Raw genomic sequence first — 72,089 nt, 5'->3', positions numbered from 1 at the left:
TGCCAGTGATACTGGTCTTATCTTCATTACACTCACTCACCAATGTTTTCTCCTAAAATAAAATAAAATCAATCATAGAGACATATTTTATTGCTTAATTTTGCTTTCTCCAGTTTAAAATTAAAATGTAAATACAGAGCTGAGGAAATCAAAACTTTTAAAAGCAAATCTACTCTGAGGTTATGAAAGCTTGATAGATTTTCTTCAATCAATGTTTCTAGTCTCAATGACTGGAAAATTTAAGATAAAGAGAAATAACAACCTTAAATTATGCTTTTCAGAATTTTGTCAGGCCTGTGTGTCTTATATTCCTTCAAGGTGTGAATGAAGACAACACCTTGGCAACACTGGGTGACTATCCTAGTCACTTTCCAATGTTCTCCAAACTTCTCAGTTTAGTATAGCATATACTCTTTGCCATTACTCTTTGCAGTTATTTCTATCATACATGCTGCATAAATTATTTATTTTCTAGCCTTTTGGTATTGAAAAGTTTGTTTCTGTGTAAAAATAGAATTTTCATTTTGAATGTTGCAATTTTAAGACATGTTTTGAGCAAATACTAATAGACTACTGCCATCTAAAGACACTAACTGTAAGGGACACATAAAAAATTAATGACACTTTTGGTAGTAAAATAATAGTAGTTAAATTTCAACTAAATAATAGTGTATCTCTTATAAGTTGCCAAGGTGTCTTTCACACTGAGGCAATGAAATTCTTTATTGTCTTTCTAAATTTGATAGAGAGCCCCTAATAATCCTGAACTTGTCAACTTGGTACTTTGGTTACACTTCATAATTATAAGTGAAGGGTCTTGAGATGGTTGTGTGTGAGATTCTAATATTCCCTTTTTAGTAACCAAATTTGACTTTGATTAAATCTAAATACTCATGAGAGAGAATTCAATATTTGGCCAAGGGAAGCTGTAGGAATGCATCCTGACATAACCCAACCGTCATCATCATAACTGCAATGGCCTGCCTGGTAACTCAGTCATGCAGCCCAACTCCTATCAGACAAATAAGTCACAGCCAGGCATTTTGTATTGATCAATGATATCTACACTATTTATTAAGTGATGTTGGACATGTTGATTGTCTTTGAGTGAGACAAGATAAATCCAGGCTGGCCATGGTGTACCTTTGTCCAGCCTGGCATATAACATCTTTCTACTTCTTGGTGTGTGGGGATCACCCTTCCAAGAGACATTTCTGAAAGTCTTCAGTAAATTGCACTCTTTGCAATCCTGGTTCTATCTGTCTCTCTCTCGCTCTCTTTTTTTCTTGGTCTCAGAGCACCTTCCATCTTGGGAGACAGATAGTTCTTACTCACCTGGATCAGGTTTTTTTGAACCAGAAGTAAAGAGATAAAGACACTAATTGAAGGGAAGAGATTAAAATGATAGATGGATGGTCTCAAGTGGCTCAGGATTGTAATCCTAGCTACTCAGCAGGCAGAGATTGGGAGGATCACTGTTTGAATCCAGCCCCAACAAATAGTTCAGGAGATCCTATCTTGACAAAAAAATTCACAAATAAAAGTATTGGTGGTATGGCTCATGTACTGAAAAAAAAATGATGGTTGGGGTCGGAGATGTTGCTCAGTGGTAGAACACTTGTCTAATTATTCAAGAGGTCCTGGGTTCAATTCCTAGCATTGGGGAAAAGAAAAGATAGATAGACACAAGGATTTAGTAAATTCTGCAGGTATTTTTCTTACGTAACTTTGAGTTTCTTTTTTGGAGAGCCATCTAGTGAAGCAGAAATCTGTTACACATGACAGACAGAGATAATCTAATCCAGAACTGATAAACAGTTGCCTGCAAACTTCAGAATACTTAAGAATACTACTTAGATATTGCTACTCAGACAAAAATGGAAAGTCAAATCTTATGGTCTCAGGAATGCTGAACATCTGGGTATGTATTCCCAGCTATTCTGAAGGTGAGTATTAAGAGGATAGCAATTTGAGGCCAGCCTGGGCAAAACATTAGTGACATCCCGTATTAGCTAACAAGCTTTGCATGATGATGAACACCTGCAATCTAAGCTATGTGGGAGGCATAGTAGGACGATCGCAGCCTGAGCATGAACCTGGGCAAAAACTTGAGACCTTTTCGGAAAAATAACTGAAACAAGACTGCCTGAAGGCTGAAGGCATGGCTCAATTGGTACAGTGCTTACTTAGCAATCACAAGACCCTGAGTTAAAAACCACAGGACTGTAAAAAAAAAGAATTTTGATATGGTGTACGTCATGGCTCACTCCTGTAATTTCAGCACTTGAGAGGCAAGGCAGGAGAATCAGGAGATCCAGGCAAGCCTGAGCTTCAGAGAGAGCTCAACCTGCCTCAAAAAACAAAGAATTCAAACATGGATATAACCTAGAATTTAATGGAACATGATACAACATTAATACTTTTCATTAAGAATTTTCTTATCTGTTTCCTTTTCCCCTACAAAACATGCTCATTTATGCTATCAAAAATAATTTTGATGCCACATATCATCAGCTCCTGGTGGGGATACAGCAGAAGTTCTATAATCTATGAAACCCAGAATTTTCAAATCTGGGAGAGGCAATACAATATGTGGAGTGAGCCTTCAGGAGGACAAAGCAGGGATTCAGGGGGAAGACTAGATCAAAAAACAAAAAGTCTAAGACCACCACCACATGAGGAATGCAAAATATACACTGATTACTTAAATGACACACCACAGTGCACACACCAAGACTCATTCTCACACAGACCTGTATGAGGATTTATCCTCTGATTTTAAAAAGTGGATCATTTGAAAGAGATTTAACTCTAACGAAATGTAACTCTTTACTCATTTGACTGCAAAAATCTTCTCTTGATAACGTAAGATTTCAAAAGAAATTTCTTTTTTTTTTTTGTCTTCACTAGGGTTTAAATCAGGATCTCCCACTTGCTTCTGGGCAGGTGTTTTACCACCTGAGCCATTTCTCCAGTCCTAGGCCATTTATTTTTAATCAAGTTTCTTGACAGAAATAAAATAACAAATTTTTCTTTTTTATTGTTTTATAGTAACTGCTTTGATCACCATCCCTGTTTGTCTACATAAGTTTACAGAGAAAATATGCACATCTGTCAGTTGATGTTAGTATGTGTGTTTACATTAAAATATAAGCATTACAGTTTCTATCTTCTCTCTCTCTCTCTCTCTCTCTCTCCCTGTGTGTGTGTGTGTGTGTGTGTGTGTGTGTGTGTCTCTGTCTGTCTTTGTTCTACTGGGAATTGAACCCAGGGCCTCCTGAATGCTACGCAAGCACTCTACCACTTGAGATATACACTGTAATTTTTTGGAATATATTCCCAAAGTGCATTATTATGCCTTAAAATAGCATATCAAAATTTCTTTTTTAAAATAAATTTCTATTATGATATAGTCATTATACAGGGGGGATTACATTGATGATTCTTATATTTTACATTGCCCCCATCATCTCTTCCCTTCAACCCCCTCCTTATCTTACCTAAAGGAATTGCAAGTGGTTTCTTAGTTCTGTTTCATATAGGTAAATAAAATCCATATACCTTATACAGTCACCTAATCTCCTTCATTAATTCTTCCCACCCCCCTAGTACCCCAACACAAACACTGTACCTAGTTTAAAGTCCTAGTTTTTGTTACTTTAATTTGTTGTTCAAAGGGGTATCTGAAGGTATGCCTTCTGAGGGTGTACTTTACTTTGATCTGTTCAACCCTTCCATTTCCCTTCCTTATGCCTTTACCTCCTATCTACCATTTTTCAACACCTTTCAATGCACATCCTTATATCCTCTACTTTCACATCTTATTTTATGCAATATTACTGATGCTCTGTCATTCTCTTTTTCTTTCCCTCCTTCCCCAAGTTCCATAGAGTAGTTCTACTGTTACAAACATGTTCTATATCTAAGTTTGTATAAGATCGGGCTTGTTTTTGTGTATATGTTTATCTTTGGATGTATTTTCCATTTATGAGAGAACACATGTGGCTTTTGTGTTACTCATCCTGGCTTAACTTCACTTAACATGATGTCCTCCATTTCCATCCATTTAACTTCAATCTACATGTCATTATTCCTTATAGCTGAGTAATACTCCATTGTGTGTGTGTGTGTATATATATATATATATATATATATATATATATACAAAATGTATGTGGATCAATTTCATGATCCATTCATCAGTTGAAGGGCACCTTGGTTGTTTCCAAAGCTTGGCTATTGTGAATAGTGCTGCCATGAGCATCAGTGTACAGGTGTCTCTGTTGTATCCTGTCTTACATTCCTTTGGGTAGATGCCCAAGAGTGGTGTCAGTGGATCATATAGCAGGTCTATCTTTAGGTTTTGAGGACTCTCCACACTGCTTCGCATAAGTGGTTGTACTAATTTGCATTCCCACCTATAGTGTATAAGAGTCCCTGTTTCACCACATCCTTGCCAGCACTTGTTGTTGTTATTACCCTTGATTATGGCCATACTAACCCGGGTGAGATGAGATATTAGTTTAGATTTGATTTGCATCTCTCTTATAACCAAGGAAGTTGAACACTTCTATACATATTTACTGGCCATTTATACCTCTTCCTTTGAGAATTCTGTGTTTAATTTATGTGCCCATTTCTTCATTGTGGTGTTGATTCTTTGGGGGTGAGTTTTTTGAGTTCCTTATAGATTCTGGATATTTGTCCCTTATCAGAGGAGTAGTTGGCAAGATTTTCTCTCATTCTGTGGGCTGTATCTTGAGTCTGATAACTTTCCTTTGCTGTGTAGAAGACCTTTAGTTTGATGCAGTCCCATTTGTTCATTAAACACACTGTTTTTATTGTTATGGATCTGTCATAGAGTTTGAAGTCTGGTATTGTGATGCCTCCAGCATTGGATTTTTTCACATTCCATAATTTTTTTGGGCAGTATTGTGGCTTGAACTCAAGGCTTTCACCACCACTCCACCAGCCCTATTTATGTGAAGGGTTTTTTGAGATAGGGTCTCATGCACTACTTCCCTGGGCTGGCTTCAAACTGTGATCCTCCTGAGCTCCACCTCTTGGGTAGCTAGGATTACAAGCATGACCTTACGTTCCATAATTTTTTTTAATTTTGTTTTTGCCACAGAGTCTCATTAACTTTGCTAGACTAATCTTGAACCTGTGTTTCTACCTCATGAGTAGCTGGGATTGCAAGCATGAGACATGAACCACTGTGCCCAGATTATAGTTTCTGATGCTTCAATTTTTCTTGATGACCATTTTACTAATTTGGAAAATACAATGGGATCATATGGCAATCTAAAATTATCAAAATCACAGCAATGAGATCAAACAACCATCAGGGTATGACTGTGCTAGGACATGCTTCCTAGCAGATAGAGGGTAGGTGTATATGTGAGCAGCTCATGACCTCACATGCAATGTATATAAAACAGTATGATGTGAAATGAAACCTTCATCATCATACTCCTCATGGACTTGTAAGGTCACAGGACTTTGTGCAAGCGTTATGTATCCTATATACTTGACTATCACCACCAAGGAACAAGTTTTACAGACTGCAGTGCACTCATGTACTTTCAATGGCTTCCACTTCAGGAATCCAGAACTGAGGATTCAAAGTCCAGCCTGGGAAATAATGGAGTATGTGGTTGCAAGCCATCTCAAATAGTTTGGGGAGTAAGTTAAAACTTACATAGAAGCATGAAAACAAAATATTGGTGTGGGCAGTACAAGGTCATGGGACACATCCTTGAGACTGTGAAGCAACCCATTTCTCCCTGAAGGCTCTTGACTGGGATACATCTGCTACAGCAGATTTCTTACCCAGTCCCTACCATGTGGGTGCAAATGGCTGGTAACTCACCCTCTCCAGTGAGGATACCTTTGATGGCAGGATCCACACTTCCCAGAGGGCAGATGATTCCCTCACTCCAGTCCAAGGTGTCCCATAGCATGTGAAGAGAGGAGCCAACCTGGCCTCAAAGAGAAACAAGTAAAGAGTTACCATCTATCTCCAGCACTTCCATGGATCGGGCTAGGGGCAGACTTTGCTTGAACCCAGAGCTTGGTTTATCTCTTATCCTACTTTCCCCTCTTGTTCTCATGTTTTTCCCATGAGAGCACTCAAATACACATTTCACTGTCTGCTTCTCATGTAACTAGCATAGACACCATTAATGGAAAATGTTATTCTTAGCTGGAATCTGGCCATAAGATAAGAACATCATTCTTCTACTGAGAAACAACTGTGTCACAAACACATTACTTTACCCTGCACCTCAAGAATGCAGATATTCCTGGGTTCTTATCTTGCCCTATCAGATAGGAGAAGTCCCTTTCTTGTTCTTTACACCCAGTGCAGAGCTGTTGTCATTGAGCATCTTAGCTCTTTCTTAACTTTCTTTAGTATCATGCTTTCACTGGACTTCTGGGGTTGTCCTCTGTTGCTATATGAAAAATGATCAATATACAGTGGCTTGAAACTATAAAACTTATTTTCTTACAGTTTCTATGTATCAGGTATCTGGACACAACTTAGCTGGTCACTTTCTCAGTGTTTCACAAGACTGCAATCAAAGTTTCCACAGGAAAAGGAGTCTTCCCTGAAAGTTGAGAAAACAATCCTTTCCCAACACCATTCAGATTGTCAGCAGAATTAATTTCTTCATTACAGGAGATTTTCTGTTAGAAGCTGCAAGCTGCCCTCCTCTCCTAGGGACTGACCTTGAATTTCAGTGGGGACTGCTACTACTAAGACCATACTCAACTCTTAGGACCATATTTTACTCCTAGGAGCACCATCTTTTCCTAGCACCACCCTCTACTCCTAGAGACTCTTCTGTACTCCCAGATGCTATCTACTCTTACAAGCAGAACACCATTCCTTGAGGCCCATCCTACTTTTCTAGAGACTGCCATCCATTTCTATAGACTGCACTATACTCAGTGTTTTCTTCCAATCCTAGAGGCCATGCTCTGTTATACTTAAAAGATTCTCTCAATTTCTAAACACCATCTTCTACTGCTAAAAGGCATCCTCCATTCCTAGAGATGAACCTGTGCTCCTAGAGACTGTCCTCCACAACCAGACACCACCAGCCATTCCTGCTGGCCCTCATCTTACTGCCTAGAGACTGTTCTCCCTTTCTTGCCACATGGCATACCACAGCAGAGACCATTTGTCCAGCCAGCCATTAAAATCTCTAATGAGATTGTTTTAGGAAGATGCAACTTTATATGATATACCATAATCAAAAGTGGCATCTCATCACTTTTGACATGCTCCATTGGTAAAAAACAGGTACTCAAAGAGTAGATCATGCATGCATGTGAATATGGGAGTTGTGGCAATTGGGTTTTACTTAATGTTCTGTCTGCAATAGATACAAACTGAGACTACAGGCCCTATCTATGACACAATCATTGAATAGGAAGAGAGGGAAAATGCTCAAAGTAGGTAGTCCCAAAAAGTATAACAATAGAATAAAAATAATGCCATGATTCCAACAAATGTCCCTCAGAACCAATTTAACTGAATAGTCTTCAAGATGCTAGGAGAAGTAATCTAAAATAAAATATATGACTTATAGCTACCTTAACCAGAAAAGAGGGGCCAACTGACAAAATCCATCATCATTTCTCTTGATATACATATTCCTAATTATATTATCAGTTATTTTTGCAAATTTGATGGAAATTGATTTACTATTTTGTTTTTTACGTGATGCTTTCTTGAAAAAAGATAATTAACTATCCCATGAATCTCAACTTTGTATTTTATTTTTAAAAATTTTAAAGATTTTATTTTAGAATAATCATAGGTGAAAGAAAAATTGACAGAAATACACAGAATGTTCCTACTCTCTTATATCTCTTAACCCCACACATGCATAGCCTTCCCCATCATCTTCATCCCTCTCCAGAGTGGTACACTTGCATAGTCAACTAGCCTTCATTGACACATCTCAACAAGGAAAGTTCACTGCTTCCACTAAGGTTCACACTTCACGCTGCATTTTCAATGGGTCTAGACAAAAATACAACACATAATGACATTATTTAGGGACTGAGGTTAAAGCACTAGCCTACAGGCTTTAGGTTTGATCCTCAGCACCATAAATAAATACATAAAAATATAAATAAATGAATAAATAACAATAATGGATAAATTCATGTACTGAGTTTTATATTATTATAAAACTGAAATAGCTTCAATGATAAAAAATATGTTCACTCTTTTTGGCTTGCTTTTGGATTTGAAAGAATAAAATATTGTCAGGAACTTACAAAAAAGTTCTGCAACAAAGAAGGTTGCATCTTTGGAATGGAAAGTAAAGTACAGGGAAGGAAGCAGAAGGTGGAGTGGGGAAAATTGCACTTTATCCTTGGCAATTAATTAACTTGGGTTTCATTTTTGATTACATATATGTGTTTTCTTTACTTTGCAAATGGTTAGAATTTTTTGTTGGTTGGTTGTTATTTCTACTGTTAAAGAATTTTAAATGCACAAGTATTCAATTTTTTTTATATATGTATATTCAAATCATGGAAGAAATTGACTGAAAAAAAGGGGAAATATTTTTACCCAGCTAATGAAATCAAAATGAGACAAATTACTCTCCTATATTTTCTCTTGGGAAGAGAAATTTTAAGCCATTTTCTTGGTAATATCAATCTGTATTAAAAATATCAGCAGAATTGTACCTGTCCAAACATTTGCATGATCTTCTGTATTTGTAAAGATTTGTGACACCACAACATCCAGAAAAATGTAGAAAACATTTTTCAAAGTGAAAAAGAGTAAAGAAAATATAATGTTTTACAGAAAGGGTATAAATACTAACAATAGTGGACAACAAACAGATTGGCCAGAATGGCAATATCAGACAGTCCTTATTGTAAAATTCAACTCCTCTAGCCCCAACTAACCATAACAGCTACTCTCATTGTGGACAAATCCGTATATATATTGTGAGTTGAATTGCCAATGTGGTTAAAATTTGAGTGTGTGTGTGTGTGTGTGTGTGTGTGCGTGTTTGTACACAATGACTGTGATATTTGAGATGAACTTTTATGTCAGCACTAGAGTCCTTGTGTTTGCTGTACCCCCAGGACTTTTTGCTTCTTTATTTTTTTTAGTGGTATTGTGGTTTGGGGTTTTGCTTATTTTATCCTTTTATACACAGGATGGCCTGGACCACAGTTCTCCTGTTTGTGTTTTCCTGCATAACTAGAATGACAAGTGTGTGCCACTGTACCCAGCCACTAGTTGTAATGCCCAGGGTGTCCTTGAACCCTGATCCTCCTGATCTCTTCCTCATAAGTATCTAGAATTACAGGCTTGAGCCACTGCATCTGGCCTGGGTGAACTTTCAAATAGCCCTTAATTTCACATTATATGCAAGAAAAAGTCATAATAATAGTGAGTTTGGATTGTATCCTCCATACAAAAGTTTTGTGAAAAAAGCCTTTTTGTGTATGGGCATAGCCTTTCCTGTCCACTGGTCAATTAATATGATTTTATTACCTTTCTAAATCCAGTGTTTATGGTTGTGTTTCTTGTTTTTCTTTTAAGGTAAATCCAAACACATACATTTGGATTTTTTTTTCTTTTTTTAAGAAACACTTCATAAATTTGAGTGTTATCCTTGCACAGGGGCCATGCTAATCTTCTTTGTATTGTTCCAATTTTAGTATATGTGCTGCCGAAGTGAGCACCATACATTTGGTTTGGATTTATTGCATTTTAATTTTATGCTGGTTTGCAAGCATTTTTATGTGACAAGTTAATTTATACTCTTTAATAGTGATCCCAGGGATTTGGAAACATCATTGTCTTAAACACTGAGGTTTATATCCTGTAACAAAGGCATAATGCAAATTAAATGTTAAGCACTATATTGAAATTTATCACATTCACACCATCATTTAAAGAACTTTAATGGAATTGCATAGGAATATTGCAAGAAATTGCTCTGGGTATGGTTCTACTACAAGAATTGCATTCCTAGTTTATTGTACGAATGAGTTTTAATTGAAGTGTCTGTTACAAGCTCTAAGTAAACTTAGCATACTCTATCATCTCTTAAAATTTAGGGGTATTTAAGGAGTATCTTAGTAAATCATTACAGCCTTTTCCCACAATGATGATAACATTTGTAATTTTGAATATACCTCTTCTACTGCCAGTTAGAGAAAGGATAAGAAAAAGGAGTTATTAGAAACAAGATTGTAGGATCTTGTGTGAAAATTTGAATGAGAAATTTCAGAATTAATACATAGCCAGCTATCTAAAATAGTTTTGTCTGTAAACTGCCTTAAAATAAGAAGCTTTTGCAGTAGAAATAATTTTTAAAAATAAGATGATAAATCATGACAAATTCAATTTGTCATTAAACTTCAGGAAACCTATGTGATTAAAAGAGAAGTGAAGGTAAAAATCAAATAGAACACTGCTATAACTATATCCCTGAGGAATAGAAATAAATCTTTCAAAAGACTAGCATCAAATTAAATAAAATAGTTTTTTCTTTTGTGTTATGTTCAAATTATTTAAACTTTAATAATGATGTCACATTATGTGGCAGAGACTGTTTAAATATTCACATGAATAATTATTTTTCAAAGCACACATTGAACTCTATGATCCAGAAACATGACTGTCTTCTCCCTGACACAATGTGAGTTTATCATGTACATCACAGTCACATAATGTAGCCTTGATAAAAACAGCTACATCTTCTGGGAAAGCAATTGTTGAAGATGGGAAGGGAATAGGTACCCACATCAGGTCTTAAAAGGAACCTTTTTGTCAGTTAGGAAAATTCACTTTGCAAGGAGTGAGATATTAACTTTTCTTATAAATGAGTATAAACAGGTATTACAATAGCTATTAAAAATAAAGTTGGTGATATTCAACCATGGTGGCTCATACATGTAACACCAGCTCTTAAGAGGCTGAGGCAAAAGGCTGAAAAATTTGAGACCAACCCAGGGCACATAGCAAAATTCTGTCTCAAAAAACCCAAAACAACAAAAAAAATGGAGTTATGTGTTTTAAATTGATTTGAATTAAAAAATATCTTATTGTTAAAATTTAAAAGATAAATAAAATGCTGATGATTTCAGAATTAAATACAGAATAATAAGGAAAATATTTTTAAACTCTGTAAGAACATCTGTAACAATTTATTATTGAAATCCACTGTTAATTTATTAATGATGTTAGATAACATGGAAATGTAGTACAAAGGAAAAGGACAAAAGAATTGGTATATTATATTGAAATTCTTGACTCTCTGGACTTGTATTAAATCTTTTGTAAATTACTTGAAATTTCCAATACACAGTTTCCTTTTCTATGAGATGGAATAATAAGGCTTTTTAATATAATCCTCAGGAGAATGGAATGAAATAGCCATATATATTATATTGCATTGTACCATAAACAGTTACCACATGAATTGTAGTTCCATATAACTTAAACAATCAAAGAAAAATGAGCTGAAATAAGATGAATTGTATTTTAAATAGCCTTGATTTACTCACTACAGAACTCGTTCTTAATAAAAAAAGTTAGTATCCATCTACTAAATTCCAGCCCGGAAAACACTGTCATTGTCAGCAGCTACTGACATCCCATTCATAGCCCTGGGCTCTTTGACCTTATCATTTGTGGTTGTCCCTGCATTTCACATCAACAGGCCACTCTCACAGTCATATCCAGACCCAGTCCAGACAGAAAGGGTACAATGTGCTAATTCCAAACCTTCCTCTAGCCAGTCCTCACCTCCTGTCTTTGACATTTCTGGTTCCTCTTGTGTCTTCCATTCTCTCAGCATTACTTAGATTTAATGGGTTAATATTACACTAAATTTCATGAAATTTCCCTCAGAACTCTTCCTCTATATCTTACTATTATACTAAACAATATGCTTATTGTGATAGAGAACAATTCAATTATTCTAGTCTTCATTTTTGAGTAATGGAAAATAAAGAGTTTATTTTGGACAATTTCTATTATAATATCATGTATTTATGACATTGTGTGGACATAGATGGCTGTGAACATCTAGGCTATAGACAGCAGAAAATATAACATTTTCCTTATTGGCAACAGCATGAGAAACACTCATGTATCACTTTCTATATTTTCATTCATATTAGGTACAGGCAAAAAAACAAAAAAAAAAGATGCACCAGAATCAATTTCAAATACCTGACACAGAAGTGTTCAGGCTTCTCTCTGTTATGATAATTGTAAAGGAATGAAACATTACTAACAGTTTCACTATTTATATTGTCATAATAAGTTTGCTTGGTCTATTATCTGAAAAACTTGAATTGTTTTGAAATGAGTTTATAATGCTTGAAGTTATTTATTTGATATGTACTGAAATAAATTCATTATTTTTCTTTCCTAGCAATTTATATTTCAGTCTTTCTAGGTAAAGTATTTGGTGAACACTTACAAAACTTATTTTCCTGACTTCTAAGAACCCCTCTGAGATAACAGAATGACAGAGCCAGGGATAAGTTGTGATTTCCATGGATTTAGAAATTATATTATTATTTGTCTAATAAACAAAATATTCCCTGTTGGTAGAAAAGAAATATTTGCAGAAATAGATGTGAGCAGGTCCTAAATGTACAGTTTTAACATTGTAATCTTGAAATTAGAAAAGCTCTAATACCTATTGAAAAAACCTGCTTTACATAATATGAATATGGTCTCCCATTTGCCTTTTCACTCTATGTACATATTTACTTACCCCATCTCCTGCAGTTTTTCCCTTGGATCACCATCTTTGCATCTCTGCAGTGCTCAGTGTTATGCACTAGAAACAACTGAATAATATGAATGCATGGAAAGGGCCTGAGACACTCAGCTTCATAGCAACCTATAACTGCAGGGTCAAAAATCTCCAGTTTGCAAACTGAACATCAGCTGGGGCAATGACACTGCAGTTTGGGAGCTTTTGTGTCCTCAGAGTCTCTGACAAGCAGTCTTTGGCAGGAGGTCTGCATTGTCCATCTGGCAGTCACCACTCTTTGAATGACTTGCTAGCTTTTCTCCACATCAGCAGTTAGAAGGAATTGTGTCAAATGAATATCAAATCTCATGGTTTAGGTTTTTACTTCACCTTTGTTTTTCTTTACTCCAAGAAATAAAATGAAAAACAGAAGTCATGAGATGGTTCTGGAATAATTAATGGACATCTCAGCAATGGAAACAAGGTGAGAAATTGTTTTTTGAATTATTGTGTAAATATATATACATACACTTATAGAATCATTTGTAAATTTACAAAAGTGCCCACATACAAACAAATTGTACAAACATATATATATACAATATTGTTTACATAATTTCTGTTTCTCAGGTGGTTCTCAAGAGTAAAGATCATATTCAAACTGTTATTTTATTCCAGTCTTTCCCAAAATTTTTGGAATGCCTAATCTGGTGGTCTTCCAACATTTTGACTTTCATGTTTGACCTGTAATCACCAATAATCACTCTGCCTCTTAGCCTTCAGTGAAACAAACTTCAGACTATGCAAGAAGAATTAAAGTCCTTAGCCCAGGCATCTTCTGGGTCCTGAAGAAAATCCTATAAGTTTTGTTCCACAGCACTAGAAAAACACTGGTTCTTTTTGCTCAAAGTAGAAGATAGTTTAAGGAAGATGTATTTTTAGCCAATTGTGAATGCCCTGTGCTCTTGGTTTAACACTGTTATTTCTCATTGTGAGAAGGGATACACACCTTCCCATTCTGGCTCTCTCCTTGAAGAACAAAGTCTGGGAAGCTAAAGTATAATAATCTGGAGCTAGCTGGCCACTGTTCTCCTGTACTCATTGTCTGACTCTGGGTAAGGACAATTGTGTTTGCATATGACAACAACATTCAGCTGGAAGAAATAGAAATCAGGAAAGTATTGGGCTGAGGTGTGGTTCAAGTGGTAGAGTTGCCTAGCAAGTGCAAGGCCCTGAGTTCAAACCCAGTACCAGGAAAATATTTTTATCACAAGGTGTGGGCATTAATGAGTTTAAACTTGAAGGGGCTCAGCACAATGGCCATTTTCCCTGGAAACGCTGAATCCAAGGACTGCCAGGAGTCCAGAGAATTGGAAACAGAAAACTTCTGTTTTCTGTTTCAGGCTATTAATGTTAAAATCAATAGCCCCCAGCCCAATCATGTGCTTGTGGTATGGGAAACTCGAACAGAGACACCAGACTCTGAGGCAAGGAAGCAATGCTTTATTGTTCTGGCACGCACTGAGAGGATTCGTGTCCAAAGGCCGAGCCCCAAGAACAAAGCGTTCTCACCTTATTTACCCTTGCAAGCAGGTTTCAGAGGCAATAAAATTAAAAAAACAAGATTTGACCCATATATGGTTATATGCAATTTTAAAGGCTACTTCACCCTAGTGCTAAGTGCCCCTCTACCCCTAGTGCTATGTGACCTCCTTCATGTTTGTATTCTTTAGGTTTTAGCTCTCTGCTATGCCATCCCTTCCCTCCTACTACTTTATCAGAACACAGAACTATGTGTTTCTCTTCTTGTCCTCCTCCCTGCAACATTATTCCCCCCTGTGATGCTCAGAACCCCTCTAATGTCAAAAAGCATTATCTTGATTTTGGAGTTTATATTTCTATAGCATCATTATATGGGAGGCTGTTTTTCTTTCAACTGTGGCTCAATAAGGCTGGTGATAGACCTTATAATCAGAAGGGCCAAGCAGAGCAAAACAGACAAGCCCCTAAAATCAAAAACATAACATTTATGAGGGTTTTGAATCCCCCAAAAGTTGAAAACCATCCTCCACATAATTCTCCATGGATCCAACATTTGCAAGTCTGTACTGGGACATGGGCAATTTTTCTCATTTGGTCTGAGATTTCTTCTATGACCTATCTTTCATCATCTTTCTGTAAGCAGCAGTTGTTTAAGTTAACTTTTCCAAACTCCTCCCTCAGAAGCCAGCAAATAGTCTAAGGCCAAAAGGTTCTGATAGATGGAATTACACATTTTAGTATTTTGCTTAGCCAATAACTGAGGACTCTTGCAGTCTCATTAGTAATAATTTCAGCAATAGCCTGTAAATTGATGACATGGTTCAACATACAGATGGGAGTATGGTATCCCAAGATCCATCCTGTGCCAAAGCAGCTAGGCAATAATAATGGATTATATGCTCAGGGGGCCATTCATCATCCTTTCAGTTGCCAATTTCTAAGGCACACCATATTCTTTGGGCTTCCTAACTTTCATATACTGGAGCTCCTAAGAGATCCCCCCTGGCAAGTGGGAGCAGGAAGAAGGATGAACAGATTGACCCCAACACACAGGATCCTGACCAGTTTAGTGGAAATACAGCAAAAGCTATTTTCCCACATATCCAGGATGGTCCACATGGGGCTTGCCATTCGATGTCTGTGTTGACATCTTTCCAGGTCTGTTGGAGATAAGAGAAATTGGACAAGGAATGGGGGTTTGGTTCAACATGATTGAGGAATTCCCACCATTTGTTTTTCTCAGTGGTTATATTAAGAATATTTGGTCCAGGCATGCCAGGCTTCCAAAGGAAGTGTAAAGTTGTCCTCCCCATCAGGCAAGACAGTTCTTTTTAACTGAGGTTTTGAGAAGCCAAACTGCAGTGACCAGCTGGGGTATCTTATCTCATTATAGGGCTTGTGGGGATCCAATGCTCTAGCCTCCCAGGGCTATTGATCCCCCATGTTAGTTCCCCCACATACATAGCAGGAATTGATTTTTAAAAATTGAGCTATAGCTTCTGCTCATTATAGAAGCAGATTTCTGGTAGTAGTGGATATAGGGGACATCATTCTTTCCATTTCTTCATAGAAGGAGTGAAAAATCTGGTGGGACAAGGCTTTATTGGAGACTGTAATTCTTTTAAAGAATAATATAGTCCCAGTGTCATTGCCCCACTCATTGATGTATATAGCAATCTGCTGATCATTTTTCCATTTAGGGTTTCCTGGATTAAGGATGGTAAAATTAACAGGATTAGAGGTCCCTAAGTGACACCCTGATATAGTGACACGCTTTTGAAGGAGCACTGTCTGATATTTAGTTTGCCAGGTGGCCCACAAACACATTTCCAGCTGGGGCAAGGTATGGCACATTCATAAATCTTGTTTTTCTCATGCATAGACTTATCATTGAATCCGTACTCCTGTTCCTAAGATAGGCCTCCACACAGACTGCGATAGTTGGTCCCTATTAGTGCTCTCTTACTGCATACAGGTGAGGTGACTCATCTTGTTCTAGGGCCCCACACACATCAAATTGTATTGACACTGGCTGTTTTGGATTGGTGATCTGGACCCTTTGAATTATGCAACCTTTCTTGTCATGGCTGCTGACTTCTAACCATCCATCATTTGGGGAGTACTGTGGGTTGAAATAAGTATATTGGCCCTCTTGCAGGCAAATAGAATAGGTGCTTTTGTTATGCCTGCAGGTCCCTGAGACTGTTCCTTGGAAGGAGAAATGAGTGTGATAAAGCAGGGTCCAAGGAGCCCTTTGATCTGATCAAATTATGAGAATACATGGGTCACAGGATGAGGGTTCTGGGACCACAAAGGGAAGCCACATCAGTAACAATAAACAGTAATTATGCATCCTGCCCAAAAGAGGTAGAAGAGAGCTAATAAAAACTTTTCACCATGAGTCCAGTCAGTGGGGGCAGTTTCCACCAAATCCATGGTGAAGATTATGGTGAGAATTACAGCAATGGATACAGACAAGGGGTGACAATGCATTACAGTAAAATAACTGACATAGAAAACAGTTTGTCTATTCTGTTAGACAATTGATAACTCACACTTCTGCCAGGTGTAGATTAGTCAGCTTCCGGAGTGACTAGCAGTACCACCTCTGCCACAGATGCTGACTCATTATCCAACCCAATAAACACAGGTATTCCAAACCAAGGAATAATTTCCTTTAACAGACTTCTGGCCACCTCCCAGGCCTTTTCAGTCCATGTGGGGAAGGTTTCCACCCATCCTGAGAAGATACAAACAAATACCAACAGATATTTGCATCCTTGAGCTTGTGACATTTCAGTGAAGTCCACAATCAAGTTTTCAAGAGAAGTTCCACCATCACTCTGCATCTGGGGAGGGGTCCTTAGTCCTTAGGTTTATTTTTGGCACATACGATAGGCTACAACTCTCACATACTGCCTTACTTATGCTGGAGAGTTGGGGACATAAAAATGCTGGGACAGGGTGGTCTCTCAGACTGTTTGCCCTGAATGAGTTCCTTCATGGAACTGATTGACAAATGTAGGGACTAGTGACTCAGGTATGGCAATGTGACTATCAGCAAACTTCCACCATCTATTTGGTAGAAAATTTCCCTCCTCAGGTTTAAACCAAGCCTGTTCTTATGGTGGGTACCATGGGACCCATTCAGCTGAGGGACATGGGAACAAGGCAGCCATCAGAAGAGTTGGGGGTGGTCCCCTCATGAGGACCACTTGTTTGGTCTTCTTATCAGCTTTCCGATTTTACTGGGTAATTGTTGCATCACCCCTCTGGTGCCTCAGCAGTATATAACTGCAACCCATTTATGGCCCTGTACAGTATCCAGCAACTTGAGGATTTCTTGCCCATATTTCATACTTTTTCCTCCCAAGTAAATGAGTCTCCACTCTTTATATAAGGCCCTATGGACATGAATGGTTGTGAAGGTGTATTTAGAGTCAGTGTAGATGTTTGCTCATATATCTCACTTCCTGCAGTGAGTTGGAGGGCTGCAGGAAAGTAACAAGTTCAGCCTTTTGCACAGAAGACCCTACTGGCTTTGGATGAGCCTCAGTGACTGAGTCCAAAGTCACCATCACATATCCAGCAAAGCATGTGCTATCCCAGACAAAGCTGCTGCCATCTGTGAAATATTCAACATTTGGATTACTGATAGGCTGATTGGTTAGATTTGGCCAGCTTGAGAAAACCTCATCCATAACCTCTAAACAGTCATGCTTCAGGGACCCCCCAGTCAATTGGCAATAAAGTAGCTGGGTTTAGAGTCTTAACAACCTCCAGCCAGATGCATGGTCTTCTGAGAGTTAGTCAGCCAATAATATCCTTTATACTCAATGAGTTTCAGGATAGAGTGAGGAACCAGACAATGAGTTCTTGCCCTAGAGTGAGCTTCTCTGCTTCTGTCACTGGGACAGTTGTGGCTGCTATGGCACATAGGCAAGGTAGCCAGCCTTGGGAAATGGCACCAAGTTGTTTGGACAAGTAAGCCTCCGGACAGTCCCAGAAGCTTAGTAACTGAGTCAGGACCCCAAAAGCTGCTCCTTTTCACTCATGGACATATGGAAAAAGGGATCCATCACATTTGGGAGGCTTAGAGCCAGGACATTTGTGAGAGCCTTATTTCTTTAAAGGCTTTCTCTTGCTCCCTTCCCCATACTAAAGTCTCCCATTCTCCCCTCTTTTGGCTTCGTAAGAGGGGTTTGGCCAAGAGGGAGTAGTTAGGGATCCAGATTCAACAGAAGCCTGCAACTACCCAAAACTCTCTAATTTGCTGGCAGGTCCTATGGGCTAGGATGGAACATACAGCCTGTTTCCTCTCAAAAGCAAGACTGCATTGCCCCTGGGACAGGGGAAAGCCAAGTTATTTGACAGTATTTTGGCAAGGCTGGGCTTTTTTCCAAGAGCCTTTGTATCCTGCCTCCCATAAAAGAGACAGGAGAAGACAAATCCCTTCCATATGTCCTCCTAAGTTGGTCCAGCCAGCAGGAGATCATCTACATACTGGAGGACTGTGCAGCCATTATCATCAGCTTAAACGGTTTTAGGTCAGATGCCAAGGCAGTTCCAAATATAGTGGGCAAATTTTTGAAAACTTGTGGCAACTGAGTCCAGGTGACTTTCCCCTTTTCCCTGGTGTTGGGATTTTTCCATTGAAAGGCAAAAATATGTTGGCTCTGTGCAGCCAGGAGTATGCAAAGGAATGCATCTTTAAGATCTAGGCAGGTAAAAAACTTTGCCACAGCTGGTACATGACTTAAAAGTGTGTACAGTTTTGGGACTACTCAGTGCAAAGTACCAGTTGATAAACTTACTGCCCAGAGGTCATGAACTGGCCTGAAATCCTCAGTCCCCAGTTTCTGGTTTGGTAATAAGGGGTATTCCAGGATGACTGACAAGGTCAGAGGATCCCATATTTTAAGAGTCTGTCAAAGTGTTTTCTGAATTCTGACCTGGGCCTTGCAAGGAATGAAGTACTGTTTCTAGCTGATGGGGGTCACACTAGCTTTCATTCCACCACTACTGGGGGCATATTTTGGGCCAGAACCAGAGAGTTCTCTTCAGCCTTTACAACTGGTATCTTGGGGAAGCTTAGAAATCTCAAGAGGTCTCCCTCCAAGGCCATAGAGCTGTCATTCATCTTCTTGTGCAGCCATGACAATTAGAGTATTTGCCTCAGGTCCTCTCAACATTAAGGCTGCTTTGCCATCCAAATCAAAAGATATCTGTGCCCTCACTTTGCAAAACAAAGTCCCTTCCCATCAGGCACACAGGGCAATCAGGGAGATAAAAGAATTCATGACTTACTTCATGACTTCTAAGATTGCATCATCTACAAAGAAGGGGTTGTGGTCCTGGTCTCCTGTAGCCCAATAATAGTTGTATGGTTGTTGGAAAGAGGATCCATTGGTTGGGTCACAAGAGAATGTTCCACACCTGTGTCCACCATGAGATCAACAGGATGCCCCTGAATTTTCATTCAGACCATAAGCTCCTGGGGACCTCATAGAATGGAACACAGTCTGTCCTAGTCCTCCTCATAGCCTTCCAGTCCTGCCAGACTGACAATATTTTCCTCTCAGGGGCTGGCTCCCCTTCAGGTGGGCTGCTATTTTTCTTCAACAACCTGGCCTCTGCCTCTGGTCTGGGGGGCATTTTGTGAGTCTCTGACCCATTGCGGACATTCATTCTTCCAATTTCCTTCCTGATAACAGTAGGCACATTGGCTTTGCCTTAGTTTCTCCCTAGCGAGCATTTGTTGCCATCCTCAGGGATTGCCTCTGGCTCTGCCTCTGCCTGTATTAGCCCACTGGGCATCATCTAACTGTCCAGCAAGAGTTGTTGCAAGGAGGTCCACTTTCCATTTCATCTTCCTGTCAGCCTCCCATCTAGCCTTCTGATCTGGACTGACAAAAACCTTTTTGGCCACCTCCAGAACCTGAGTAGAATTCATTCCTGTGAATCCCTCCAGTTTCTGCAATTATCACCTTATGTCTCCCTGGTCCTAGCCAGCAAAAGAGGTATTAATCATCTTCTGGTTTCCCATGGCTTCCAGGTCAAAGGAGGTGTACAAACAGAAAGCCTCACACAGATACTCATAAAACTTTCTGGGACTCTCATATGGCCCTTGGAGGATTTGTGATGTTTTGTTCATACTCATGGCATTTTCTACCCTTCCTTAATGCCTGCTAATATTGCTCATGTTGATAGCAATCTTGGCTATTATTGGGGTCCCAGTGGGGGTCTTCCATGTGAAATGGGCCTGAGCATATGCTTGGAAATTTAGGGTGCCCTCAGGGCCATGATCTTCTAACCACTTTAGAGATGCCAACGTTATACAGAGCCTCTCTCCAGTATTAAATAGAGTCAGAAGAAGCTGTTGACAGTCTTTCCAGGTGGGTTTGTGAGTCTGGATAATAGACTGCATCAAATAAATCAGGCCCTGAGACTTTTCTGTGAAGAAGGGGGTATGCTGTTTCCAGGTGAGGAGGTCTGTGGTGGTAAAGGGCTGGTAGAAAAAAGTCCATCCTTCTCCTTTTATTTGGCCTTCCTGGTCATAATACATGAAGCTCTTGGCTTCCCTCAGGGTCATCTGCAGGGCAGTGGGGGTCTGAGCAGGAGTCATCTGGGAGACCAGTTAGATGTTCCCAATCAAGTGGGGAATGTGGGGTGAGCACTGGCACACTCAGGGTGGGTATGGGGTCCAAGGAACTCAGGGAGTTCAGAGGAGTTGCGGCCCCTGAAGCTTCCACACCAGATTTTACAGGTCTGACTGTTCCTCAAGCTTCCCCATCCAATGTAGGAGGTGGGGGTATGGAACTTGGTAATGGTGGCAGAGGTTGATAAAGTGACAATAGGACAAGGATTTTTCCTCAGCTTCCTCAACCAGTATAGGCTCCTTAATTTTCCCTGTACACTTGGAAGTTGTGGCCACCCTTGCTACTATAATTCTACAGGCTTCTTTCAGACAGGGCCTTAGCCATATGGGCCAGCTGAGGACAGCATTCTGCCAGCAGTCAATATAGGGAAATTGATTTAGGTACCCAGGCCTTCCTACAATTACCTTATAAACTTCATTAACCACAGTTTTATCTAATGACACTTCTGGAGGCCACCCTAAACCAAGAGCTGGCCAACTTGCTTCACAAAGGGCATTAAGTTTATTAACAGTTAATTTAACTCCATAGTCTCCCTAAAATCACCTTTTAAAAATTTTAACCATACTCTCCAAGGGAATGTTTTTACTCTGATTTCCACCCATCTCCTCCCATTACTAGAAGGCAAGACAGACTCAGAGGGGTAGGGGGTTTGGAGGAGAGGTAAAGGAAGCCTCTTCTCCTACACACAAATGAGAACAATATGAGCCCCTTATCAGTGACATGGACACAGTCGCCCAGACAGTGTCCTCACTTGCTTTGTCTGTTTCCGACCACTCCCCTCATGGGGATTTAGGTATCTCTTTGTCCATAGTGAGCCCATATAAACCCCAGACCAGAGGCCCTTATAGGGCTCACCCTTGACCATAGGAGCTCATCACAGATCCACAGATTGAGACTTCATAATCGATTCGGTCTCTCATTTTCACACACTCTTACCGAGCACAGTACTTCCACCCCATTCCAGAAAGCAGATAGACATGGTTTTACCCCAAAAGGCAATTACTACGATGTCTCATTGGTAGTTAATCAAACTCCTCGTCTGCCTCCTGAGGCAGGCCTGAATTTCGAACCCGAGTTCTTACCACTCCCTTAACTGTTTCCTGTGCCTCACAGTATTCCACTGTGATTCTGAGTCCCTCATCCTAACTCACCAAAAGGATGAATTCCTCCATCTGATCAAACCATCCATTGGCACTGGGAGTGATCACTTATCCCTGCAGTCTGTGGGATGGTACCTGGCAACAAGGGAGGTGAAAAAAATCACAGTATGCACAATCCTGGCACTGAGCCCCCAAGAAATGTTATGGAAAACTCAAATAGAGACATGGGACTCTGAGGCAAGGAAGAAACACTTTAGTGTGCTGGCACAGACTCAGAGGATTCGTTTCCAAAGGCTGAACCTTGAGAGCAAAGGGTTCTCATTGTATATACACTTGCAAGCAGGTTGTAGAGGCAGTAAATTTAAAAAAAAAAAACAGTTCTAACCCATATATGGTTATGTGCAATTCTATAGGCTAAGTGCTCTTCTACCCCAAGTGCTATGTTAGTTTTTTTTGCATTTGGATTCCTTAGGTTTTATCTCTCTGCTATGCTATCCTCCTCCATTCTACATTATCAGAACACAGTCTAGTCTGTTTCTCTTCTGGTCCTCCTCCTTATTTCACTTGAACACAATTTTAATCTGCTCCTGAGATCTTTGTTGTATTTTAAGGTACATGTTATGGAAATTTTGAACTGCTGAGGCACCTGAGGGCTGGGTCAGCTCTCCCATAGGCTGTCCTAGTGAAGGATGCCAGGCTTATCATAAAAGCCAGAGACCAAGCTCTGGGAACAAGGCACCCTTCAGGCTGCCTCTTTCTTATGGTAATTGAACTCAAATTCTGCCGGGTGTCAGTTCCTGATCGAAGTGAGTTGCTCAACACCTTTGCCTATTTTCCAAAGAACAGGGGTGAGATAAGTCATCTGGAAATTTGTAATCACAAGAGTTCTGTACATTATGTTTGACATGAAATCAAAGGTGCAAGATGTGGGGGGCATGTATATGTGTGTTTTTTTATTTTTGAGACAGAGTCTTGCTATGCAGCCCAGGCTGACCTTGAGCTCTAGATTCTCCATCCCCTACTTCTTACTACTGAGATTATAGACATGTAGCACCATGGCTGTCTTTAATACAAATATTGACTGGTCAGACAATTGTGGGGAATAACACCAAGAGTTGGGTAGCCACTGACACCACCTATAAAAATAGAACTCTTGTACACACATTTGTGGTAGTCCGTCCAGGGTGATGAATCACAAACTCAACAACTGCCAGTCTGGGGAGGCCAATCACTTCTATAGCATTTGGTTCAAATTAGGCAGAAACTGGTCAGTGTCTGCCATCTTTCCAAGTTTTTATACCTGCTTCCATCCTAGGATCAGCTAGAGAAAGCCAAATACAATACTCTAAATAATCACACAAGATGCTCAGTGTAGCCAGTCACCTCCAGCTACCCATGACACAACCCACTGAGGGCTGTCCTAAATCTGACCCTTTCCTCATGAGAAAGCTCTCCTGCTCCTCTGGTCACCTATGAGGCTCTGATAGTGCCAAGTGCACTGCCTTTCTTACTGAAGCAAGCTTTGCTTTCTCATTAGGGTTCCCTTCACTTATTTATACACCAACAAAATATTACCAAAATAATAGTTAAGTAGATATGGTAAGAAAGGCCAGGAGTGGTGGCACACACTATTGTAATAGGTAATTAGAAACTGAATTTGCTAAACAGCACTGACTCCTTCCTTGGGCCAACACATTAACAGGATGCAGCATAAAGAGCTTGGCCTCCTGCCTCCATTTACATCTCTCTTTGCTCTAAACAGTCACTATACAACTACCTTGGGGTTCAGGAAGGACAGTACTGATTGGTAACATCTATGGAAAGAGTTGAAGCTTCCCCACAGGCACCAGTGACTTCCTTATCCTCACCAATCCTGAGATGATGAGCAACTGGACCATACCTCAGGTAAATCTAGGGTCTATACTCTGAAAATAGGGTGAAATGCTTTCTGCACATTTCTCACACCCTCTTAGTGTGGTATAATAAATCTGCTTTCTCTGCCTTCTACAAATATCAGGCTCTTTATGTGGTGCATTGGAGCAAGTAACCAAAGTTGATGTCATACAACTCCAGTTACACTACAATCCCAGCATACAAGATGTTGAAATGGAATCCCTGAGAGTTTAAGGTCAGCCTGGGCTTTGCAGGGAGAACCTTTCTTACAATGTATACACATATGAATGAACAATAAAAAATGAAACAAAGAAGCAAGCAAAAAGTAGCAATAAATACCATTATAAATCATTGCTAAAAGGACAAAAAGGGAAGAATGAGGAAGCAAATAATGTGTACCTGAAATATTACAGCACAAAACATTGTATTTAAAAGTCAAAACCTTGTCAAAGAGGGTTAAAAAGGGAGGACCAACAAAATGCTAATTAAAAAAGGATACACTATAATATAATGGGATAAATTTGTTGAATATAAAAAGGTAGAAAAATGTAAGAATATGGTATGACTAAATTAAGAGCAGGTGAAATAGAATGCATGTTTAATAGAACTAAAATGCTGCTGGAAATAAAGAATTACAATCCATAATTATGAAAGAATCAGTTCAACATAAAGACATAGTAGTCCAAATTTTGTATGAATCTTATAATGTGTCCTCAATTACATGAAGCCAAAGTTGTCAGAAAAGAAGGAAGAAAGATAGAAATATTTGCAGTTTTTAACAAACCTGTCTTCTGTAACTGATTTAATAGGCAGTGACCAATATCTATAAGACCATAGGAGGATTGAGAAATGTGATGACCTGACTTAGTCTAAGTGATATGATATAATTGTAGTCTATGCACTACAGAATGCACATTTATTTCAAATACAAGTGGATAATTTACCTGACCTCCAAACAAATAACATATTCAGATGATTTAATTATAGCCAGAATGTTCCTTGATCACAATGTCATCAAACTAGAAAATAACAGAAAGAAAACTAAGGCATGTCTAAATTTGAAAAATAAGCATAATAATTTTAAACACAATATAAATAGCAAAATGATCCTAACAAAAATTAGAGAACTTTTGAATTGAAGTAGAAAAGGATACGTATCAAAACAATTAAAGCAAAGATTAGAGGGAGTTTGTTGTTTTAAAGGCACTTATTGAACAAAAAATATTGTAAACTTCATGCCAAAAAGCCAGGAAAAGAAGAACAAAACTCATTCTCAGAATATAGATCAAAGCGAAAATACGGTCATGAGATCATAAATCAAAGAAACATAAAATGAACATGTAAATATGATAAAATAGCCAAAGGTTTATTTTCTTGAATTTACTTATAACATTATTAAGCACTATCCCCCCCAAGAAAGGTAGGAGAGAGAGGATAAGGAAGAAAGGAAAGAGAGCAAGACAAAACTGTCTCAGGAAAGTAATTCAGTACATGAGATCATAACATCATCTTAATAATTGCAGAAAATCTCTTGCTACATATAATACCCATTCATGACAAAATCTTAATATTTGAGGAAGTTAAAGGAATTTTCTTAATCTAAGTGTAAATATCCTTCAGCATGTTGGCAACAACTTTTCAGCAAACATGCGTTATGGTTGCAGTAGAACCTGTGGACTTTCTTATTTCCAGCAGAGGGAAGATCTTCGATGTTGAGAGTGGTTTGTCATTTCTCTGATATTCATGAGTTGACACTTTTTTTTCCATTCAGACTGTATAAAAGCATTTTGACTTTAGTATTTCTCAAATGTCATTAGCTTGTCATTAAAGCAAGTTAGCTCTATTTGAATCCATGCAATTTCTGACTGAAAGCAAACCTCCTTTTAGCAGGGAGAGCAGACATTGGCACATGCTGTATTAAGAGTCCTGTGATAATGACTAGGTGTGAGAGTTTGATCATTTTTTTTTCCTTTAGAAGAAGGAATGTGAGCTTTTAAATGAAGGGCAGTGCAAGCAATGTTTTCATTTAGTTAATCTGATGATATCCATAATGCAAATCTAGTATTATTATCAATTTCCAATTTCTACTTCTAGCATAGTATAAAGTGTCATTATTGTTTTCAGTCAGTCAATTTCCTCTGATGGTTTATGAAGATTCTGACAGCAGTTTACCTTTGCAGCAAGTATTCAGTGCTTGACAAAGATTAGACACTCAGTGAAGTTTGCTAATTAATTGCAAACCTGCTGTTATTTTGAGTCACACTAAAGAGATCTCTTTTCAACTGTAGGAATCATTTCTATCAAACAACTCAAACATGGTAAATGTATGTTATTCAGCACATGTGACATTTTTCCCAAATATAGAATTTTTAGAAAATTTATTGCACACTTTAAAAATAAAAGAGGGTGATATAATGCCACATTTTGCCCTTAGGCTTGCCTAATGTGCCAATGATAATCCCCTCATTCCAAAGAGATGCGTTTCACCATGCAGAATTTCAAAGTGTAGGGAAACAAATCCAGATATGCACATTTAGTCCAGTGCAAGAAGGGAAAGTCTGAGGTAAGAAGAGAGTGCTAGATTTTCTTTGCTTCCATATACAGCAGGCAGAGGGATGGGGCACCCATGAGAATATCTGAGGGTTAGAAGGGGCTCCAGTTGGTCCCCATTTGGGAGTTTGCATACAGTGGACACCGTGAAGAGATTCCCAACCCACCAAATGACCAATAAGCTCTCTTTGTAGTACAGCTGGGAGAGGACATTATGACAGGAACACTTATTCTGTTCCCAAGATTGTGGGGCAAAGAATCCATGAGAAGTTTCTGCAGTTGTTCTGCTTACATAACAGGGCTGAATGGCATCATCTCACATCCTGTCCACAGTTCTTCCCAGCTGTGGAGAACTACAGGGTCACAGGGAGTGAAGCAGGAGCCTAATAACATGTTTGCCTTGCGTTTTTATTTTCTTCCTCAAAACAGAAAATTACTGCATTTTGTTGAATGTTTGTATGTTGCAAATGTATATGATTTCAAAATATATATTTTTTTCATTATCTATATTTAAGGTGTGCACATGATTTATAAACATTATTTTTAAAAGTGAGGACTCTTATCAGTAATTAACCTATCCATTACTGGTTCATTACCTTTCTCTTTTAATTTCTATTATACAATGAAAAGTTATCAACTATAGTTTTCATTGTAAATAAGGTCTCTAATCTAAAATCAATTTTTAAAAAACATCTAAAAACTATAGATTTAAAAAGAACATGTTAAAGTTGTTCTTTTCTTTGACAAAATTACTATGTGGCATCATCCAGCTAAGCAACAAGGGCTTTGGAGGTCCCTTACTGTGGCTCTGTAGGCAGTTTCTATTTAGTTTCTCTTAGGTTTCTGTTACTGCAAAGCCATGACCAAGATCAGACCTAGAGAGCATGCAGTCCCTAACCCCATCTTGCATTGACCAGGGCTCAGGAGTCCAGGCCTACTTACTTCATGTCTCCACCTCAGGTCTCACTTGACTGCACTCAGGGGTTTCCAGGTTGCATATCATTCACAGGCTTCATTCAGGAAATATCTGCTTTATCTCCTTTGTGTTGTGTGTAACATTCATTTACTGCAGCTGGGTAACCACAGAATATAGCTCTTGCTCAGCTGTAAGCCACTCTCAGGAGGTTACTTGTTCTTTGAGTTGTGGGATTCTCTGACATCAGCCAGCAAAGAAAGTCTCTAGGGTCATTTGCAAAAATTGAGTATTACATAATAACATAATTGTGGAAGTGACATTCCATTATTTTTCCACATTTATTGATTGGAAGAAAATCACAAATCCTACTCACATAAAAGGAGAGGAGATTAAGGAAACATGACTGTGAATACCAGGAAGGGCATGCCCCACCTTCAGGTTGATAAGCCACAAATACTGATCAGAACTTGAATTGATTTGCATGCATCCCAGGTCCCATTTGCTATTCTCATGTTACAAGTAACACTGAAGACTCAGAGAGGTTAAATAAACATGCACAAGGTCATAGCCAATAAGGGGAAGGTCTAGAAATTGAATGAGATTTTACATGCTTGTGTGCTGGGAATTAAACCCTTGGCCTCACGCCACCACAAGGACACATTTCCAGCCCTGAATTTAAAATGAAGTAATATTACTGAAATGTTTCACACCAACTCTTTGAGAACATAGATATAAATCAATAAATGTCTCATTTTTTAATGTATTGATCTGTTTATCCAAAAAAGATATTTGATTTTTGTTATTTCTATAAAATAAAGAAGAGAAGCAGAATCTTTTACAATTTTTAGAATGTAAGTTTTCTTTGAAAAATCCATTGCAGAAAAATCAGCATCCTGAACACACTTGCAAGACTTCTATCAGGCTTTATGAGAAAGAATTTGTAGAAAATTCCATGTGTTGACACATTGGAGAAACTGAGGAAGGGATAAAAAGACCTGGTGGCCCTGTGATTGGAGTATTTTATGTTTTCTCTCTACACTGTGAAGCATATGTTGGCTTTGGTGTCATAGTGTGGGGAAATATTCTATGCAAACACTTTTGTTACCTTTTTTGAAAATAAACCTATTTTCTAGGATGTACAAGAATCTGACTTTAGTTTAAAATGTTGCCTATAAGCAAAAAATAATCCATATACTTCCATTTGTAATGTGCATCTTATGGAACTTGATTCCTTTCACACTGGCACTGTGTATTTGTTATTAATTGCTATTTAACAAATGACTCCAAGACATGGCTTGAGACTTTTTTATTTAATAGTTTCTATTAGTAAAGATTCTGTCTAGCTATGTGGCTCTTGATCAAGGTATTTGATAAGAGTCCAGACAAGGTAGAAGTGTGGATGCAGGAACATAAAGCAGACAGAGCTGACAGATCTGCTTCCAAGCTCAGCCACAAGGCTGCTGCCAGACTCATATCCTCTCTGGTTGTTGGTTGGAACTGCTGTTTCCTTCCCACCTGGGCCTCTCTTTCAGATGGCTCTGATGGCAGCCTGTTTCCCCCATGGCAAGACATATGAGAGAATACAGATGAAGAGGGAAAGAGTCCCTAGGCAAAAGCCTTTTGATAACCTAATTGAATCAGTGGCAACTCAGCATCTCTGACATTTTGTATTCTTTAGCTGTGAGTGCTCAAGTACAGCCTTCCCTCAAGTGGAAGGGATAGCACAATGGCATGAATTCCAAGAGAAAGTCCACTAAGGCCACCAGAAAGACTGCTTCCCCAGGCATTGGGCTTGTGAGAAAATAACAATCACAGATGAAATAACAGCTTCTACAAGTGGCCAATGTGCTTAGTGACTCTTATGGGGCCAGTTTCCTTTCATACAAATGTTGGAAGTGAACTTTTGGGTGTTATGGAAGCTGACTGAGGCTACCGGGCTCACAGCAGGGGTGAAATGAGGTCCTATTGGCTCTGCAGCCCCGTGCCCATCAGGACTGCCCTTTGGGTGGAGGATGGAGAGATTCAGCCCCCTCTCCTTAAAGCTGCCTAGCACTGCCCCTACCATAGCTTCTGACAGTTCTGGTATTTTATCTTCAAACATACTGTGTGTGAAACTCCTAAGGGCAAGAGAGATTCCTCTTAAAATTCTGAATTTCTTTTCCTTTTCAACACAGGCAGCCAATGCATAGTTGTTTAAAGGAGTTAAATTTAGTATTTTATCTGCTTTTCTGACACTTGATATGGGTGATATTGTGCCTGTGGCCAATGTATGACCAACCTACTTACACAGTTAAGTATCCAAGCACTCATTAGTCTCTCTCTGTCTCTGTCCCCATGCCCCCAACACTCTATCTCTATCTTTTTCCCTCATCTCATGCACACACTTTCCCTGGCTATTCAGAAACCAGAGTGGAAGATCCATGTTGTCTGACCTTGGCTCCTCAACACATTCTACACATAACTCTCCCCTACACTTTCTTCTTTCCTAAGACTGATAAATCATTAGTCCCTTCAGACTGGTTCATAGCCTCTCCCTCTACCCAATCAACTATCTTGAGCATATAAGTCCAATTGTTTAATACTATACATTGAATCTCCCTTCCCTGTTTCTAAATTATATCCTATGAAATATCCATACATTTTCATTAGTCACATTCATTATTCAGAGTCTAATCCACTTCAAAAATTCAACCTCTAACTTGATACAATGCATCTCCTGTATTTCTCCTGAAGCAGGCTTGATCTGTGTTAGGGAAAGTGGGGTGAGGAGACAGGTTGGGGTTTCCTTCCCTCTTGCTCTGATTCCTTTCTATCTTGGCTCTGTTCACCCATGCACCCTCTCCTGTTAAACAAGATGCACTGGGTTTATAAGTAATCATAAGATCAGGCTTTAAATTTTCAATGCAATTCTCAAGATCAAGCCTCCAATAAAACATTACCTGTTCTCACTTGCTGCACAACAAAACTGAATCAATTCCTTATGTGAGCCCCAGAATCCCAAGAATTATCTATTATTTCTGGAAACTTCCTTGAAACAAATTTGTTACTCTCTCACTTGGTAAGGGTAATAAACACTTTGCTTTTATTATTTTCCTAGAAGCCTATGATTGATTCTTTTCTATGAAAAGAAAAGCAGGACTCTGTAGCAAGCTAAACACTTCCATTATTTGAACTATGTCCAGTGGCACAATAACCTTTCTTCCTACAGATTTTCACTCTGGGGAAGTAATGCTGCATCTGCAAAGAAGGCAGACTGAAGGTCCCTAAAGATTCCCTTACTGAGGATGTTACAAATGGAACATTGACCTGGATGGGGCCAAAGTAGCCACAGATGTCCTAGAACCAGAAGAAGAAGGCAGAGTGAATCCAAGCACCAGGAGAATAAATTAAGCTAATAAATGTAGTCTTTCTCAGATACTAAGTATGTAACAATTTGTTAGAGCAGCAATAGAAAGGGGATATGGTAGTCTTGTGTTTGTTTTGTTTTAATTTGATCCATAGACATACTTTGTAATAGAATATGCAGAAATTACAGCATATAGAATGATTGCCATTCTTGCGGGGAGTATTCCCTTAGGCTGTGGGCATACACAAGAATCATAAACACTTTTTATCAGTTCTGCATTAATTGGCCTGCTACATAGGCAGCAAAATTCACTAAAGTGTTTTTGATGTTCTCCAATTCCATCCATTTACCAGCGAATGATAACATTTCGTTCTTCTTCATGGCTGCATAAAATTCCATTGTGTATAGATACCTCATTTTCTTAATCCATTCATCAGTGGTGGGGCATCTTGGCTGTTTCCATAACTTGGCTATTGTGAATAGTGCCGCAATAAACATGGGTGTGCAGGTGCCTCTGGAGTAACCTGTGTCACAGTCTTTTGGGTATATCCCCAAGAGTGGTATTGCTGGATCAAATGGTAGATCAATGTCTAGCTTTTTAAGTAGCCTCCAAATTTTTTTCCAGAGTGGTTGTACTAGTTTACATTCCCACCAACAGTGTAAGAGGGTTCCTTTTTCCCCACATCCTCACCAACACCTGTTTTTGGTGGTGTTGCTGATGATGGCTATTCTAACAGGGGTGAGGTGGAATCTTAGCGTGGTTTTAATTTGCATTTCCTTTATTGATAGAGATTGTGAGCATTTTTTCATGTGTTTTTTGGCCATTTGAATTTCTTCTTTTGAGAAAGTTCTGTTTAGTTCACTTGCCCATTTCTTTATTGGTTCATTAGTTTTGGGAGAATTTAGTTTTTTAAGTTCCCTATATATTCTGGTCATATGTGGACATTAGATCAAGGGCAAACACAACAATGGGATTGGACTATGAGCACATGTAAAAGCGAGAGCACACAAGGGAGGGGTGAGGATAGGTAAGACACCTAAAAAACTAGCTAGCATTTGTTGCCCTTAACGCAGAGAAACTAAAGCAGATACCTTAAAAGCAACTGAGGCCAATAGGAAAAGACGAACAGGAACTAGAGAAAAGATTAGATCAAAAAGAATTAACCTAGAAGGTAACACACACGCACAGGAAATCAATGTGAGTCAATGCCCTGTATAGCTATCCTTATCTCAACCAGCAAACCCTTGTTCCTTCCTATTATTGCTTATACTCTCTCTACAACAAAATTAGAAATAAGGGCAAAATGGTTTCTGCTAGGTATTGAGGGGGTGGGGAGGAGAGAGAAGGGGTGGAGTGGGTGGTAAGAGAGGGGGTGGGGGCAGGGGGGAGAAATGACCCAAGCCTTGTATGCACATATGAATAATAAAAGGAAAAATGTGTTTTTGAACTTGGTATAATTACTATTTCATGAAGAAGAGGAATGATCTCAGTTTTAGTCCATATTTTAACCGATTCAAATATGGCCTGCCTAGTATGCTATAAATCTCCATCCTAAAATATCATGTGTGGGGTTAATCATTGAACAGTTTACTGTTTCCATATTTGTCTCTACAGTGTCTAGAACCTTCCAACTATAAGATCCTTGAATGTTAATAGATGTGTTTCTTACTTAAATTGATACCAGCCCTTTGCATGTGTAACTGGCATGTTTTTAATATTTATTTAATGACTGCTTTATGTAAAGAACAGATACATTTTCTATTGCATTAGCTATTAGAATGTCTCCCTGTTCTTTAATTCTTTAATTCTCTTTTCTCTCTTAAAAATTTATTTGGAGGGAAGAAATACTGGGTGTTTTAAGTCGGGGCATTGTACTTGATAGGCAGGTGCTATACCACTTAATCCACACCCCTAACTTTTTTTTGCTTTAGGTATTTTTCAAGTAGTGTATCCCTTTTTGCCTGGGCCAGCCTGACCCTCCTACATATACATATTACACAGGTGGGACCACAGATGTGAGAAACAACTCTCTGTTTGTTGAGATGGGGTCTTGTGAACATTTTTTTGTTTGGACTGGCCTTGAGTGGCAATCCTCTTGATCTCCACCACGCAAGTCATTTCACTCTCATCAATAACAATCTATGTTGTAATAATGGATTACAAGGTGAGGATCCTAGCTACTCAACAGGCAGAGATCAGGACAATAGTGGTTTGAAGTCACACATGGCAAATAGTTCATGAGACCCTATCTCAAACATACCTAACACAAAAAAGGGCTGATCCAGTTTCTCAAGTGGTAAGAGTTCCAGCGTAGCAAGGGTGAAGCCCTGAATTCAAACCCTATTAATTCCAGAAAAAAAGAATTAATTGGGAAAATATTCATTTTAAAATAACATGCAATGTTATTTCTCTCATCAGATTCACACAGTGTGCAAAGAGAATGGTAAGTAAAATTAAATGATTCAATTTTTTTTCAAGGAAGTTCATTCTTTAATGACAAAAATAAGTAAAAATAACTAAGAGTTGTTTTAACTTGATATTACTTAGCATGTATAACTCTATTAAAATAATTAGACATGTACATTTAGCACTTAAGTGTATGTTTCCACAACTCAAATTGCAACTGTTTATAGATATGTCATCACAGCTCTTCTCTAATTGTGCAGTTGTAATAAATATGCCACCGCAATCTACACTGAACATGCAAACATAAAACATGTGTAGCTGACATGGGAGATGGGCTGGATAGCTGTTGGACCAAAATGATTGCCTTTGAATTTTCAAAGGATGATTTTTTTCCCTCTTGTGAAATCATGAAATATGATAGAAGATAATATTTCAGTTCTAGTCATTGATTTGGCCAAATGTCAGGAGAAAAAAGGGATGTAAGAGACATAATTAGCTGATGCCACAGAGCAGAACAATAAGTAAATGCCAGACATATGAGAAAGCCAGGGTGATCTTCTAACATGAACTATGAAGGCTGTGGATGCCTGTACAAGAGAAATTGCCATGTGTAAGTCAACTGTACAGCTCTTTGTTAGTTACTAAAATTGTGGTGCATTGTAGTAACAAAGAGAAATGCAAACATCTTTCTTACAAATATACATAGGTATTATATATGTGTGTGTATATATGCATGTGTCTTTGCATGTGTATATATATGCATAATTATGTATGATTTCAAATTACATATTATATCAACATACTTTAGTTAAATTTTGTTACTGTTATAATGCCTTAATCATGCAGTGTATTGCCATGTACCCGTATCCTTCTCCACCTGACTTTGTTGCCCTACGTACATAAAAGGTAAAGTATGTTTCTCAGGCCTATTGATGCTTGAGCTGGTCTTTGTCTAAGGAGATGTTAGCAGGTGCTATAAGGAGAAATACTCAGTTAATACTTGCCTGAGAATATGTATCTGGCAGACAACTCTAGTGAGGTACGGAGCAGATTCCCTATACCCGACCTGCAGTCAGAAGCCAAGCCAATCCTAGATCAGAAAACCCCAAGTCAATGCCCAGCTTGTGAGCAAAACAACAGCTGTTTTGGGAAATGAACTTTAGTGTGGTTTGGTACATAGCATCCTTAAGACAATAAATGATACAATGCTTTCCAAGGTAATTAAGTACACAGACTTGTCTAAGTATACATGGTTTCCTATGTTGTTAATACCTACACAGATCAGTCTCATAGAGCTTTTTCATTATTGATGAAAAGGATTTCCTTCAGATACTTCCACTGTGGTAGTATTAAACCCACAGCAGCATTGACAGTACTGAAACCTCAAAAGTGCATTTTCCTTCCTTCATGCTAGTCTGCTTTCCCTTCAGGTAAAGAAGTGAAAATTATTCTGGGCATACCATGGGAGAAAGGCACACTTAATCAAGATTTTTCTGACAGTTTTCCATTTTATTGAAAGTAAACTATATGTGTCTGTGCATAACATCATTTACTATCTTGTCCCACAATGTAGATATAAACAGGCACTGTGGATGACTCAAGGAAAGGAAACAGAAATATCACCAATACAGACATGTGGAGGAGGCAACACTTAGCTCCCACACAGAATGAAGGGAGCCTGGCTGCCAGAGCTGGAGAGAGGGTTCAGATTGTTTTGTGATATTTATAGATTACACTGTTGCAGGTGTTGTGAATATGTCTGCATGTTTTACTACTCCATCTGTCATGATTTCATAAGTCAACTATTTCTCATCCCAAGTGTTTCTACTTTATTTCCTCTGGTGAATGAGTTATGCCACCCAGAGCATCAAAAATCATTAAATCTAGTTGGATCCAATAAATCTAGTTTGCTGAAGAGAAACAACATGGAATTGTTGAACTTAAACAGATTTTTATCATTTCTGTGGTTCCATTGTTTCATCCTTGAAAATGTAAGAAATAAGAACCCATGAGACTAGAGGTGGAGGTCTGTAGTTATAGTAATTGTTAGTATTTTATAAAAGAAAATTCTCAAATGAAAATAAGAGATCGTAAATAAAAAGTGATCAATTAATTAATTAATCATTTTGCCAGTAATACACTTCATGAGATAATTTTCTTCTGGAATCTCACTTTACATTTTTACATACAAAGCATATTATCCTTTTCTTTTGTATAACAAATTTGCTCATTCTTTAATAATTTTAACTCTGGCATACATGCATTTAAGAAGAAATAGCTGAAGCTGTGACTGAGAATGTCAATAGCATAAGTTTGAAGACAGCCTTGGAAACAAAAAAATGGTCCTTTTCCCCAAATCCATGTTTGTTTGCTTTGTTTATTTTGTCTTTTTGTACATTGCCTACAACTACACATTAAGTTAAAGTAACCAATTTAAGTGTTTTATTACTTTTCTAGAGTTTGTAACCATATTACAGTTTTTTTGGACACATGATCTTGCTTTTATAGCCCAAGCTGGCTTTGAACTCCTCTGCCTCCCCATTGTTGGGATTAGAGGTGTGGACCACAATTCTCCACTATCATATTGATTTTAATGATGTAAATGTCACCAGGTGAACACCCTCTCCAACCCTAAAAAAAACTCCTATTTATCTAACCAGTGTTCTGCTTCAGACAAGTTACCTACCTAACCAGCCAGACAGTCATCTGGTCCCTGTGCTGCCACTGAACAGGATGCAAGTTGGAATAGGGCAAACCAGGTTTCAGACATAAAGGAGACCTTGTTGACCTTCTGTTCACCCAAGATTTTACCACCCATTGTAATATAATAACATAATAAAATTCCTGCTGGGCAGTGTCAAAGTGATCCAGTCTGATGCAGAGTGAAAGCAGCTCATATAAGGATTAGAGGTTTAAAAGAAAGTGCTTCCTCACTTCCTGGATAGACCCAATCCCCTCCAGAAAACTCATGAATATTCCTCCCTCCTATTAACAAAACCCTCCCCCTTCTTATGTTAGTCATAAAATCACCCTCCTGAGAAGCTGATCTGTAGCTGTTTCTCAGCTTCTAACTGTTCATCAAAAGATGGAAACCACCCTTCACTTCATAACGGCTCACAGCTTTGTCACTCGGTGGGAAGGAGGCACTGGTCACTGGCCTGACTTCATTTTGTCCCTCTCTGGCTCAATTTTTTTGCCTCCTTAACACATTCACTCTGAATGTCTTCCCACAGCCACTGTGGAATCCAAGAAAGATAGGACTGATTGATAAACATTTGTGAGAAGAGTGTAAATTGTCCCCCAGACAACAATGCCTTTCTTATTGTGACCAGGCCTCCCTGGCCATCCCAGGATAATGACCAACCAGACAGCACCCTTGACTGGGATGATAATTATGCATAGCTCTCACCTCCTGCCCCAACTCTTCCTCTAATTAAACCTAAAGCTCACATTAGTATCCAGAAGATGATTTTGGGGTCACAAAATCTTTTATCTGTGTTTCCAATGTGGTTGTGTTTGTTTAAATCTATTTACTCTGCCATCCACCATTACTCATTTCTTTAATTGGTATGTTGGGACAGGTAGTCAACTTGTCTTTTTGAAATTCCTGGAGACAGTGCTTTTTTCCATTAAACACCCATCATAGGTCTCTAATTTTGATAGACGGGAAGAACCCATTTTTGGTTAGAAATTGGCCACAGAAATAGCTTTGGTTGTTTTTCTAGTTATGAAATTAATACATAGTCATATTAGAAGTAAAAATGAATCCTAAGATTTTGATAGAAAGCTCTAGAAAAGACATCAAAAGGGCGGTCAACTTTTACTTCTTTGCAATATTTTGAAAATGATTCACCAGGCTTAGGAAAATTGTCAAATAGGCCAACTTGTGCACATTGACTTTTGAGATGAGTGCTTCTTCCACCCATGTTTTGGAGACATGAGATGTTGCAGGTCCTAAACTTAGTCAGTTTTACAAGGTAATAATGCCTAGTTCTGACATTTCTGCATGTTTCACAAAGTCAAATAACACTTTGTAAATTTTTGGTCCTTTTGAATTTATAATTTTAACAGTTAAAATGTACCCAAATTTAAATGATTAAAATCTTCCTGAGTAGTAATAATTAAGAAAATTTGAGTCATATTACATAGTGCTTATTGATTTCAATAGCACATGTAGTGTTACTAATAGAAATCTATAGCAAAACATGTAGACTTCAATTTATGCCATATGTATTTACACATACACACACATGCTTAGATCAGAGGATACCAAGATGCAATGGAGACTTTGGATAAAGCATATAACTTCACTGTGAGTTCATGAGAAATAACCTCAATAAATGGAGTAGAGGAAAGGTTCTCTTTTAAAATGAGTGGTGTCTGTAGACTAAAGCAAAAAAAAAATTATAAGCCCCATGCTCTGGTTCATAAAGTTATTTCCCATGCAGATAAAGGTTAAGAAGATGGAGACCATTGAAGTTCTATATACGAGTTGAAAAATTAAGCAAATGAAAGGTGGATAGTGGTTGCCAGGATTTTTGCTGTGAGAATGGGAGATTATAGATGAGCAGAGACAAGTGTTGAAGGAACTATGTATCATAAATTAGGATTGAAGTATAAATTTGTGCTTATTTTAATGTAAATGCAGATGGACGTATAGACAGAAGTATTTATAGGTACTTGCACATGCACACATTTATATAAACACATATTTATTTTCTTGCTTTATCAGCTGAGGGACTAGGAAGAAGACACTCTAGTGACCAAGAGTTCACCTGGGCTTATCTCTTGATTTTTAGTACAATTCACCAAAAAAGCAAAAAAGCTGGTTCTGGATGAGGACAGAAATTAAGCAAGATGAGAATAGATCTTTTAGTTTCAGAAAGTTAAGGAAATGCTCAAAAATCAGAAAAGGAAGGAAAAGGAAATGAGGGATGTCAAAAAGACCCTCCTGTCAGTAAAAGAAGCTCCCAATGGCCAAAAGTAGAACAATTGAGAAAATAAATAGAAAGGATAATTTTGGATTATAAATCAAATTTCTAAGTCTATATTGCTGTAATTAATATTTGAAAAATAAAATACATCTCTTGTTAGGGAGAATTACAAATTCCTAACTTACATTCTCCCTTCTCAAGGGTGCAGACAAGCTCCCCACTTCTTAAGTCTGGAGTGTGCCCAGTGACTTCTTTCCAAAACGTGAATGATGAGAGAGGGAAAAAAGAGTCACTTGCACTGGAGAAAACTGACAGATACATCTCAGTAAGATGGTGAAGATCAGCATTGACAGTTGTGAATCATGTTGATAGCAGAAATCCCATAAAAAATGTAATGAATATGCAATAAAAATACCTCTTACTTATGTACTGAAAATGAGCAATTAAGTTAGCTGCAGGGGAAACTGGGTGTATGGCATGTATTACCTTTATAATTTTTCTACAAATGTGAAGCTGTTTGGAAATGAACAGTTAATTTTTATAAAGTAAGGATCAAGTTATACACTAAGTAATGCAAGCACATTTAGTGAAGAAATTGATTTAACATTTTTCCATTTAAGCTTTATTTCCATTGTAGCAATTGTCACAGAGCTAATGAGCACTTCTGGGAGAAGTTGAGAACATCCAGCTGTGGCCGGAAAGAATGCTGAAGTTACACAAAGCAAGGAAGCACAGCACAGGCACCTGAATTGCTCAATTAAAGGAAAGAGGTGCAGTGGGTATGTTGTCTTTATAATTCTTGGATAAAGAATCTACCTAGCTACTGCTAAAAATGTTTACCTGGACCAGGTAACCATATGCTGTCATCAAGAGTCTAGAACCACATGTAAGAAAAGTAGTAGTGAAGAGGAAGATAGCCTTGAAACAGGGTTGTAAAACATGGTAAACTGTCAATTAAAAGCTATAACCTCGGACAGAGCTGTGAGGAATTGCCCATTAGAGCCATGCAAAAGTTTGGGACCAAGATGAAAGGCACCATGCAGAGATAAGCACCCATTCCTGCCTTCCTTTGTCTACACTTGTAAATAAACTTTCCAAAGCAGGCCTCCTCTGCTGCTCTTATCTAAACCTTAGGTCTCTAACCCACTACTAGCCCTACTTTATGGGAGAGCACATTCCTTGTAACCTGATACCCTGCACTGCCTTTTAAATATCCTGTGAATCCTTTGTTCGGGGCTCAGACACTGGTACACATCTGGGCCCGCTAGCGTAAAAATTAAAATCTGAGTTCTCCACTCCTCCGAGTGTTGCTTGGTTTCTCCTCTGACTATATTGCCACAACAGTAGCACAGAAATATTTAAATTCTTTTAAGGATTACTGATAGCTCATTTCAGTGGTACATGGTGAAATAGTAACTGGAATGCCTCATTCCTACAGGCATATCCATGAAATGATTACCGATTGTATTATTGGACTCTGAAACCATTGGAGGAATTTACTTCAGTTACATATGCAAATATAGCATTGTGAACTTGACATTTCTTGCAATGTCCAAAATACATGAGTTATATAGAGATTTTATCAGTCTTCAGTGAATTAATTCTAAATTTACATTGACATACTATTTCCTGAAAAAGAAACAAATTCTAAAAATTTTCTTGTTTTTGCTGAACTTGTGAGACTCAGATAGAGCTTCCTAAAAACTATTCCCTAGTCATGAAGGGAAAAATGTTCTCTGGCATAAATTAGGTTACTTGCCATTTTAGTTGGCCTCACATTAAACCCTTTCTAAATGGCCTTACAAGTATTTTTTCATTTTGCACTTATTTTATAGTCAACATATTTAGTGCTCTCAAAACTCTCCCTTTATAATAAGAAATAGAATCCCTATTTTTCTGATGAAGAAACTGAGCCTTTGAGAGAGAGACTGAATCTTGATGTAAGGTGACACAGTGAGTCATGCAATGGAACAAATGGATAAAAAGAACACAGACATGTGTTTAACTTTGATTTTAACTTTTTATTTACAAAAAATTAACACAAAAAGAATATGTAACAAATCCTTTTCTGCTCAATACACCACTTTTAACAATTATAAACATTTGGCACTCGATATCTATAGTGTCACTTTGCATATTTCTGGTACTTTATATTTTTAAGAATTATTAAATCTATGGGATAAGAGACATTGACTCCAAACATTTTGTTCTTTCAGTAAAGGTTGAAAAAGAAGATATTCAAATGTATAAAATATATAAAACTTGGACCATGCATTTGTTTGAAATAACTGTCAGCTTCAACCATTAATGTTATTAAACTGACAATACAAATTTGGAATGGAGGGAACTCTTTAAAGTGCATTAAAGCTATTGTTTCCAACTCATTTTTAAGATTGAAACCTCAACTCTTTTCCTTCTTTCTGGACTTTGCATAGAAACGAGGTTCCTGTTGTGCTGGGTTTATTACCAGTGGATGGTGTGTTCCAGATATCTGCCGTTCTTTGTTGCAACAAATTCTAAGATTAGAATGTTGCCCCAATGTACAACAGAACAACCATGAAGAATAGGAGAATTGCAAGGATTGACTTATTAGCATAGCAGAATCACACCTCAAGACAAGAGGCAGGTAGTTCAAAGAAGTGTCAACTGCCTAAATGGTGACATATTGCACCAAATGTGAAGCAAGAAATTGAGCAAAGGACCAATTGAATAGAAGCTACAATGGCTTGAGGTTTCATTATCCAATACCTTGGGTTACTAGGTGGTATGAAACTGATGCTCTGCTATTGTGTCCCTTCTCCAAACTGTTTGATGATGGCACAGTGGTTGTGTGGTTGTGGGAAGTCATATGTCAGTGCTTTGAGAAGGAAAGGACAGAGACCTGTGCATTCAATCCTGTTTTCCCTTCTGGGTTTAACACAGCCAGAGGAAAGTCATATAGTAGTCATTGCACCCTCAAGGCAGGTATCTGACCTTGATGTCAGTGTATTCTATGAGGAGAACACAGAGCCAGGTATGAGCCATCTGGGGTTTTAGGCTTCCACCCTCATGAAGGGAAATTGAGTCTTGTATCTGGGGCATTTCCTCATTCCTGCTCATGTGTACCTAGCTTCCCAGCTAATAGGTCAGAAGACAGTTGCTGTTTCACTCTTATCCTCTTCTGTGTGGTCCTTTCTACTCAGGTACTTATTGTTGAAGTCAAAATTTGTGGTAAAAAATGGGCCATGGTGTAAATAGCAATTTTGTCATACCCACATAAAGTGAAATACTAATTAAAATGCATCATACACTACTTTATGTAAATGCTGTAGAGCTCATTTAATTTAAAAGTTCTATTAAACTTGTTACTCTCTGTATGGTAGAATATTAAATATTATTATAACTTTAATTAAATTCTTCATTTTTCTTTAAGCTACTTCTGTATATTTTTTTCTGGTGATAAAGAATTTGGGGTTAAAATGTTCATGAGGTGTATTATATTTTCTTTTTTCTTGTCTTTCAATGAAGTCCTTAAAGCTGCTAGCATTTTCTCTTATTGAAAGGAGTGCATCTTTCTCTCCTTCCACTCTTTTCCTCTTAGTCTCCCTTTCCTTGCTTGTCACATTCTCTTCCTATACTGCATAGAACCTATTGAGCAGAACTGTCTTCCACAAAACTTTACTTAGGATGCCATGTATATGCCAGACTGTCTTTGCTTCCCTCTCAATCTTCCCCTCGTCCTTCCTCTACTATTTTCATGACCCATATCTTTCACATGGAAATCAGAGAATTCCATGTATCCATGGAATACAGAGAAATCTTTGTAATTCCCCTTCCTCTCTTCAGCTCATATGAAGTGACATGCAGCAAATCGTGTATTTGGGAAGAAAATGCAGTTGCTGCAGAAGGATACTGAAACCCAAGATCCTGACTGACTTTAGAAGAAATGCAGAAGGAGCCTGTGTATTGGAAGGACCCTACCAGGTCCTAAAAGGGGCAGAGCTCTCAAGCAGTGGCTGCCTCTACATCAGAGCTTCAGGATGGGCTTTGACAGCGCGGTCTTCAGAATTCAGGAGGCAAGTGATGAGTGGTAGCCAGACTCAGGATTTTATGTTTGGTGGTGACCTCATAGTTGGTGTTATTAGCTTCATCACCTTAAGATTGGCTTATTTGCATATTGGTCTATCATTCTCTGATCTGGTTTCTTGGTCCTAACACACACTAGCTAATAATTCTTATTACAACAATTTTCCATACTTTAACACAATACAGTTAATCAATACATTCTTATATGTGTTCACCATAGGTGGTTTCTGAGCCAGGAGAGGGTGTGTTATTGCCAGGCTCCCTTGACCTTTGAGCCCAGAAGAGGAGCTGGGTGAACTCCCTTAATACACCTATGTTAATTCTCAGGTGCTCCACCCATGTGGGAGGAAGTTCCAATTCTTTCTAACTGATTGTAATTACAATGGAGCTCTTAAGGTATGTCAGGGAGGGTCTCAGTCCCCAACTTTCTGCAATTCTAGCCTGTCTCAATGTCATTGATAGTTGTTTATCCCATTCCAGCATTTTTCTATTAATGCTGAAGGCAATAGTCACTTAATTATTTTAAATTATCTAATAAAGACATTACTCAGAGATCATGCTAAGTTTGCTTAGTTACATTACAAAACTATAAATGCATCCTATAGCAATTACCAGAGATTGCAACAAATGACAAAGAGGAAATTTTCCCCTTAGGATCCTCTGGGGGATATACAGGATTGAGGCAGGTCCAGATGCTGGGAACTCATAGGAGTCAAAGTGGTTGGAAAGTTTGTAAATCCATTAGAATATCCACATCAAAAGACCAAAGTGGCCACTTGTGTTTTTGGTTCTGGAAAATTGTTCCCTCTGGCAGATTTATTTCTGATAAGATGTCTATATGGCAATCTTCTGCCTGTTAATAAGGCTCTAAAATCTCAGAATAGGATTTTTGTTCTCTCTTTCAAAATGGCTTTTGAAAGGAAAGTGAAGATGCTGAAAAGAGAGACACACTGAGAAAGAATCTGTGACCTTCACAAGCAGCAGGTCTTTATTAGGAAGAGGAGACCTGAGAGGGGCTCTTGGTCATCAGAGTAACACTCTGAGAGGGAAAGAGCATGCCTTTCTTATAGATTGGGATTTTCAACATCCTGTGGCAGGTAAAGGGAAGTTGGAGTAAGATGGGCATTAGCTAAAGTGGTTGGGAAGGGGGGATGGGGGAGCTGCCAGACATTAGCAGGAAGGTCATTGGGGTTGGGCAGCTATGCCTGTTGTTTTTCTCTGGCTCTCTTATCCGAGGTAGCCATGTTTGTATTGTTTCAGTGTTTCTCGACATTCTAGCAGCTTTTATTTCCTAAGTTACAACAATGGAAAAGAGGAAAGGAAAATTCTTATTTTTACTTACAGAGTTTACTTTTTCTGCCTAGGAAAAACAAATTACTGGTAAATTTGTTCAACCTCAAAAAGTGACCACTACTTATAGCACTTGCTTTGCAAACCTGAAGCCCTGAGTTCAAACTCCAGTCCCACTAAAACAGAAAACCAATAAAAGCAAGAACAAAAGAGTGACCACTTCTTATAATGAAGGAGAGCAGAACTGAAAAGTAAGAAAAGAGAGAACAAACCAATGTAATATATCATATTTAATTAAAACACAAAATAATGAAAGACTAATATTTATAACTATTTCTGATCACATATTCTCTGTTTTTGTCAAATTATTTTACAATATGAAAAGAAAAATAATGATGGGCTCACATGTTTTTGATAAGAATAATGCTAGAAAATAAACTTTCAGGTTGTTTATAAAATACTTTCCAATATATAATGAAAGTTAATAATGATGTCTTTGTATGTATATAGAGTTAGATAGAGCTTGTAGTGATAAAGGGGAATACTCAATGATTTGAATATTATTTTTCTTCAAATTGTTCCTTAAACTCAAAAGACATTCCAAGAAATCATTTGCAGATCTTTACAGTTTGGCATCATACTTCATCCCCCAGACAAAAGAAACTGAGAAAATTCAAGGAGTGCAATACATCAGATATTTCTTTACCAAAAAGGACATCTGAAAAGCAGAATAAATTCTCCTTATTGGCATATTTATAATACATTATTTGGATTAAGTAGCTGAGATTAATGAACTCCTTTGGAATTGACTCAGTTTATATTTTCTTTGAAGGGAGATTCAATAAGATCAAAATGGGATTTTATGGACTTTTTTTCCTATGAAAAGGACTTTCACACTGTCTCTTTAAAATATAAATCATAATTCTAATATTTGTGCAAATTTTATGATTAAATGACATTTTAAAATATCAATAAAGTAGAGAAAATAGGTTATGAATTGTTAATATTCATTTAATATAAGACAGACTTAATCATATGTGACTTGAAAAGTAGACTTTATTTTTTTAAAGCAGTTTGAGTGGCTTTTATTTTTTGGCACAAGTAGAGTTTTAACTCAGGGCTTCAGTCTTGCTAGGGAGGTGCTTTTCTCCCTTGAGCCTCTCCACCAGACTTAAAGCAGTTTTAGATTCACAGGAAGAGTGACTAGGAAGAACATAGAGTTCCCCTCTGACTCTACATGCACAGCCTTCCTCACCATACATAACTACACAGAGAGGTATGTTGTTATAGTAAGTGAGGCTAGACTGATATACTGTTTCCACCCAAAGCCCACTGAGTGAAACATGGGAACCATCCAGTGTTCCTCCACATGGACTTCATCTTGTAGCAGGATAGCCATACTTGTTCACTTGGTATCCAACCAGGGACAGTAGAGCAAAGCTAGATTTGGAGGTGTTACAAATGTGTTTCCATTTCTTTGCCCAAAGTAAGTAACAAAGCCAGACCTGATTCAAGGAATAAGAAATAGGCTCCACTTCTTTAGAAGTTCTGAAAAGTCACATTGCAAAGTAGCCGTGGTGCAGAGGGGGATGATTTGTGCCACTTTCACAAGCCATGGACCACACTATCAACCTCCTTTATCTGCACTGTAGCTCAATCTCAACACCTGCCAGATCTATACTACGCACTCCCATCTGGCCACACTTTGTTATTCTAGTCTTCCAAAAGGCCAGCCTCATTTGTAATAAATGGCCTTTCAGCACTCTGTTTCCTAAGCATAGAACACAAGTCCTCAATACTGTCACATAACTGACTCATCTCATCTGACCTGAGAGTCCCAGGTAACTTTTTTAAATCACCAGAAGATAAACATTAAGGGATTTTTTGTTTTGTTTTGTTTTTTCCTGATAGCAAAAACCTGTGGTCCAAACTCCATCAGTCTGAATAGTAAAAAGAGAAATATAAAATGAAATAAAATAATTATTAAAACATTAACCACTGTAATTATTGGCTCTCAGAAAAATTACACAACAATAAGGTGTGAGGTATTTGAGGACAGTGACTTAGATATATTAATACCAAAGCTAAGTACACACCTGTACCTGGTAGCTAATTATTACATTTTTGGTACTTCAGTGTTTGAAGTAAGCTGCACAATTACTGCAGGTCTGAAGCAATTATTTCACACAGCATGAATACTTCACCTGATATTTTCAAGAGGTAAAGTACAAATTACTCCAGGACTCTTATTTATAATCAGAAACACTTTGTGAGCTTCTGCTTTGACTTGGCTATGTAATTATTCTTTTCCTCTCACAAGAGGAGAAAGTAATTAAAAACTTCTGCTCTTAATTATCAACCCAGTGGATCTGGTCCAGCTTCTGTACCCACCACGAGCATCACAGGGTTTGCTCAGAGAATTGCATTAGGACCCAGAGCTGCTCTTGAATTTTCATCACTAAGTTACCAAACATCAGTGTACCATGCAGTTTTTAAGAGCAAGGTCAACCATCTACCCCTGCCAGTAGCTTGTCTTTCTGAACCCTCTTCTTTGGAATATGATTAAGATGAAGAATTGTAGCAAAGCTCCCCTGGTTTTAATTATTAATTGCCTTCATTTTCAGTGCTTCATGGAAGAAAATTTGGGCTTCATCCATAAATCTGGTCCACACATATGCTCAATTCACGACTTTCTTTATTTCTCTCTTTTTTTAAATTTACTATTCAAAAACATGTATTTATTTAAAACAACAGGAATACGTGTTCTCAGACTGACCTCTAGAGTTTTTAGACTATTAGTTCAAGAGTTTCAAAGTATTTTACTTCCAAAAACAATACTGATTAAAAATTTTTTTAAACAAAAAACAAACACCTGATTTGATGATACCTTAAAAATACTCTAAAGACCAAATTTTCTCCAGTCTAACCTTACAATTGATTTAAGAATTCCTCCCGCATTGGTAAAACATTTCTTTCCTCACAAAATGTAGGTACTAAAACTGGATAGAAACACCATGAATGTGAAAATACCACCAATTTTCTGCAGTTAAAAAACTTAGAATGTTCTTTGGAATCACTGAAATATAAAAATGTGTGTTTTTTCTACAGTCTGTGCACCTTCTTTCAGGTCCTCCATGCTGCTTGCGGTGGTGACCTGTGTGGTCTACTTTACAGATTCAAGTCTTGGAGTGCAATATCTATGCTTATCACACTGGTGTCTGTCTGATCAGTGATGCTTAACCCAGAAATGCTGTTATTTATGTCTCCAAAATGACTTCTCCCCAAAATAAAAAACTTTATAGACTATGACACAAATCGTCCTGTGCTAAACAATCACATGAACCCAACATGGAGAATCCGGGGTGGATTTGGCACTCAGTAGGGCTCTGTTGCCTACTGTTTTCATGGAAGTACCACAGGTCTGGCTGCTCACATTCAGCTTTCCTTGGCCTTAAAAGGAATTCAGGGCTGGCAAGTTGGATTAGATTCTAAGAGAATTTTGTCTTTGACCAACTACCATTTGTAGCATAAAATCTGGCCATGGCTCTAAGTTTCAATGTGCATACAACTGATTAGAGATGGGTTTTTTTCTTTTTCTTTTTGTCATTGGCTGGAATTGAGTAGAAATGAGTCCATGATGCCTCTTCATATGTGTCATGAAATATGAGAAATCTGTCTGACTGTAGACACTATTTCTTTATGACACAATGGGCAGGTCTCCAGTTGCAAGCTCAATCCATGCACAGGTCACTGTGTCCACATGGCTTCAACTGTGTGTCTGCTACCTCATCACAACAAAGGGAACAGCAGTTCTCTCGGATATTGACTTGCTTCAACAGAGCAAGACATCTGTGCCTCAGCAAAATGATTTTTTCTTCAGCTGTTAGGAAGGCATAGTCATTAAAAGTGCTAAATTTCATAGATGGTGGATATTTGAATGGTTTTGCTCCAGAATTGAACTCACATTGTTGATATGACATGAAACTAGTTGCAGCAAAAAATCCAGATACAGTAGATGAAAAGACTTGCTTCTCAGGGGGCAGCTGGTTGCCATTTAAAAAAAAGATCATTTGCTTTTCATTCAAGTCTAACAGAAACCCAACTGTGTCTCCTTTTTCCAGCATGGGTGTGCGTGAGGCTTACTTCTGGCATTGTACCAAATCACCTGCTGGCAGCCATCATATGCACAGGAGTATTCATCATCCCCAATGCCATAACCTTCGTGATTGAGAAACTTGCTGTCTCTAGTGGCCCAGCCAATCTGTATGACACCAGAAGTGACCACTGTTACTTCATAGTACCATACCCCAGGATCCACACAAAAAGTGCAGTGCACACTTTCAAGAGAGGAGGCATCACAATGAGCCTCCAAGCCATGAGATGAGATCTTCAGGTACTCACTGACATCATTGCTGTTCAGCATGGCCCTTATGCTACTCAAGTCTACTTTCTCATAGGTCAGTTGTCTACCTTCTTTTAAAAAAAGATTGTCTAAACTCCACTGGGCACAGAAGCCAACTTGACGCTTCAGGATCATCAGCCCAGGACTCCAAGGTGACAAGCTGGTCACTAATACTGGACTCAGAGATAGTCAATTTGTTTTCACTTGTCTGTGCAAACTTTTCCAGTGCAATAAGTGCAAAAAGCATAACTGTGGAGTGGGACTGTAACTTCAGACACTGTAGTAAATATTCCAGTATTCCTGGGCTAAGTAAACCTATACTTGCAATGTTAGGGTACCTTTGAGGCTTGCAGCCCACTCAGCCTGAAACCGACCATGACTAACATGACCCAAGCCACCACTTACTGGAACAAAGGGGTGGGATGGTTTCTGGGAACAGGGACTGTTTCTGGTTAATCTTTCTAAACAGTATGTGAGTTAATGAGTTAAGACACCTGGTGTTTATCAAGTTCCTGATAAGTAATCTTCAAGTAATCTTGCCCCACCACCAGGATGTGGGTGATATCAGAAATATGTGAACCCAGGGACCATAAAAATTGCTGTGTGACCATGACTAATGTTTAAAAAATATAAAAGCAGCCTGAATTTTGCATTTGGGGTCCTCGTTGAAACCCGCTGCATCGGGCGGATACCCAGACCCCAGCTAGCTGGAAATAAACCTCGCTTTGTGGCTTACATTATCGTGAGTGTCTTTTGTTCCTCTGAGGGGTGGTCGACCTCAGACCCCAACATCTGGAGGTTCCACCGAGATATTGGCCCCTCCCTCAGAGGAACAAACGGCCTCTGATATGGAGGTTTAGTTGAGAAAGACCAAGGAAGGAGGATTGGCCACCTCCATTTGGAGGGACTTAGAGTCCCCATCTGAATTTGGTTGAGAATTCTCATTGAGTGGAAGGAAGGGGTTACAGCCCTAGAGGATCCACTATTGGAAGTCGTGGGAGACATCCCCAATGGTCAGGAACCGCACTGACATCCTCAGTGGACACCATTTGGGCAGTCTTTGGGTAAGGATCCTGAATCTGGTGTGAATGGAATTACGCCTGTGAGAGTAGTCTGGTTGACCTGCCGGTACTTGTGCATGTTAGAGAGTCCAGTGTGAATTTGTTTATCTGCTGGAATTGTCTCTCTTGTTCTTTGTTGTTTCCTCTGTCCCTCTCTCCTGATCATCACGGGACAGACTCAGGTAACTCCTAAGACCCTCTTTCTGAGTCATTTTTCAGAAATCCATGCTAAGGGACACAATTGTGGTGTGGAAATTCAGAAAGGTAAGTTTAATACCCTTTGTTCAGCGGAATGGCCAACCTTCAATGTAGGCTGGCCTCCTCAAGGTACCTTCTCCTTGGACATGATTAAGAAGGTCCGAGACGTCAATAATAGAGCCAGTCTTCACGGCCACCCTGATCAATATCCCTATATCCTTATGTGGCAGACTTTGGTAGAGGACCCTCCTTCCTAGGTGCAGCCATTTATCCATGAGTCACCTGCAGACTGGCCTACGATACTGGCCGTGTCGGGGAACACCCTCATTCCCATTACTTCCCCTAAAAAGCCTATTCTACAGGAAGAACCGATTCTCCATCCATCCATGATAGACTTAGATTTTGAAGTAAATCCCCCACCATATGCCTCTGCCGCGCTACTCCAGCCAGAGGCAGCTGGCCCCCCTGAGCCTCCCCACTCGTCAGCCTCCCCATCTGCACCCCCTGCCCCGGTCTCCAGACTGGCGAGGGGACTCAGGCCCCATAGGCAGTGAGAGGAAACCCCAGAGGAGGAGCCCTCCTCCACTTCCACCGGGCCCCCCATCCTCCCAGTGCGGGCCCTCAGTGGTGCTGGTCCCAATGGGGGATGCACCTATCAGTATTGGCCTTTTTCAAGTAGTGACCTGTACAACTGGAAAGCCCAGAATTCTTTTTCTTAGGACCCTAGAGGCCTGACTGATCTGTTCGAGTCCATTTTGCATACTCACAGTCCCACATGGGATGACTGTCAGCAGCTCCTTAAGACTCTATTCACAACCGAGGAACAGGAGCGGATTCTCACTGAAGCCAGAAAGAATGTCCCCAGCAACAATGGACGACCGACCACCCTGCCGACCTGATTGATGATCGTTTTCCTTTGAACAGACACAACTGGGACTATGGGGATGCAGAAGGTACGGAGCATCTCTGGGTCTACCACCAGACTCTTATGGCAGGCCTCCAGGTGGCAGCTTGCAGCCCTACCAATTTGGCTAAGGTAAAGGCAGTAATGCAGGGGGAAAATGAAAGCCTGTCCATGTTCCTTGAGCGTCTTTATGATGCATACAGACAGTATACCCCCCTAGACCCACTAGCAGAGGTGAATCAGTCAGCCGCGATAATGACCTTCATAAATCGGGCTGCCCCAGATATCAGGAAGAAACTATATAAGCAGGAAGACTTGGGGAAATGACTATCCGGGATCTGATGAAAGTAGTCAAAAGGGTTTTTAACACCCAAGAAACCCCAGAAGAATGAGAGGATAGAATCAGGAAGGAGAATCAGGAACTACAAGAAAGGATTTGGAAGAAGGACAGGGAACACCAGAGTAAGGAAAACAAGAAACAGCAAAAGGAGATAGCTAAGATATTGCTAGCAGGAGTCCAGGGTCTGGCCGGACCGAGTTCTGGATGGACCGGACCCACACCCAGGCTAGACCAGGGACAATGTGCCTATTGTAAGGAATATGGACATTGGAAGAAGGAATGTCCCAAACTCCAGGGTTGCCCGGGACCAAATAGCAGGCCCAATAATGACGCCCGGTTCCTGTTAGCAGGAATGGACAGTGACTAGAGGGGACAGGACTCGGATCCCCTCCCCAAGTCTTGGGTAACCATATATGTGGAGGGGAAGCCCGTGAGATGCATGGTGGACACAGGGGCCCAATATTCAGTCCTTAATAAACCTACTGAGTCACTGTCCCAGAAAATTAGTCTCGTGCAGGGAGACACTGGGTCCAAGGCATATCAATGGACTAGCAAGCGTCAGGTGGATTTGGGCCGACATCAGGTGATCCATTCCTTTCTGGTCATTCCTGAGTGCCCTGACCCCTTCTGGGATGTGATCTGCTAACTAAGGTGAGGGCTCACATTCACTTTGATCCGGATGGTATCAAAGTGACAGATGGACAAGGACAACCCCTCCAAGTTTTGACCATGTCTCTCGAGGATGAACATCGCTTGTTCTCCTTGCAGCACCGTCCCCCAAAACCTATTGAGTGGTCCCCTGAAATGGCTTATTGGATTCAAACCTACCCCCAGGCTTGGGCAGAAATAGCAGGTGTGGGGCTAGCAGAACATCGAGCCCCAGTGATAGTAGAAATCAAGGCTTCAGCTCAGCCCATCCAAATCCGTCAGTATCCCATGTCTTCTGAGGTATGGAGGGGAATTGCCCCTCACATTAACTGTCTCTTGGAGGCCGGAATATTACGGCCCTGCTATTCTGCTTGGAACACTCCACTCCTCCCTGTTAAGAAACCCGGGGGAAAAGACTATAGGCCAGTCCAAGATTTAAGGGAAGTAAACAAGAGGGTCGAGGACATCCACCCCACGGTCCCCAACCCCTATACCTTGCTGAGCCATTTGTCCCCCTCCCATGTTTGGTATACCACTTTGGACTTGAAAGATGCTTTTTTTAGCATAGCCCTGGCACCCAACAGTCAACACATTTTTGCCTTCGAATGGCATGATGAAAATATGGGAACCTCCGGACAGCTAACATGGACTAGACTTCCACAAGGTTTCAAAAACTCCCCTACTCTGTTCAATGAGGCTCTTAATCAGGATCTGGACTTATATAGCCGAAGCCACAGTTCCATCACACTTTTGCAGTATGTAGATGACTTGCTTCTGGCAGCTGCATCTGAAGCTGGGTGCCGGCAAACCACTGGAGACCTCCTCCAGGAGCTGGGGAAGTTGGGCTATCAGGCCAGTGCAAAGAAGGCTCAAATTTGTAGACAAACAGTCACCTACCTGGGATATGAACTAAAAGAGGGAACCAGATGGTTAACGAATGCTATGAAAGAAACTATTCTCAGACTCCCCATCCCCACCTCAGCTCCAGAGGTCCACGAGTTCCTGGGGACAGTGGGCTACTGCCAGCTGTGGATATTGGGGTATGCTGAACTGGCAAAACCCTTATACGAGGCAACTAAGGCAAGGCCCCTTGGGCCTGGGGGCCAGATCAACAAAAGGCCTTTGAGGAGCTCAAGACCACCCTCCTGAGAGCCCCGGCCCTGGCCCTGCCAAACCTTCTAAAGCCCTTCACCCTGTTTGTAGACAAAAGGAGGGGGATAGCAAAAGGGGTACTAATGCAGTGCCTAGGGGCCTGGAAGCGTCCAGTTGCTTATCTATCCAAAAGGTTAGACCCAGTTGCAGTGGACTGGCCCCCATGCCTGCGGATCATAGTGGCAGTTGCCCTAATGGTAAAGGATTCAGATAAGCTCACATTTGGGCAACATCTGAAGGTGGTAACCCCCCATGCAGTAGAGGGAGTCCTAAAGCACCCTCCAGGTAGATGGATGATCAATGCCCAACTGACTCATTACCAAGAGCTCTTGCTGGATGCTCCCTGCATCCTCTTCTCCAAACCAGTCTCTCTGAACCTGGCCACCTTGCTTCCAAATCTGGACCTGGAAGTCCCTCTACATGACTGTCAGGAGATCATAGCTGAAATCACCCAAGTGTGCCCCGATCTCCAGGACTCAGCCCTACCCAACAGTGAGCTGCCGTTACGCTTTCAGCACCGTCCATGTACATGGCGCCATCTACCAGGAAAGGGGTTTCATTACAGTGGAAGGAAAGGAGCTACGTAACCTCCCGGGGATCCAGAGACTGTTGACTGCAGTGCAGAAGCCCCAAGCTGTTGCGGTACTACATGTTCCTGGTCACCAATCTGCCCAGACTCTGGAAGCTATGGGGAACCGGCGTGTAGACAAAGCAGCCCAAAATAGTGTTTTGGCCTCCACGATCCTCACACTGACTTTACCCATGCCTGAGCTTCCATGCTTGCCACTGCAACCCGAGTACACCCTGGAAGACAAACAGTGGATCCAAGATCACTGATGCCTGGAGCCCAATCAACAAGGCTGATATCATGATATTGAAGGGCGGCTGATCCTTCCTGAAAAGTGAGGACTGTTTCTCCTCTCCAATTTACATTGAGCCAACCGTTTAGGCAAGAAGAAACTACTCGCCCTCCTCGAGTCAGCCCCTCTCCGGTTCCCGCACCAAACAGCCCAGATTCAAAAGATTGTGGAACAATGTGCCGAGTGCCAGGCTATGAAACCCAGCAAAAAGGGACTCTTACATACAGGTACACGGGTACAGGGGAGGGCACCAAGACAGAGCTGGGAAGTTGATTTTACTGAAGTGAAGCCAGGAAGGTATGGGTATAAGTATTTGTTGGTTCTGATAGACACCTTCTCAGGCTGGGTGGAAGCCTTTCCTACAAAACAAGAGACTGCCCAGGTTGTAGCTAAGGTTTTGCTGGAGGAAATCATACCCAGATATGGCATCCCCAAAACTCTAGGCTCTGATAACGGTCCAGCTTTCATCAGTAACATCCTACAAGGGCTGGCCTGGGCAGTGGGGACTAATTGGAAACTACATTGTGAATATAACCCCCAGAGCTCAGGGCAGGTAGAAAGAATGAATCGGACCCTGAAGGAGACCTTATCTAAATTAGCCATCGAGACTGGCAGAGACAGGGTGGCCCTCCTACGCTATGCCGTCTTCCGGGTTCGAAACTCACCTTATGTACATGGATTGACACATTTTGAAATTCTATACGGGGCTCTGCCCCCCATTGTTGTCCGAACCCTACCAGACCAAGACCCCAGTATGGCCCCAAATTACTTGGCCAGCTTAAAAGCCTTACAGGAGTTCCAACATGAAATCTGGCCCATAATGCGCACCTTGTATGAGACAAAGGATGCATCGAACCCGGAACATGGCATCGTCCCAGGGGATTGGGTATGGGTAAAGAGGCACAGAGCCCGCACTCTGGAAGAAAGATGGAAAAGTCCTTACCTGTTCATTCTGGTTACCCCCACTGCTCTTAAGGTTGATGGCACCGGGCCTTGGGTCCATCACTCCCACGTGTGTCAAGCCAGTCAGCAAGAACAGAAAGACTCTAGAGAGTGCACTGCATGGCGGCACCCAGATAATCCATTGAAGCTGAAGCTTTTTTAACCCAGGGAACGTACAGAGTCTTCAAGAGCAGCCACGGATGGGTTGGCTCGCCACTCTGATCTTGCTCAATGCCCAGAGCAGGAGCCTCGCAGAAACCAACCCTCACCAGCCCTATAAGCAAACCTGGATACTCAACAATGGGGAGACTCATACCACCCTTAACGAGACTACTCGCACTGTCCCCATAGGAACTTGGTGGCCGGAGCTTCAATTCTGCTTTAGAGACATCAATCCTGCCTACAAGTCTACTGCCCCAGAGTCAGCCCAACATTATGGTTTTTATGCTTGCCCCGGCCATAAAAAGAACAAGGACTGTGGGGGGATACAATACTCCTTCTGTAAGTCATGGGCATGTGTCACATCCAACGATGGTGAATGGAAGTGAGGGATATCAAAACCGGACCTAGCCAAATTTGCCTTTGTAAATGGGGTACCCTGGGGGTGCAGAATTCCGTCACCCACCCATGAATGCCAGCCCACAGATACAGATAGAATCAAGGTCAATTTCACTGACAGTGGCAAAGAGGACACCCCTGGGTGGATACAAGGCAAGGTGGGGGTACTTGTGTTTTATAAATATGGTGGACATTCTGGCTCGACCATAGTAATCAGATTAAAAGTTGAGCCCATGGGGCCACCATCCAAAATGGTAGACCCCAACAAAGTACTCAAGCTGCCCTATGTAGAGCCGCCTCTCTGACCTCGCAAAACCCCGGTCCCTACCTGGCTTCACACAAAGGCTAGTATTAAAACTCCAGGACCATTAGGTATTGGCCCTCCCTTGGTGAAGCCCAGTCCCATGACTGGGTCCACAGACCCCCTCTGGAATTTGCTAAATGCTGCATTCCTAACATTGAACCACACCAACCCTAATATGACTACCTCCTGCTGGCTGTGCTATGATGTGAGGCCCCCATTCTATGAGGCAATAGGGCTAAATGTCACCTACAATGTCTCAACTAGTGAAAACCCCACTCAATGTTCCTGGGGAGACCGTAAGAGAGGTCTGACCATACAACAAGTGAGCAGCAAGGAACCTGCTTAGGGAAGGTGCCAGTGGAAAAGCAGGACCTATGTGCTACTATAGATAACAATCCCACCTGGGGCGATGGTATTAAGTGGGTAATTCAAAAAGGCAATGGATGGTGGGTATGCTCACAGTCCAGGCTTACCCCTTGCCTATCAACTAATGTCTTTAACAGCTCTAAAGAATTCTGTGTCCTAGTGACTGTGCTGCCCTGCATCATCTATCATTCTGAGGAGAGCCTATATTCATACTGGAATACAGGAACAGGTGAGAGAAAGAAGAGAGAGCCTATTTCTGCATTAACCCTTGCTACCTTACTTAGCCTAGGAGTGGCTGGGGCAGGAACCGGCATAGCCTCTCTGGCTACTCAACATAAAGGGATGTCCTCGCTGCATGCCGCCATAGACGAGAATATAGACAGGATAGGAACCTCCATTAGTCACCTGGAAAAATCCCTTACCTCTCTATCTGAGGTAGTGCTTCAGAACTGATAGGGCCTAGACTTACTGTTCCTCCAGCAGGGGGCACTATGTGCAGCCCCAGGGGAGGAATGTTGTTTTTATGCTGACCATTCAGGGGTAGTTAGGGATTGTATGGCTAAAGTGAAGGAAAGGACTGGCAAAAAGGAAATGGGAAAGGGAAACCCAAGAAAATTGGTTTGAAGCTTGGTTCAATAGGTCCCCCTAGTTCACTACCTTGGTCTTTACTCTGGTGGGCCCTCTGGTCATACTACTGCTTATCTTAACCTTTGGTCCTTGTATTCTGAATAAGCTAGTGACCTTCGTGAAAGATCGAATTAGTACAGTCCAACTAATGGTCCTGAGACAGCAATATGAAAAGTTACCTAGCCCTGAGAATGTTTACATTCATTGCCTAGATGAGCATGATTCCTCATTATGAACAACTAAAGGGGGGAATCTTAGGGTACCTTTGAGGCTTGAAGCCTGCTCAGCATGAAACAGACCATGACTAACGTGACCCAAGCCGCCACTTACTGGAACAAAGGGAGGTGGGATGGTTTCTGGGAACAAGGACTGTTTCTGGTTAATCTTGCTAAACAGTATGTGAGTCAATGAGTTAAGACACCTAGTGTTTATCAAGTTCCTGATAAATCTTCAAGTAATCTTGCCCCACTAGCAGCATGTGGGTGATATCAGAAATATGTGAACCCAGGGGCCATAAAGATTGCTCTGTGACCATGACTAATGTTTAAAAAATATAAAAGCAGCCTGAACTTTGCATTTGGGGGTCCTCGTTGAAACCCGCTGTGTCGGGTGGATACCTGGACCCCAGCTAGCTGGAAATAAACCTCGCTTTGTGACTTACATTATTGTGAGTGTCTTTTGTTCCTCTGAGGGGTGGTCAACCTCAGACCCCAACAGCAGGACCTGCTAATTTCTCAGCCAAGCATCCTATGACAGCAGATGTGTTACTGTGTTTGGCAGGATGGCCTGAGACCTGACAAGCTACTTCTCCATTTAAATTGAGAATTTCAGTCAATTTCTGGAGTGCATCTTTAGTGGGCAATGGACATTCATCTAGTAACAATATTATAAAAGCTGGTCCCAATGGATCTTCCAATGGAATAACTCTAATTAAAGACTGGACAACATCCAACCATCCTTCATCTGTTTCTGCCATTTCATTTAATGTAATCATTGAATAGGTAGGCTCCCAATCATTATCTACAAGAGTCTGTATTACTGCCATTGTGTCCAGCACTAGCCCAACCACATTTTGTTTCTTTCTCCTTGGCTCATGTGGTCCTCAGCCCCTCCTTGGAGGCTGAACAGGGTCCCAGGGTTGGGTCCTCAAGTCAGCAGTGGGGACTGCACTGTTCTCAGCCTGCTGCTGGTTGGTGTCCACACTGTCTTCTGCCCCACTGTCATCTCAACAGATACAGGAATTACCCATGGTAGAAGTGGCACCTCTAGTCCCCAGTAGGTGGGCTAAGTGCTCCTCAAGAGCCAACAGCAGACCCTGGCCAAGGCTTCTGCTTGCTAAGAACATGGCTCAACCAAAGACAATCATTTAGATAGTTTTCAGTTTTCCGAGTAACGTTTTCATAATCTGGAGTTGAGGAGCTTGCATTCTCTTTGTTTTTAATAAAAGAATGCCAAATAAAGTTGCAGGGCTGATCTTCAATGTTATCAGCTATGAGAAATGCTGGTCATCTGCTGGGAGTTCTGGGCTCCATTAGCTGCAGCCTCCTCAGAAGGGTGACCCCAAGAGCCTCCTCCAGGCAAGATTTCCCCAAAAAGGGGAGCACCCTCTTCCAGGAAGCTCTTCAGGTGCCTTCAGCATGGGCCTTGGTGGATGATGGAAAACCTCCTGGCTGTTTCCTGGGTTCTGCCCAATGCCACCCCCTCCAAGGCCCCTTCCAGGAGCCTGCCTCGGCCCCAGTCCGGTCTCTCTGCCCCAGGTTCTAGTGGCAGTTTCCCTCCCTCACAGGCGTCCCCAGCCCTCCGACTCTCTCCCACTCCACGTCCAGGGGACTTCCCCAAGCAGCACGGTTGGGCAGCAGCACTGACTTTCTCTAGCTCCCAGGCCCACCAGAGGGAGGGGACAGTGACAGCAGTGCAACTCCTTTGTGACAGGTCCAAGAGAGCAGTAAAGATGGACGCTAGGCCACGGTGCTGCCATTATGTGCAGGGCCCACTCCTGCTTTGTACAGCCCGGGCCCTCCCTCTTTATTTCTCTTTCTAGGTTTTTGACAGTGACCTCAAACTTAACATGTTCATTTCCAATTTTAGTATCCTCCTCCCTACACCTGCCTTTTCATCTTCTGTCATCCCCGTGAACCTCCTCACAATGTGGCCTCCACAGAGCTCCTAAGTCTGGCATGTCATTGCTTCCTTCTCTCCCCAACTCTGCTTGCTGTCCTGAATACTGCATGTTCCTCTCAGGCAGAGCTGGGTATCCAGCAGGCAGAACTTTCCCAGGGCACTGACAAATAAGGACAGGGTTATTTCTTTTTCTTAAGATTTTGCTAGGTGGCCTTTTTTAGAAGAGCATGCTAGCAAATCATGTAGAACTGATTAAAAATGATAGACCCTTTTTGCCCATATTATTTAAAGACATGATCAAAGTTCTGACTTAGACTGGCATACAAGTGTTCCAGTGCAGAGGCTGCTGACATTATCACCCTAATTCCATGCATGGGATCCTCTTCCCTCTTTTCTGGATCAGCAAAACTCCTTCATGACCTACACCAAATGGCACCCCTCTGACACCATTTCCTTTATCCCCAAGGCAACTCCTGCTCTGTCCTCCCTGACCCAGCACACCTCACTGTATCTTCTCTGCATTAGTAACTTGCTGATTGCAGGATTCCAAGACCTTCATCTGTGTGTGTTTTCTGCTCAGGCTGACACAGACCACCCATGACCAGAATATCAACTATATGACACATGGCAGAACTGCATTCCTCTGGATGCTCAAGAAGGAATCTCTCCTGACCTTCTCTGGCTTCTGGGAGCTGCCTGCATCCCATGTTCTCATCACTCTGACTTCTGCATCCATAGGTACATTTCTTCAGTGACTTCTCCTTCCTGTTAGAGGGATTATTACGGTTGTACTTGATTACACAATAATCTAGCCCAATCTCCCCTCCTCAAGGTCTTTAATTTAGTCACATTCACACAGTTCCTTTTCCATGTAAGGTAAACATATCCATAACTGTTAATAATTAGGATTTGACCATCTTTGGGACCCATTCTGTCCATGAGCTACAAGATATTGAAGTGGCTAGGTGGGAATAATCTTGTCATTATTATTTTTAGAAAGACATTTCAGATGAACATTTGGATTATTGATTTTTAGAAGATAACCCAGAAATTTTAGTTGTCTGAAGTTTTTGACCCTCTGAATTCTGTTGGCGGTTTCATGTGTGTTTTATTATATTCTTCCAAATTTTAGTTTTGTGTTTTTCTAGAAAAAGAGAAAAGTTTATGGGAGACCCAATAATTTCCCCAAAAGGATTAAAAATCACTGAAGTGCAATTAAACAATGGAAATGAAGACTTAAGGCCAATAAATGTTGTAGAAGTAGGAATCACAAACTAGCAATAAAGTCAATAAGTACATTACACCTGTGTGGTGTGTGGATCCACACAGTGCCTGTACTTCATTAGCACAAAGTGGTAATATTTATTTATATTCTTTTTTTGTAATTCATCCAGAAAATTCTGATTGTCACTTTGTTAACATATACATTCTTTTTATAGCTCTATGATGTTCTAATATGTGGATGCATTTAGTTTATGCAAATATACTTTTTGATATTTAAGCTTTTCTATTGTTTTTGTATCATAACCAATGTTACAATTGTACATACAATTGTACCTTTTACATATATTATTTTGCATTTCAGAAGATGTTTATAGGATAAACACTCAGAGGTGGGACTATTGTATAATGGCATAAATGTGTAGATCAGTTAATTAGATATTGGTGACTTATCTAACACAAAGGGAACGATTACTCCCATCAGTAGCATCTGCAGGAGAGCCTTACCAATAACTGCTTACCAATATAGGAAGATGGTAGGCTTGTGCAATTTCACCAATCTAAATGTGAGAAATAATAGCTCTAGAAACTTATTTGTTTTTCTTTTAGCAAGAGTAATGTTGAAGCTTGGCATGGTGGTACATGTCAGGAATTCCAGCTACTCAGGAGACCTAGGTAAGAGATTGTGACTTTGAGGCCAGGCTGGGCAAAGTTAGTGAGAATCTAGACGAAACAAAACAGAAAAAAAAAAAAGAAACAGAAAGGGACTGGAGATGTGGCTCAAGTGACAAGAGTGCTTGCCCAACATTCTCAAGGCCCTGGGCCCAACACACACTACCTCAGAAAAAGGGGAAAAATTTGGGGGGCATCTTTTTGTATGTTTAAGTTCATTGTTATCATTCCAGCATTTTAGCAAATGGTCAATTTGTGTCTTTTGCACGTTTTTGGTTTAAGTAGACAATCTTTTTATAAAATATTAGTGATATGTGAGAAGATCATACACTTAAGTACACAGATGTTAAGTTTGTGGCACAGAAATGTGGAAAGCATGAGAAGAGAAAGAAAATACACTATACATGTGCTGGCTATGCACACTTTTTATTCTTTCCATTGTTCTTTCTTCCTAATGGTCTTTGATTCTCTCTTTTATCATTTTCTTTCTATTTAAAGAATTTTATTTGACCATTCTTCTAGGATAGCTCTCTGAGCAAAAAATTCTATTACATTTCTTTCATAAGAGGGTATTTTTATTTCTTCTTAATTTGAGAAAGGTATTTTCCTTATGTATATCATTCAGAGCTGTAGGTTCTTTCCTTTAAGGCTTTGAAAAATATTGTTATTTCATTCTTTCAGATTTTATTTCTTTGAGAGCTAAAGATCAAGACCAGCATTGCACAGGCTAGACATGGGTTGTTCTTCCAGTGAGCCACACCCCAGCCTTGGTTTCATGCTTTCTATAGCATCCTCAGATTGTTTCCCTGTAAGTAAGTAAGGTGTTATTTCTCTTAACTAATATGAGATTTCTCTTTGCCTCTGTTTTCAGTTTGACTGTGATGCACTGTAGTGTGAATTTCTTCAGTTAATACTGTGGAGTTCCTCCAGCTTCTTGAATGTGTAGGTTTATTGTTTTGTTTTTGTTTTTGCCAAATTTGAGAACTTTGGTCATTATCTTTGAATAACTTTACCTCTGTTCTCTTTTGACTTTCTTACCAGAAATCCAGTGGCACACAGTCAAGGTCTTTTCCCAGGAGCACTGATCATTTTCTCTTCAGTCTATGTACACTTCAAGTGTTCAGGTTGAATAATTCATGTTGTTCTGGCTTCAAGCTCATTTGTTCTTTCCTCTTTCCCCACCATTTCCTGAGCCTATCCATTGAGTTTCTTTTTTTTTCAGTTTTTTTAATTTTTAAAAAATTTTGGGCAGGGGTACATTGTGGCATTTACAAAGTTCTTACATAGTATGAAATATACTTGAGTTCATCCCCTCCATTATTCTCCTTTATCTCCCCTCCTACCATTCCTGAAATACTTTCAAACTTTTGTATCCTTACAAATTGTAAAATTTCTACTTGGTCCATTTTTAATAGCTTTGATCTCTTTAGTATGGAATTCTATTTATTTGGTGAAACTTGCCAGCTCTTTACCTCAAGCATGTGTATATTCCTTGTTGAGGCATAGCTACAACTATTCTAAAATTCTTTTCCAACAATTCCAAATTCTCCATCATTTCAGGGCTGGTGTCTGTTGATTGTCTTTCCTCATTCAAGGTGATTCTGTAAGTTTTTAAACTGCTTTTCTATTGACAATGAAAACTGGGGGTCATGAGATTCTGGATATTGTTTCAATAGTCTGTAGCTGGCTTATGTTGATGCCATTTAGAGAGGGTGGTATTACCTTTTTATTTTCATATGAGAATGAAAATCCAGGTTCCATACTTAGGCTTTGTCAACCCTAGGAGTGAAGAGGACCTTCTTGTTTTTGCTGGGTGTGGTCAGAATTCTGGCTCCCCTTGGTGCCTCCTCTGCTAACAGTCTGACTGACTGACTGAGAGAAGCAGAACTAATTCCTTTCTTCTGTGTGTTATCCAAGCTCAGTGAGGAGGCACCATTTCTCCTCAGTGGGGATAAAATCACCATCCCCATTCAGCTTTTCATACTCTGCCTTGTCAGGAAGGCAGGGAGTCTTGTTATTTCAAGGCAAAGGAAGAAATTCAGACTATCTAGTCTTTGATGGTAGAAGTGGAGTAAGACCATTGTTTGTCCTCTGTTGTTCTCTGTTGGAGTACTAAATGTTTACAATTAAAAATTGTGATCATTTAGCTAAGGAAAGCTGTGGGATTAGGGTACACTATGGGTGGTGGTGTCTTCTTCCTGTGGTGTGTTCAGGCCATCAAATTCTTCCATTCCCAATTCAGTAAATGTTAATCAAAAGAAAGTGCAAAGAAGTCACTTCCTTGTCTTCTTCATTCAGCACAGCAATGGCAAAGAAGAAAATATGATACATTGATGAGATTGTTAGGGAAAGTCCTGGAAGAATCAGCGCACACCATTAGTTACCACTTAGAACTCAGTCATATGTACATACTCACTTGAAGGGGAGTCTGGGAAACTCTGTGACCAGGTGATTCCTGATGAATGTCTAGGCCATATCACTGTGTAATGCTACAGCCTCTTCACCAAAACTCTCACATCCTACGTCTCTTATTTTTTTTATACATAAATTGCTGGTGTTCAATCACAAATCTATAATGTTACTCATTTATTTTCTTCCTTTGAGTTGACTTCTGCTCTTCTAGAAAAATGATAGAAAAAAATCATACATCCAGACATACCAGTGCTTTTAAAATGTTTTGGTCTCCAACCTCAGCTATCCGTGGTCGATCCACTTCACTCACTGAAATTCAAAATTGGTTTTCTTGATTAAAAAAGCAGTCTTCCATGTAGTGATCTAGAAGTTGGTGATGATAATGCAACAGATGAGTAGTTTTCTTCAGAAAATTTAATTAAAGGAGCTGGAAAATTCTGAGTTCTTGGTACTAGGTGTCTACAAGTCTATGCAGCACCATGTTCAAGTATGCAGACCAGGTGGCAAAAACAAGAGTGAAGCCAATGTATTACCAAGAGAGTTGAACAGACAAGCATGAAGAATGAGGCAATTCTAATGGCCAAACATATCAGAAATGAGCATCATCTTTCACCAAATCATACACGTTAATAAATATTTCTGAAAGATTCAGGAAATCAAATTTATGAAATATTCCAAATATGGAAGCAGTGGACTGGGAAGGAAAAGGGCAACCATGGTGACCAAAAAACCTTACATAATTATCATTCCTCATCCACAAGTCTTTAAGCCAACATGAGGCCAACTGTAGTAGGAAATTCTTGATTAACTATCTCATTTACATAAGGAAGGGTATGCAAATGAGGCTAGGGTTACTTTTACCATGTGCTGTGAAGTTTACAGAAAATAAACTCAGCTCTGAGAAGTGAGTTTAAAGTACATGTGGCTAGTTACTCATAATGAAAATAATGGTCTTAACCTCTGTGAATAAGCAAGGCTTTCACTTTTTTAGAGTTTCTATTAAATAGCTATCTTAGTCCTTTAATGTTTACTTCCCTATTCTAATATTTGAAAGAAAAGCTTTGACTCTTTGAGTCATGACTCACATTTCTCCCTAAGATAAAATATTTATTTCAATTTTCCATTTTTATATGTTTGCCTATTTTAACATAGACATCATAGCAAAGTGGTTTAGGCATACGCAATGGGAATTATACCTGTATGTTTGCTCTGTCAGTAGCATGTCAAAAATGGACTTTAATCTTAGGAATCCACACAATAAAATTTTTAAAAGAGCCATTATTCTTAAAATTACAAACAGTCAATTTAAATAATATATGAGAAAAAACAGTGTTTATTTGATAAAGATTATGTAATTAAATACTCTAATCAAAAGACACAGATTAGGGGGTTGAATTTTTTAAAAAGACAACCATTTGATGCCTACAGGAAATACTCCTCACAAGCAAGGACAAGCACAGGTTTAAAGTGAAAAGATCGAATAAAATTTTTCCAAGAAAATGGAGTCTCAAACCAAGCATGAGTAGTTGTACTCATACTTGATGAATGACTTCAAAACAAACTTAGTTAGAAGAGACAAGGTCACCTTATGTTGACCCTCTGGAAACTATCCAACTGTAGGCAATATCAATTTTGAATGTATATGCACATAATGTCAGTGCTCCCAGTTTCAAAAAGCAACACTCCTGGACACAAAAACAAATACAGACCACAACAGATAGATCTGTCCTGACAAATGAATCAACTAGGAAAATTCAGAATTACACAACAGTATAGATCAAGGCAACTTAACAGACATTACAGAGTATTCCTCCCAAGAGGCACACATTACACATTCTTCTCATTAGACCACAGATCTTTTTCCAAAATAGATCATATATTAGAACATAAAAAAAGTTTTAACAAATAAAAGAAAATTGAAATAACTTCATTTTTTTGAGCACAATGGAATAAAACTAGAAATCAATGGTAAGAGAAACTACAGAAAATTTCTGAACAAATGGAAACTGAAAAATTCACTCTTGAATGATCAGTAGGTCATTGGAGAATTAAGAGAGGAAATAAAAAAAATCCCAGAATCAAATGAAAATGAGAATATAACTTGTGAGAACCTCTGAAATACTGTAAAGGCAATGCTAAGAGAAAAGTTAAGAAATCCAAGAGATCTTAAGAAAATAAACTAATGATGAATGTCAAGCTCTTAGAAAAACAAGGACAAGTCAAACTGAAAAATAGTAGATGAAAGAAATAATAAATAATAAGGAGAAATTAATGAAATATAGATTAAAAGCACAATTGAAAGATTCAATGACACAACAAACTGTTTCTTTGAAAAGATAAAAAATATTGACAAGGTTTTATCCAAACTAACAAAACAGAAGAGGAAAAAGATCCAAATTAACAAAATTAGAAACGGTAAAGAAAACATCACAACCAATGAAATTCATACCAATGAAATTCAGAGAATTATTAGGTAATACTTTGAAAACTTATATTCTAACAAACGGGAAAATGTAGAAGAAATGGATAAATTTCTAGATGCAAGTCATACTGAAGTTGAAGCAGGAGGGTATAAAATATCTAAACAAGTCTAAAACAATCAATGAGATTAAAGCAGTAACAAACAGTCTCCCCCAAAAAAGAATAGCTCAGACTTTATCAGTTCACTACTGATTTCTAGCAGATCAATAAAGGAGAGTTAACCCCAATGACTTTAAAAATATACCATAAAATATAGATGGAAAGAACACCACCAAACTCATTCTATAAAACCAGTATTGTTCTGATACCAAAACTGGACAAGGGCAAAACAAAAGAAGAACAATCTAGACCAATTTCCTTGATGCACATAGATGGAAAATTCTCAGTAAAATACTTGCAAATTGAATTCAGGAGCATATTAAAAGATCATATGCCATGATGAAGTTGGTTTCATTCCAAAGTACAATGATGGCTCAGCATACACAAACTAATAGCCATCATACAGTACAAACACAGAACAGGAACAAAAATCACATGATCATTTCATTTGAATCAAAAAAGTCTTTGAGAAAATTAAAATCACTTCATGGTAAAACCTCCAAAGTAGGAATAGAAGGAAGATACTTTGACATAATAAAGGTGATACTCAGTAAAACTATAGTCAACAGTGTACTAAGTGGGGAAGAACTGAAAATATTTCCTCTAAAGTCATAAATGATACAACGGTGTCACTCTCTCCACTTTTTCTTTTTTTATTTCTTTTATTTTCATGATGCTTGAGTTTGAGCTCAGAGCCTTGTCCTGGCCAGGCAGGTCCTCTATAATTTAACCCTTATTTCAGTACTTTTTGAACAGTCTCACATTTATGCCCAAACTGGTTTGGACCATGATCCTTCTATTTACTCTTCCAGCAGAGTTGGGATGACACTCACACACCACCGTGCCCAACTATTATTGAGTGATATTTGTTCTCTCAAATTTTTGGCTCAGTCTGGCCTCAGAACACAGTGCTCATGATCTCCACCTTCCAAGTACATAGGATTTCAAGTGTCAGTCACTGCACTCAGCACTTTCATCACTCTCATTCAGTATAGTGCTAGATTTTTTAGCCTGATCAATAAAGTAAGAGAAATAAATGAAAGGAAAACCTAAAGGAAAGTACAAAGTCAAATTATCCCTATTTATAGATGGTATAATCCTATACTTATATAACCCTAAAAACTATCAAAAATCTCTTAATTCTGTTAAACACTTTTAGCAAAGTAGCAGGCAAGATACAAAATCCACATACAACCATCAGTGGCTTTTTTGTACACCAATAGTGTACATGTCAGGAAAGAAAACAGGAAAATAATTCCATTCACTCATTTCTCAAAAAAAAAAAAATAGATACCTAAGAATAAATATAACAATGCAGACAAAAGATTTCTACAATGAAAACTGTAAATCCTGGATCATGTCCTGCCCAGGGTTGAGGGGGAAAGTTGGTACCAGTGGAAGTGGGGAGGTTGTGGAGAAAGGTGATAGGAGGTTTAATATGGTAAAAAATGTGTACACATGTATGTAAATGCAAAAATGATAAATGTTGAAACCATTCCAGGAATTGGGGGGTGGAAGGATAAAGGAGAGCTGTGTGGGGTGAATTCAAGTATGATATATTCAACACATTGTAAGAACTGTTGTAAATGCCACAATGTACCCCAACTCAGCACAATAATAAAAAAATGTTATCTAGTGAAACTAAAAGATAAACACATCATTAGATGATGTTCCATTTCAACTGTGGTGGCTTTATACAAAAAGGCATGATAAATTTGGTAATATTGAAAGCTGAGAAAACATATGGTCCTAGCACAAAAAGAGATACATAGACCAAAGAAATTATATATAAAGAATATCCAAAATAAGCCCACATGTTTACAACCATCTGATTTTTGAGAAAAGTGCCAAAAACATATGTTGGAGAAAGGAAAATCTCTTCAACAAATGCTTTTGGGTAAACTGGATATCCATACCTAGAATTCAATTCTAAATAAATCAATGATCTAAATTAAGTCAAGAAACTTTGAAACTACTAGAAGTAAACGTAGGCCTTAGGTAACACCTTTCTGAATAGGACACCAGTTTTTCACTAAATAACAGCACGAATATACAAGTGGGATTTTGTCAAATTAGTAAGCTTCTGTACATCAGGAAACAATTATCATAATCAAGAGGCAGCATATAGAAAAGTAGAAAACCTTCACCAGCTATTAATCAAATAAAGCATTCATATCCAAAATATATAAATAGCTCCAAAAGTGAAACAACAGAACAAATAATCCAATTAACAAAGGGGAAAATGTGCTTAACACACAGTTCTCAGAAGTGTGAATGGCAAATAAATAATGTTCAACATCCTTATCCATAAAGGAAATGCACATTAAAACTATACTATGATTAGGCCTCACTCCAATCAAAATAGCAGTCATTGAGAAAACAAATGACAATCAATGTTGGCAAAGATGTGGGAGGACAAGGAACACTTATGCACCATTGGTAGGAATGTAAATTAGTGCAGTCACTGTGGAAATCAACATGGAGGATCCTCAAAAAGCTAAAAACAGAACTTTCATATGATTCTACTAAACCACTCTTGAGCATATATCTAAGGAAACATAGGTCAGTGTGCAATATAGACACCTGCACATTCGTGTTTATGTCAGTGCCACTTACCATAGACAAGCTATAAAACCAGCCCAAGTGTCCATATAATGATGAAGTGAGTCACTAGAGAAACAAAATAATAACCACGATGAAATCCACCTCACACCCCATAGTATAACTGTACAAAAAAGGAAGACTTTAGAAGTGTTAGTGAAGATACAGCAAAATAAGAAGAATCCTCACTTATTGCTGTTCAAAGCAGTAAAAAAGTATAGCCACCTCGGAGGTTTTCAAAATACCAAACATCAGATAGCTGAAGACCCAGCAATTCCACTACACCATATCTACACAAAAGTTATTGAAACATACTTACATACATATGTGCACAAAACACAAAACTTTTACACAAATGTTTATGCTAATATTATTTATAATATCTCAAATTTGGAAACAACTCAAATGCCTGTGTACCACTGATTTGCTGAAAAAAATGTATATACACATAAAAAAGAATATTATTTGCCAACAGAAAATAATAGAACATTGAAAATTGCTGCAACATAGATGGACCATGAAACCATTACAGTAAGTGAAAGAAGCCAGTCAGAAATGGCTATATATCTTATGGTTACATTTATAGCAAAAACTATAATAGGAAAATCTCTAGGGACACAAGTATAGTAGGTACTGGTAGTGACAGGAGTGACTATTAATGGATATGAAATTTCATTCAGGGATAATAAAAATAATATAATCTTATATCATTAATGATGTCTGCACAAGTCTGTGAGTACTCAAATCCATTAAATTCCATACTTAAACTGAGTAGAACGTGTGGCAGTTAATGATATTTCAAGAAAATGTTAAGCCATCATTTTCATTCATAACTTTATGAAAGAGAAATTCTGGGCATATTTAATTAAACTAGATATTTTCAGTGAGAACTGGAAGAATAGTGTCTCAAAATAGTGAAGGAACTTTAAAAAATTATTTCAAAACAGTGGTTTCTAATGGCCTATAGAAAATAAAATAAAATTGTTGGAGTCTAGGAAAACTTTTGGAGTTTTAAAGAGGAAAGAAGATGATAAAATCATTCATGCTTTGTTACTTTTGAGCAAGACATTAGAATACATTTTGGACATGGTATTGGGGGAAATGATGAGTTCGGGTAAAATGCTGATGTGGTTAAGGGGCGTGCAGGTGTGAGTGCACAATATGTAGCTGAATATGTGACCTTGCAGCCCAGAGTAAAGGTGTTGGCTTGGGTACTTGAATAGAAAGCAGCCTTGTGTGGATGCTGTTTGATGCTTTTGGTGATATCTGATGCTGTATCATGAGGGGAGTCCTTCAGACAAATCCAGAAGAAATTAGATGCAGGCTGCAGGGAAACTTGGAAAAGCATCTACTTTAAGATTACACATAAAAAAAGATGAAGGTACATGGAAACCTGACTGTGGTAATCAGGAACAGGAGAAACAAACCATGGCAAGGAGAAAAGAGCATCTCAGAAAGAAGTGGTCGAGGGTTTAGGGGGTCATATACCGGAGAGTGCATAACCTCAAAACTGAATATTGATGGGAAAAAAAGTGGATTTTTAAAAAAATCTTGGGTTCAGTATTTTAAATGAGTCTTTGAGAGTGAAAGTTTGCAGTTAGAAATCTAGACTAGCAAATGTGTGTGCCACTACTTTTTATTAAAACGAAATCTTTTGGAAGAAGACTTCTATTTTATTTTTAAAGTCTTTAGTGTGTATCAATAGGTATAACTGAGATAAATGACATATTTTTGGTTCCTGAACTTTCAATTTTAATGTGTGTAAAGAAGTCTAACCAAACAAGACAAGAACCACTAGTTTAGATGACCCTTTCAAAGAATCAAAAAAGTAGAAAGCTGTGAGAATACTGTGTCAAAGGAAGACTGTTCTTATGTTGAAGGTGGAAAAGACCTAATTATATTTAAATGCAGAGAGGAAGGAGCAAGATAGAATAAGAAGCAGTGAATATAAGAAAAAGAGGGAACAAATGGGAGATGACAAATCAATTTTTTCTAACATTGTGTTGCTCTGGGCATAACTAGCACCACACTCAAATCTTTGTTTTCAAATATCACTCTCTGATTTAAGGAACCAAGATCCTTTACAGAGGTGATTGATTCCAGTGCTGCACAGGGAAACTGCAAGACTTGGGGGTATCTTGTAGTGCCATTAAAATAAGGAAGTTCCTATCAAAGGACAGAGCAGTGTAAAGACCCAGGACCAACCTGAGGTACTCCCAGGGCCAAACCTGGGATAATTGGAGCAGCAAAATAAATGATGGGTTAAACTTACAGGCTGCATAAGCATCAAGATGTTCATGCTGAGTTCATTAAGTGAACAAATAAGTAAATAGATGAGAGAGAAGGTATGGTTCTCTCTTACAAAAGAATTCCAATAAACAAATGTGGAAAAATTGAAAGAAATAAAAATCACCACATTGAACAGAAATAAGATATTTAAAATCTCAAAGTATGTCCCTTGAGGAACTTCAGAATTAAAAAGTAAAAAGAGTAGCTCTTTTATTTATAGAAAATCCATCAGGTATCTGTCATCTAGGTGATCATATCAATGATATGAACTATGAAAAGGATGTTCTGAACGTATTCTACATTTATCTTTGGGAGTCTGCCATAGAATGTTGAACCTTAATTTAGTGATGAGAAAATGTTAGACCAACCCAAATTGAAGGTTATTTTACACAGTAATTGACAGGTATTTTTCAGAAGTATCTACTCATGAAAGACAATGTGATAGGCAGATTGCTCCTCCCTCCCCACAAATGCCCACTCCCAGATCCTGGACCTCAATATGTTAAATTAAGGAGCAAAAGAGACTTGCAATTGTGAGATTGGTGCTTGGGAGGCTGTCGAGCTAAATGGGGCGATTATCCCGCATTATGCATGGGGACCCAATCTAATCACACAAACCCTTGAAGAAAAAGTCTTTTCCCTCATCATACTGTGATATGCAAGAACACGGTAGAAACACCAGAGACCCAGTGTGAGGACACTTGATGCTAAGATGCCAAGCGTGGGGCCACCAAGGGCATTGGGAGTTAAGAAAGGTCCCATCCACATTTAGAAAGAAACATGGTCCTCAGTGTTAGGACTCAATGGCTGGATTCTGGCATCAATCTGAAAGGGTCTGGCAAAGGATCTCTTTCCAAGGCCTCTAAATGGTTCTCAGGCAAAGCACTTCCTTGATTTTTGCCTCTGTGCAGCTGCAGCAGAAAAATCAGAGGAGGAAAATGACCTGAAGAACATTACAAAAAATGTTGCATTTGCATTGTTTCAATGTAACGCTGTTCTAATTTCTAAGAGCATATAGAAAATGGAGCATATAGGAAACACAGAAGGGTAGTCTGAGCAAATATTGAAGTGGAAGAGACCTGCGAGACAACAACTGCCTCAGTGTGGTATCCTGGAACCCAAAAGAGTCTTGCTGTGGAGAACCATGAAGCCCTAGTGCAGGCAGTGGAGTTGGTGTCCACCAACGTGTGGTTCTTAATCTGGACAAATGTTTCATGGTTATAAGAATACTCAAACAGGGAAAGCTGTGTCAAGGGTACACAGAACTCTGTGCTGTGTACAGCATTTCTGTAAGTCTGCAGTTCTTTTAAAATCAAATGCTAGAAACCAACCTAATTAAAGTCCCGCAGTCTTTCTGGAAATATCTATGACCAAGGGCACCTGCCCACCTCTGAGTGCTTTATATTTACAGTCTTTTGTCGCATGATCACCTTAAAGAACCTACTCTATGAAGCAATTTAACATGAATACTGCAGAGATTCTCATGATATGATTCCTTTCATAAAAGGTTTTTGAGAACAGGTGTGGTAACTTGAAGACTGTTCTTTAGGTCCTCTTCTCAGTGAGCTCAGCCTGCATCATAACCCAGGATTCCAAAATAGTGGTTAGGTAAATGAGAATAATTGTCATCTGAGTAACAGATTTAAAGCATCTGCACCTCTTCAAAGCCAGGTCTGGATAAATAACTGGACAACTTTAACTTGATTATTATTTATAGCAAATGAAAGGAAATATTAGATAATTTAGACAGTTAACTATAAATTGGGATTTTTTTTTTATTTGTAGCACTTTTGATATTGAAGTCTTTTTTTATTCTAAAAGATTTGCTTTGATTTACTTAGAATAAAATGATCAGTTAATATTTCTAATTTATTTAGCATCATTTATTCAATGACTAGTATTTACTCTAAACTCCAAGAAACATAATTATAAGGTTAATCACAATTATCTTTATCATTTTAGCTATAAAGATAATAACAAATTACTTCACTGAAGATAAAACATCTCTAAGCCAGCAACATGTCCATATTGTATAGTAAATTTTTGAAAGTTTGATGGTCTTAATTTGCAAGTTGTAACTCAAATATAGGCTAAATCTATATAAGAAGTTCTAGGCTGCTGATTTTTGCAGCCCAGGGCACAGGCCATGTTGCATGGCAGGGCACAGAGGACAAGAAAAGGGGAGCAATGTCAGAGTGCAGTCAGCGCTGCATCCAGGAACTTTCTTCTCATCAGTGTCAGCTTGATGAACATCAAAATTCAAAGCCAATGTGAGCATGGTCCTATTATTTACACGTCTTACAGCCCTGTGAAGGGATAGACAGGTAGAAAAATGACCACATGGATTTAGTTAAGATACCATGGTGGT

At 39.3% G+C, this 72,089-nt stretch overlaps 1 non-coding gene and 1 pseudogene across 1 annotated transcript; both read right to left on the bottom strand.

Annotated features, from left to right (window-relative positions):
* Positions 1-9,619: 9,619 nt before the first annotated feature.
* Positions 9,620-9,726, bottom strand: LOC141417638 (U6 spliceosomal RNA). Its single transcript, XR_012442289.1, has one exon. It is a non-coding gene; the product is annotated as a U6 spliceosomal RNA (small nuclear RNA).
* A 36,494-nt stretch (positions 9,727-46,220) lies between these two features.
* On the bottom strand, positions 46,221-57,443 carry LOC109677620 (RING finger and SPRY domain-containing protein 1-like; annotated as a pseudogene).
* Positions 57,444-72,089: the final 14,646 nt, after the last annotated feature.

The sequence above is a fragment of the Castor canadensis genome, chromosome 15, assembly GCF_047511655.1.
Source record: "Castor canadensis chromosome 15, mCasCan1.hap1v2, whole genome shotgun sequence".
Classification (NCBI taxonomy): Eukaryota; Metazoa; Chordata; class Mammalia; order Rodentia; family Castoridae; genus Castor; species Castor canadensis.
This window is presented reverse-complemented; position numbering and strand designations above follow the sequence as displayed.